At 45.1% G+C, this 72089-nt stretch overlaps 2 protein-coding genes, 1 long non-coding RNA gene and 1 pseudogene across 4 annotated transcripts; 1 reads left to right on the top strand and 3 right to left on the bottom strand.

Annotated features, from left to right (window-relative positions):
• LOC110429524 (ATP-dependent DNA helicase PIF1-like) lies at positions 49609-50403 on the bottom strand. The gene has a single exon (XM_021449845.1). The coding sequence runs from the start codon at positions 50401-50403 to the stop codon at positions 49609-49611; it is 795 nt and encodes a 264-aa protein (XP_021305520.1).
• On the bottom strand, positions 53826-54538 carry LOC8085345. Of its 2 annotated transcripts, none has more exons than XR_002448050.1 (4): positions 54363-54538; positions 54136-54276; positions 53982-54050; positions 53826-53905 (listed from the first exon to the last, which is right to left on the bottom strand). It is a non-coding gene; the product is annotated as an uncharacterized LOC8085345 (long non-coding RNA). The 2 variants fall into 2 exon arrangements; XR_002448049.1 differs by having other exon boundaries at positions 53827-53908.
• LOC110431136 lies at positions 54823-56904 on the bottom strand. The gene is made up of 7 exons (XM_021449844.1): positions 56700-56904; positions 55835-55872; positions 55682-55763; positions 55403-55600; positions 55229-55327; positions 55057-55131; positions 54823-54968 (listed from the first exon to the last, which is right to left on the bottom strand). Exons 3-7 carry the CDS (start codon positions 55746-55748, stop codon positions 54823-54825), a joined length of 585 nt encoding a protein of 194 aa, XP_021305519.1. The 5' UTR covers positions 55749-55763; positions 55835-55872; positions 56700-56904.
• Positions 55826-59291, top strand: LOC8072947 (annotated as a pseudogene).

The raw sequence follows: 72089 nt of genomic DNA, 5'->3' as shown, positions 1-72089 counted from the left end.
TCCTTGGGAAACCATCAATCAACTCAACGAGATCTGCAATATTTATTATAGACATATGCATCGACAACCGCTCTTTTAAAGTTGTTATAAATAGAAAGGAAGAGAGGGTTGGAGATCTCAAATGTGGTGATAGCCATTGATGTTGCTCTTCTCGATCCTCCTTGTTGTCTTGGTGACTCTTATGCATGGGATGTCTAGAGAGATTCATAGGATTATCGGGAGGTTCAAGAGAAAGAGCGTAGTAGAAATTATTAAGCTCAAGGATGGGTTGGATAGCCAAATCATGGGATTATAATGTTTGGAAATCGGCTATTGAAATTTCCTTTCCTTGTCTGGGAGATGATTCCTTCTCTATCTCTAGGAATTTATTATGAAGACTAGTGCAAGAAGGATGTCCACAAATGAAGACATACCTTCTTTTACTAATAGATAAAGAAAGAAAAACTCTACCAAAGGTTATATGATTAAGACCAATGTGAAAATATCGAGAAAAAACATGGTCTTGTAGGGCTAGGTTTAAACCTGAATTTATAGAAAGATTAACAGATTCCCTAGGTGTAGCTAAAAGTGCATTATCTTCTTGATTAAAAGATAGGACCTCAGCTATAGAAAAGGGTTGGTTTTGACCTATTGCAATCAACTCCGGACACAGATCATAATTAGGGGCAGGACTTGTTGACTCCCATGGTCTATGGCTGGTCTCCGAAGGTGCAAAGAATTCAATAATAGGTATGGAATTTGAGTTATCCATAAAGATAAAAATATAAAGAATAAAGAATAAAAGTATAAAAGTATAATACAAGATAATAGCAAGACTAAAAGTTATCTCGGCAAACCTTCTTTCTCCCTGGCAACGGCGCCAGAAATGCTTGTTGATATTAGGTAACGCAATAAGGAAATGATCCGCAAGCGCACGGATATCGGTGAGCATTTCACCCGGGAGGTTTTCTAGAGCATCGTATTTATATTTTTACCACTGGGAGAAAGGGTGCATCTGACTAACCAAATCTATTCCTACTATCCCTTTAGGCTACAAAGAATATTTCTCGATGTCAGTGATGTGTAGAGAAGACTGCAACCGTAGTCTCATTCTAACCTAGGAGTAGACACCGACAGGCCGGCCTTCCTCCGATCTACTCTCTCTCAATCTAGTAGAAACTAGAAGATCTAATTCTACTCACATTGGATGCTAAGCCTAAAATAAATTTTATTTAGAGGAGAGGTATTCCTTCGAGGGCTCCTCTCAACTCTATGAAAAACTTGTCTCCTCCAGGGGCCAGGGGGTCTGGTTTTATAGTCCCCTCAAGTGAACCTGGGCTGTCGGATCAAACCGACATTGATTGGACGGTTATCCTTGATCCTTTAGGTCGGTGGAGAGTAATCCCCGAAGAGAGTCCTGTTTGGACTCCAAGTCAGGGTGGGCGCCCAAGGAAGGAGGGCGGGCGCCCTGCCTCTGGGCCCATTCGGCCTCCGCTTCCTTCTCGTGGCTTCTGGAGTCTTCTAGATGGTAGAAAATTGCACGGTGCATTGATATCTCTATGTAATCCCGACATGTGGGCCTTTCTTCCGTATTTCCTGGTAACCCCCTGCAGAAATAGACAAACACCAAAACTCGTGGAATTCTGTCAGATAAAACCCTAAGTCTAGGTGTTGGTTGCATTTGGATCCTGTTCTTTATTTATTTGATGATTATATTTGGTACTTAAGGATCGTCAACAGCCATCTCTTCCAAGGGTGCATGGGAGAAGTGGCTACCCTTAGCTGAATTCTCTTACAACAATAGTTATCAAGAGAGTATCCAAATGGCTCCTTTCGAAGCCCTGTGTTGATGCAAAACTGATCTGCAAACACAAAGGGCTAATACCCGATTCAAACGTTAAGGCGTGCCAGCCGATTTGACCTTGCTATCGGCAAAGGTGATAACTCGAATACTTTAGTCCTGACAACAGCGATGCGCCCGGATGTCACGGCTAAGAGGTACTCACGTGGAACTCGAGAACACGCCGAGCTTAAGTTGACGAATTCCTAAGAACTCGTAATAAAAAGAAAAAAGTATGACGAAGTCATCGAAAAGTAGATGCTGGAATATGAGTAAAAACATGTGTTTGATTGATTTCCTTTTTTTTTATTACAAGGTCCTAGGGTTTATATTTATACCCTGCTCAAAGAGCTACAACCAGACACGATTAGAATTCGAATTCCAAATTACACGGAATCCGTATACAAAACGATGCAAATAACTAAGGAAATAATAAAACTATCCTTCGTGACAAACCAAAACTCCTCCACATGACAACTGGCAGCTTCCGGACTCCTGCTTCGCATCATCGGCAATCCCCTTGCCATAGTCATCGGCAGACCTTTTTATCCAGCCATCGGCACCATATTACTGCCTGTGGACTTAGTCACATTCAACCTTTCCCTCATCGGCAACCATCCTCATCAGCAACCCGCATCGTACTGCCACCCTATCCTGCCATCCTAGACACGTGCCCAAAAATGGTGTCAACACATGCCCCCCAGTTTCGGAGTATAAAACTATTAATGCTCCGAAATTCTCTGCAGTAATGATGCCTTCTCCGCAATTAATGCTCCTAATCTGGTAACCGACAACCTCAATCTGGACAACTCTGATCCTAATCCTCCGCAGATTCCTCGAAATCCCCGACTTCCTAAACGGGCATCTTTCTTGGTCGTACATCGGCAACAATACCGTTACAAAGATCTGCCGATGCTCTGACCAGGATATTCGCAAAAACGGTTACCTCCCCTCTATCCGCCCATCGGCAGGATGACCGTTATAGAATATCGCCGATGGACCGACCAGGAGATCTCGCATAGTAAAATATCTTTAGATAATGACCGCTTCCCGTCAAATCACCTGCACAATCCCTGGATTACCGTGCGAACAGTTACCATATCCACCTGAGTACCCTCGGGCTTCTCGGATGCGGCAAAGAGATAAGTCGGATTTGCCCTTGCCCATCTTGTCCTATAAATAGTTCCTTCTTGGGTACTCCTCCCCCATTACACCATTCTACTATCCAACTTTGCTTTTCCAGCGGCGGCGCCATTTACAACCTTCAAGATCTCCGACAAGCACTCCTCTTCATCAACTCCGGTGCCCTCCAACGTCCTCTTCACGACAAGATGGCCATTGGCTTCGTCGTCCCTGAGGTCAGACTTCCATCTCATCTTCTGTGTATATTCCTATTCATCCGCGATTCATCTTACTGAATATTCCCCTTTTCCTTTTTCTTTGTATTTTTATTCCCCCAAAATCACTAGGAGTTGTCCAATAAAATTGTCATCCCCACCGATCAACCACACCTTCAATGTCTCGGTCCTCTAGGGGATTCAGATCCAACCAATCTTATCAACGCAGAAACCAATAGAATCCCCTTTAGGGCTGAAAACTTTTCTGTAGATCTATGGAAAGACACTTTTCGTTCTTGGCCTAGCCCTACTGTAGGGTGGAAAGACTGGTTCTTGAGGGTCAGCAATTCTTATGAAGTCCAGTGGGGTGAGAGGAAGCTAGCTCAATGCATTAGGCTATCCATTGCCGATATGCACAGGAACGAGTCACTGCTGATAGCTGCATCCTACTTTTGGTCAGACACTCTCAATGCTTTTGTTTTTGGCCACGGCCCTGCTTCTCCTACCCTTGCCGATGTAGCCATGCTCACTGGGCTAGATATATCTTCTGCCGATAGCACCCACTTTTTTGATACTGCCCCCAGTGCCAAAGTGGAGACTCGCGCTATCGGCGGTTGGTCAGGGTACATCCAGAAGTACCGCGGGAGAGGGCCTGTCACCATAAAGGAGCAAACCACCTTTCTGAACATGTGGCTGGACAAGTTTGTATTCTGTGGTCGATCGGCAGGACCAACTTCTGTCTATCTATCGGCAGCAGAAAGACTGGCTAGCGGTGGCCAATTTCCTCTCGGCCGATATTTGCTCAGCGCTGTTTACCACCTTCTTCATCAGGTAGCCCAGAAACTCCTGCTTGGCCAATCCATCGGCAACTTGGGAGGCCCCTGGTGGTTTATTAATATGTGGCTCAATCTGCACCTGCATAAGCGCCTTGATTTCAACTTGTTCTCACAGCACTTCCCAAGAGATATAGCCGAAAATCATGTGTTGGGTGAAGAGGAATCGGCAACGCGTGCCCCCTTGAACTTTCGCGAAGCCGTTATAGTCTTACCCGGTTCAGGGAACAATCCGGATCAGATCGGCCGATTCTTCGAGACTCTGTATGAGGGATTGGCCAGAGATGAACGACCATGGTTGGCCTATGATGACCCAGACAGCATGCTCCCTCTAACCTTCAATCCATTTGATGAAGCTCTTGACAGGGATAATGAGGTGATGATGGCAATTGTGACTCCCAGAGCCATACCAGTGAATTTCTTCGGTAGCACAAAAACCTCTCCCCAAACCTATGAATTTTACAATCCATCGGCATTAGCTCGCCAGCTAGCTTTCGGCCAGTTGCCGATTGCACTTCCTTATGCCGATGTGATAAAGCCCAGAGAACCCATCACCAACCTTCTCGAGTGGACTCGAGTAGCCCAGCTACCACCAAATGCCGATACAGATGTAGATCTGTCAGAATGGGTTCCAGCTGCCTTTATCACTCAGGCATACAAGCTATGGTGGGCAGAATGGAAAGAGAATCTATTCTGCAGATCGGCCCTCTCATACCGCGGCATGATCGACCCCGAATACGAAGTCCCTGATGACACTGTAAGTATTTTAAACCGATGTCTCATTTTCCAATACTATTTCCATCGGTAACTTACCCCTGTATTCCTTTTGCAGGTTGACAACACCCCCCCATCGGTTAGCAGGAGTGGCAAGCCGATCGACTTGTTCCCATCAGGCCCGATCTCCTCAATCGGCCACAATGCTCCCACTCTGGCTTCCATCGTGTATCGGGGTATGCGCCTCAAGAAAGTTACCACCAGGAAAACTCAGACATCGCCAACGGTAGCTGCTTCCACTCTGGCGCAAGCTTTCAAGGCAATTTGCCAAACCCTTTTCATTTATGCTGACTATCTTTGTATCGGCTATCTGTGCTCATAAACTCCTTTTTGTTGTTGCAGCAAACTGGTGCATCGGCAAAAGCCAAACGCCAAGGTACCGATGCCCCCCAGTCTAGCCAGCCAAAGAGGAAGGGCACCCAAGGTGCTAAGGCTGGAACAAAGCGCCAGAAAGTGGCAACTCCCCCTCCTCCTCCGGTGTCTCCAATCCCGGTGGAATCTTCCCCTTCTTCTCCAGAAGTCCAGACACAGCAAGCACCATCTCCCCAACCAATGCAGGAAGCACCACAGATGGAAGAACCCCAGCAGGAAGAACCTCAAACAGAAGGTACATCAGCTGACGTGGGTGAACAATCAACTGGCCCGGCAGGTCCAGTTATATCATCGGCGGTTTCCCCGATTCAGACAACTGTTGTTCCTCCTCTGGGTAACATATTTCAACAATACTTCCGCCGATAAACTTATTCTCATTTAGTCTCATAACCCTTCCTGTCTTCTTTCAGTCGATATCGTTCCATCGGCAACATTTGCCGATCAACCTGTAGCTCCATCGGTATCTTTGAGTCAAAGGCAAGAAATTGCCTTGAAACAAGTAAGTCATCCAACTTTTCCACCAGTATCGTCTGTCGAAGCTTTGACCATAAAAATGACTTATTTCATTCTCATTTTCAGGAACAAGATTCTCCCGATAGCTTATTCTCCTTCGCCATTGATATCTTCGAAGAAGAAGGTGAGGAAGCAAGCTCCTCTCGGGCAATTGGGACTGTATCGGCAGAAACCAGGGCTAAGCTGGAGGAGCTATCGGCCATACTTCATCAAGACATAGCTCAACTGGTCAACGATTCTGACCCAGCCAAGGCCCTGTTCAAAACCCTTAGAGGCCAAATTCCTGCCGATGCTGAAGAAACCCTCTTCCATGCTGCACACCTAGAAAGCCGCCAGCTATAGTACCAGAGAGCCACTCGACGCCTTGCCGATAGAGCCGCTCAAATCCAGCTTTCTGAGGAGATGATGAAAGAAAAACTCTTAGCCGATGAGAAACATAAGAACATCGGCACCTTAAAGTCCTCAGGTGATGCACTGAAGCAGAAAGTATCTGATCTATCGGCAAAAAGAGAAGCTCTACTGGCCGAACTCAAGCAAGTAGAGGATGCTCTGTCCCAAGCCCAGCAAGAAGAGAGTCAACTGCCGGAGACCATCAAGCACCTTGAACAAGAACGAAACGTCCACGGTCGCAAAGCGCTGCAGTTGAAGAGGAAGCTGAAGCCGATAGAAGGTTCTGCCGATGATGATATCAAAGAGATAGAGACAGCCAATCAGATCCGGCTGCGCGCCATATCGGCAATCCAAGCGCTGCTGAACATCTGAAGCTTTCATCGGCAACACACCTTTGTTTTCCCGCTTTTAGCTTTTATTCTAGCCGATAAGACTGTTATCGGCATCTTTTGAAACATTAAGTCTGCCCCCAAACATTTAAATCCAGCCGATAGGAGTGTTATCGGCACTTAAACTTTTATGCATCGACCCATATGCTGGGGTAGTACTTCTTTAAATATTTGCCATTTAATGCTCTGGGAAATTCAACTCCTTCGAGAGTTTCTAGAATATAGGCATTACCAGGAGCCGAGTGTCTTATCCGATAAAGACCTTCCCAATTAGGAGACCACTTCCCAAACTTCGAACTTTTAGTCCCGACTGGCAAAATCAACTTCCATACCAAATTCCCATCGGCAAACTCCTTAGCCTTTACTTTCTTATCATACCATCTAGCAACTCTCTTCTTATTTTCTTCTATACTCATTAAAGCCTTTAACCGATGCCCTGCTAAATCATCTAACTCATCGGTCATCAAAGTGGCATAATCATCGGCAGCCAATTGATCTTGAAAAGATAATCGCCTAGATCCAGCCTTAATCTCCCAAGGCAACACTGCATCATGTCCATACACCAATTGATAGGGTGACACCTTGGTTGATCCATGACAAGCCATCCGATAAGACCATAGTGCTTCATTTAACAATGTATGCCACCGCCTAGTATTTTCTTCAATCTTTCGTTTAATAAGCTTGATAATTCCTTTGTTAGACGCTTCGGCCTGCCCATTGGCTTGAGCATAGTAAGGAGAAGAATTCAACACTTTAATTCCCATACCGATTGCGAATTCATCGAACTCCCCCGACGTGAACATGGTGCCCTGATCGGTAGTAATCGTTTGGGGAATCCCAAATCGGTAAATAATATGCTCCTTCACAAAATCAATCATATTGGCCGATGTGACTTTCTTCAAAGGAATAGCTTCGACCAACTTAGTGAAATAGTCAGTGGCAACTAGAATGAACTTATGCCCTTTGCTAGATGGTGGATAAATCTGGCCGATCAGATCGATGGCCCATCCCCGGAACGGCCAAGGTTTTATTATAGGATTCATAGCCGATGCGAGTGCTCTCTGGATATTACCGAACTTTTGACAACCTTGACATCCCTTGAAATATCTAAAACAATCTTCAAGTATGGTTGGCCAAAAATATCCATTCCTTCGAATCATCCACTTCATCTTAAAAGCTGACTGATGCGCTCCACACACTCCTTCATGGATTTCCCCCATCAAACTTCTGGCTTCATCATCACCCAAACATCGGAGAAGAATTCCGTCGATAGTTCGATAATACAATTCATTTTCAAGGAGCACATACTTGGTTGCCTGAAATCGAACCCGTCTTTCAACTTTTTTGGATGGATCTTTTAGATAATCAACAATTTCTTTCCTCCAATCACCGGCACCGACTGCCGATGTCGCATTAATCATTGGCTGATATCCCGAGGCATGCTGAGCTAACCGATTAGCGTCTTCATTATACAATCGGGGAACATGCTCCAATTGGAAGTCCTTGAATTCCTTTAACAGTTGCATACTTCTCTCGAAATAGGTTATGAGAACTTCACTTCGGCATTCATAGCTTCCGGCCAATTGATTTATAACCAACATAGAATCCCCGAATATTTCAACAGCATCAGCACGAACTTCTCTTAACAACTCCAATCCCTTGATCAGAGCTTGATACTCAGCCTGATTATTTGTTGATGTAGCAACAATCGGCAAGGAAAACTCATACTTCCTCCCCTTAGGAGAAACTAATACAATGCCGATTCCTGCCCCCCGGTCACAGGTAGATCCATCAAAGAAGAGCGTCCAGGGTGCAATTTCCAAGGTTTCCACTAGACCGCAATGCTGAGTCACAAAATCGGCCATAATCTGCCCTTTGACTGCCTTAGCCGATTCGTAACGCAAATCGAACTCCGACAGCGCTAAAATCCATTTACCGATCCTACCACTCATAATCGGCGTAGATAGCATGTATCGGACCACGTCATCTTTGCAAACAACAGCACATTCGGCCGACAACAGGTAATGTCTCAGCTTGATACATGAAAAATATAGGCATAAGCACAGTTTCTCAATGGCCGAATACCTGGTTTCAGCATCAATCAACCTCCTACTCAAATAATAAATTACCCTCTCTTTCCCTTCAAATTCTTGAACTAAAGCTGAACCGATAACCGATCCATCGGTAGATAAATACAATTTGAAGGGCTTCCCTTGTAGAGGTGGAACTAAAACTGGAGGATTTACTAGATACTTCTTGATTTCATCCAGAGCCAACTGCTGTTCTTCTCCCCAAACAAACTCTTGATCGGCTTTCAATTTAAAAAGAGGACTGAACGCACGAATCCTCCCAGATAAATTCGATATAAATCTTCTGATAAAATTTACCTTGCCGATCAAGGATTGGAGCTCGGTTTTATTGGTAGGGGCCACTATTTTATTGATGGCATCAATAGATCTTCGACTAATTTCAATACCCCTCTGATGTACCATGAAACCAAGAAACTGCCCTGCCGATACGCCAAATGCACACTTGTTGGGATTCATCTTCAATCCATGCTTCCTTGTGCACTCCAACACTTTTCGTAAATCGGCAAGATGCTTTGAGAAATCTCCAGACTTAACCACCACATCATCAATATAAATCTCTACGAGCTTGCCGATGAACTCATGAAATATAAAATTCATAGCCCTTTGATAAGTAGCACCAGCATTCTTTAACCCAAAAGTCATGACTATCCATTCAAATACTCCAACATGACCAGGACACCTAAATGCGGTTTTTGGAATATCCTCCTCTGCCATGAATATTTGATTGTAACCTGCATTACCATCCATGAAGCTGATGACCCGATGGCCAGCCGCAGCATCAACCAGTAGATCGGCGACAGGCATTGGGTATCCATCCATCGGTGTAGCTTTATTGAGATTCCTGAAATCAATGCACACCCGAAGCTTCCCGTTCTTCTTGTAAACCGGAACAACATTGGAAATCCATTCGGCATACCGACACTGCCGAATAAACTTAGCTTCAATAAGTTTAGTGATTTCGGCCTTAATATCAGGTAGAATGTTAGGATTACATGGACGGGCTGGTTGCTGATGTGGCCGAAATCCAGACTTGATGGGTAACCGATGTTCGACAATTGATCGGTCTAAACCAGGCATCTCTGTATAATCCCAAGCAAAGCAATCTTTATATTCCTTTAACAAACTAGTCAATTGTCGCTTACACTCAGGATCTAATTTAGCACTAATAAAAGTAGGCCTAGGCTTATCACCACTACCTATATCTACTTCTACAAAATCATCGGCCGATGTGAATCCCTGGCCTAATTTTCCATCATCGGCGAATCTATCCATTAAAAACCGTCGTCAGAACCGACTGCTTGGATCGGTGGAATCTCATAATCAGCAACTTTGAGAAAATCTTTCTCCCAAACTTCTCCTGAAATGCACCTAGTCCTTTCATAAGTATCCGCTTCTGCCGATGCGATAACATAAGAAGAATCCCCTGGGACGATCTCAATCTTGTCACCTACCCACTGAACCAAGCACTGATGCATTGTAGATGGGACACAACAATTGGCATGAATCCAATCTCTCCCCAATAATAAATTGTAGGCACCTTTTCCGCTGATCACGAAAAAAGTTGTCGGCAAGGTTTTGCTGCCGATGGTCAACTCTGCACATATCGCCCCCTTGATTGGAGACACGTTTCCTTCAAAGTCTTTGAGCATCATATCGGTCTTGGTCAAATCTTGATCCCCTTTCCCAAGCTTCCGATATACTGCATACGGCATAATATTAATAGCAGCTCCACCATGAACTAGGATCTTAGTCATTGGCTGCCCATCAACCCTTCCTTTGAGGAACAAAGCTTTAAGATGCTGCCTCTCGTCATCGGCAGGTTTCTCAAAGATAGCCGTCATCGGATCCAGAGCCAACTGAGCTATCTGATCAGAAAATTCCAAGTCATCGTCACTGGCTGGTGCAAGAAACTCCATAGGCAACATGAAGACCATGTTGACGCCTGCCGATGGACCTTCCCTCTTAGTGTCTGACGGCTGCCGACTTCCAGAGTTCTCTCCCTTGTTTAGCTCCTCTTGCCTTTCTCGTTGCAATCTCCTTTTCTGTGTCTTGGTTAATCCTCGAGGGCACCATGGAGGAAGTGGCCTTTGCCTTGCCGTCGGGCGTCGGTTCTCCCTTGACTCCATGCGATGCGTGTTAGCATCCCTGCAAAATATGAATTCATCGGGAACCCGCGCATCAGCCATTCCTTCAAGCTCCTCTTGGTTCCTGGGAAAATACTGGACACGGTCACTAAGTCTGTTGTGCCCACTGAACCTGCCCCCCAGCCGGTCATGAACTGACACCCTTCCTCTGATCGGCCCATTAGCTCGCCGTTCATCATCATGATAACGCCGATCGTTCCTATCGTACCGATCATAACCGTTGCATTCAGGGCAGTCTCTGACAGTAGGAAGCTTGATATTTTCCTCCCAACAATGGATGAAGAATGGGCAATTCCAATGATCCCTGTGCCGATTCCACTCCTGTCGGCGTCTTTCTTCTTCCCGTTGATAATCTTCCTGCTGGCGTCGATACCGATCTTCCCGTTGTTGCCATTTTTCTCGAGGCCTCCTATGAGTTATGACGATGCCAGATCGAGGAAGCCTCCCTGAGCTAGTTCCTTCCTGAACCAAGCCCTGACTTCTTGCATCGGCAGTAGTAACTTGATGCTGAGGATCTACCGATGCACTCTTCTCAGCTGTCTCCGACGTTAAGACCTTAGCCTTCCCCTTAGCATCCAACATGTTTGTCGGGAAAGGATGTTGGTCTATCTTCATCGGCTTCTGGGCTTTGGAACTGTCGAACTTGATTCTCCCGGACTCTATAGCCGATTGCAGCTGCTGTCTGAATACTTTGCACTCGTTGGTGTCATGTGAAGTTGCATTATGCCACTTGCAATATCTCATCCTCTTCAACTCTTCTGCCGATGGGATCACATGGTTAGGTGACAGTTTGATTTGACCTTCCTGAAGTAGAAAGTCAAATATCCTATCGGCCTTGGCGGTGTCAAAGGCAAACTTCTCTGGTTCCTTCTGCCCAAAAGGACAAGACATCGGCTTCTTGTTTTTTACCCACTCTGCCAAACCGATTACTGGTTCCTCATCGGAATCTGAGCTTGTTGCTTCATCAACAAATGACACTTTCTTATTCCATGCCCTCTTAGGCTCGAAAGGCTTGATGTCTTGATCAGATATCCTCTGCACCAAATGACTTAAACTTTCGAACTCCTGAGAGGCATACTTATCCCTGATATGTGTCCGATAAGAATAAGTGTTGACTTTGGGTTTTATCCCAAATTGTTCCCTCATTACTTCAGCAATCTTATCGGCCCAATACGCATCGGCATCTTGCCGATGAGGCGGCTGCGGATCTGGCACTTGGTGGCGAACCTCCACGTGTCTGTTCGGGACGTGACCTGCATGGAACATTGTATTGGTCACCTGTCCTCCAATCTGCGGACTACCAAACTGCTGTCCACCGATTGGCTGTCCTCCGAGTTGCTGTCCAAAATTTATTGGCTTGTTGGGAATCCCCTGACCTTGGAACCCGGGATAGACCTGCCCTTGCTGGAACCCTGTAGTCTGATAACCCTGCTGGGGCGATTGTGGAAAGGCTTGCTGTCCAGGCCATCCATTATTAGCGTTCATCGGCATAGGTGCTGCCGATGATTGCTAATTGGGTACCGTCGTTGAATTGACATACCCCGACTGGGCCATAGGCCTCTGTTGCATCAGCATTGACTCTGCCGATGCGTTGGGCATCTGAAACATTGAATCTTGAGGATTCCCAGTGTGAGGCCTTGCAGTAGTAGTTGTGGTATACCGAGGACTCTGGTTCACCGACGCATTGGGAGGTGCCGATGTCATAGGAGTTTTGCCCCTCATGTCAGTTATTTGTGATGTTCCCGGCGTCAACTCTGGAGGCATACCATAACCCCACCAGTTGGGAGGAAGAGTTAACCCTGACATTGCCGATGCCAACATATCTGTTGTCAGTTTATGCTGTCCAACTGAAATTTGTGGGTTGGTTGCCATCGGCATAGATAGTGCACCAGTAGTCCCCAATGTACTTGGAGGGACGGCAGACTGTGCACTTGCATTCGTCAAGGCAGCCGATGGAGCCGTGACCTCTGGTGCCGTTGGCTGATGATGGGAGGGCCCCACATAATCTGGCGGGATTTGTCCTTCCTTGAAAGTTCTTGCCACGGCGTTCAAAACCGTATTAGACAGTACACCAGCTTGGTTGATCAACGCTCGATTGATGGCATTGTCAACCATATCTTGAAGCTTGCCAGGATTGGCGTCAAAGGTGACCTGCCGTGGTGCCGGCTGTGCATCTTTCTGGACCACTTCGCCGCTCCTGTTTATGCTGAAAGACCTCAGGCATTGCTGCTTGAACTCTTCCATGGCTTGGGCAATAGCTTGCTTTTGCTCATCCTTGAGGTTGGCCTCCGTCACGGGGATGACGTTCTCTTGATCGAGGTCAGAGATCGACATGTTGATCTTGATCTTGAATCTGTCCCACTGGGCGTGCCAAAAGATGTGTTGATGCAAAACTGATCTGCAAACACAAAGGGCTAATACCCGATTCAAACGTTAAGGCGTGCCAGCCGATTTGACCTTGCTATCGGCAAAGGTGATAACTCGAATACTTTAGTCCTGACAACAGCGATGCACCCGGATGTCACGGCTAAGAGGTACTCACGCGGAACTCGAGAACACGCCGAGCTTAAGTCGACGAATTCCTAAGAACTCGTAATAAAAAGAAAAAAGTATGACGAAGTCGTCGAAAAGTAGATGCTGGAATATGAGTAAAAACGTGTGTTTGATTGATTTCCTTTTTTATTACAAGGTCCTAGGGTTTATATTTATACCCTGCTCAAAGAGCTACAACCAGACACGATTAGAATTCGAATTCCAAATTACACGGAATCCGTATACAAAACGATGCAAATAACTAAGGAAATAATAAAACTATCCTTCGTGACAAACCGAAACTCCTCCACATGACAACTGGCAGCTTCCGGACTCCTCCTTCGCATCATCGGCAATCCCCTTGCCATAGTCATCGGCAGACCTTTTTATCCAGCCATCGGCACCATATTACTGCCTGTGGACTTAGTCACATTCAACCTTTCCCTCATCGGCAACCATCCTCATCAGCAACCCGCATCGTACTGCCACCCTATCCTGCCATCCTAGACACGTGCCCAAAAATGGTGTCAACACCTTGTATGGCCGCAAATGTAGAACTCCTCTAAACTGGGTCGAACCTGGTGAAAGAAGGTACTACGGGATTGACTTCGTCAAGGAAGCCGAACAACAAGTTCTTGTTATCCAAAAACACATGGAAGCCGTCCAAGCTAGATAGAAAAGCTATGCTGACCGAAGAAGAAGACCACTCGAGTTTGAAGTAGGTGACTTTGTATACCTAAAGGTCTCACCTATGAAAGTGGTAAACCGCTTTGGTATGAAGAGAAAACTTGCCCCTAGGTATGTGGGTCCCTACCAAATCACCGAGAAGAGTGGTAAGGTGGCTTACAGGGTACAACTACCTCCTGAGATGAGAGCTATTTACCCTGTATTCCATGTGTCCCAACATAAGAAATGTCTTTGCGTGCCCAAAGAAAGAGTTGAAACAGAAGATCTTAAATTACAGTCAGATCTATCCTATGAAGAAAAGCCTGTACAAGTTCTTGATGTCAAGGAAAGGGTTACTCGAGGGAGAGTGATTAAACTTTATAGGGTGCTGTGGAACCATCAAAGTGAAAGAGATGCCACTTGGGAAAGGGAAGACTATTTGCAAGTAACTTACCCCTCCTTTTATGAAAAATGGTACGTCTTTCAAATCTCGGGACGAGATTTTTGTAAGGGGGGAGGGCTGTAACACTCCTAGTGTTAGCTTGCATGTTAACCATGAGCATTGCATCAACATAAGCATCATCATACTCATCCACGAGCATCATACCATGATCACATGTCATTTGGTGTATACACTATGTGATTGAATTGCTTATGTGACTTGCTATATGTGAAAGTAATGTGTGACCAATGCATATAAGTTCATATTGTCTTTCAAAGTACTTTAATCATGTTTACAATATCATTTTGAATAAAGTTTGTGTTGGAGGTTTCACCCAAAAATGCCCCTAAGTCATAGTTAACCCTAGGTTGACCTAGTTGACCCCCTTAACCTCTTATTAAACACCTTTTATGCAACCAGTGTTAGAGACCTTGCATGTAATTGTCATATAAAGCAAAGTTGTAGTAAATGTTATAAGCTACAAAAGCTGTGTTGATGATGTTTTATGAAAATGCTTGGAACCTGACCAAAAGTGGCCCACAACCCAGAAACCAGTGTTGTTTCCAACACTTAGTCGAATTTGGCTAAGTCTGGAAACTGCAGTTTCGGGGTAGGGTACTTGGGAGCTTTATAATTTGAAATCCAAGCCGATCCAGACCTTGATCCTTAAAGCAATCTTGTAGAACTCATGTAGCTCTATCCAAAGAAACAAATTCGTGCCAAAACCATCGAGTGAATCAAGAGTAAAACGTCAGCGAAGATCGAGTTTCAGTCACTACGATCGGGCGTTTCACACCTCGATTCAGTTTGGATAGTCACCGTCCGCCACCACATGTCCGGCCACCTGTCGACCGTACGCCGCCGATGGCCCCTCTTGTCAGCATGGACGTCATCCACAAGTCGCCACGCACCGCCTAAACGCCTCAGACGCATCGTCCACTCGCCCAGAGCGCCACATTTCCCTCCGCAATTGCCTCGGCGAGCTCTCCCGGCCACGCCACCGCGTCTCCGGCCAAGCCAGCCCGTCCAGAGCTCCGCCGCAACATCCTCTACCTCGACATCCACCTCTTTTCCCTAGTCGAGCACTGGTGAGGTCGCATTGTCAACTCTGTCGCGAGCTCCACCTCACCGGAGTTCGCAGAGATCACCGGCAACGTGGCCAGACCTCTGTGGTTCACCTCTGGCCGTGATTCTTCTTCCTATAGCTTCGCCTTGCCTCACTCTTGCTCGTTCGCAACCTCTACTGAGTCGCCTTTGCCTAGGTTCGTCGGCGTAATGCCCGCAGCGCCATCGAGCCGCCATTCACGCCAACGAGCCCCCTAGAGCTCGGTAGAGTAGGGTTTTGCACCTCGGCAGGTCTGCCTTGGTGAGAGGGTCACGACTATGCCCTTGGATTCAACCGAGACCTCGCCGTTGTCGACATTCGCCGGCGACGAGCTCTCCCCTGTCTTGGTTAAATAGAAGGTGATTATATCTTGAGATCTATGAGTCTTATGCCCATGCAAATTTAGGAGAGTGTTATCTAAGACATGAATAGGCACTGATAAATTTATCATGATTTTTGGATGACTGTTGGTGAAGTTATAAATATTTCTTGTTTAAATAGGAGTTTCTTGTAGTATTTTTAATAAATAAATTATAACTCCTTTTGTGATGAGACTTGCTGAGTGATGTGATCATGTGTAAGCAAAGCCAAGAAAAATCTGAAATCTGTTGTTTGACACTTTTTGATAGGGTTTCACATTTATGCCTTTAATGCTATTGTTAGCTTGTTATTTTTGTACCTCATAATCTGCATGTGCAAGAGCCATGAAACTTTTACAGTAACCTTGTGGTAGCCTAGATAGCTTGCTGTAAATTTGTGGTAATTGTTGGAGCACTTGTGTTGCATGCTCATTAAATCATCTTAATAATTAAATAAATAGAAAAGGTGATTATAGAAATGAGTTTAAACCTTGCCATTACATTTTATGATGTTTCTTAGACATGCTCTAGCTACTGGTGCCTTTGGTTTGAACCATTGTTGCATTCTTAGTATGTGTTAAAATATTATTTTGCTAATTATGTCTTGCCTAGAGCTTATTTTGTGTAGCTGATAGCAATTGTTTAAGAACTGCTTGAAGATTAATTTTTCTTTAAAACTTTCCTATAACAAACTTGTAGCTAACTTACTTGTTTACCTTGTGTCCAAATTTCATGACATTTGGCTAAGTAGTTTAAGAGTTATGACTGTTGCTAGAAGTTGCTGCGAAGTGATTGCTCTCTGGATTTTCCGGGGCAGCCAGCCAACTTTGCCTGTTTCAGCATATTTCGGTTGGGAATCTTTCTGGGATGTTTAAAAGTGAATTGTAGAAAATTTGTTAAGCTTTTCAGAAAGTGTCTGCTTGCTTAGTTTGGACAACTGATTATTAAGTTATAGCTAAAACTTGTTACTACCCAGTCTGTCCATAGCACCAACTACTAAGTGTGAGTGGCCAAGGTTGATTGCTTGTCTAGTTAGCCTCTCTACCAGAGAAGAAGTATGCACTTACTGTTAGTTCATGATCCTCTTAATCTTAGAACCTTATGCTCATGTTTGCACCCTGTTTTATGTTCCTTTGGCTTATCATCATGACATCATGCATCATATGTGCATTCCCTATGTTTATCGCCTTGTCATGCATACATAGGTGTACCCAAGGGCGTGACGGTCCTGGAGTTCGCACCACCAGAGCCGGAGGAGCAACATAGGGAGCCACCTCAAGGGGAAGGAGCTGAGGAGGAGGAGGATCTACCAGAGTGCCCCGACCACCGTCCTTCCACCTACGTTGAAGGCAAGCCCTGGAGCATTATAAGACTCCTACTATTTTGTTACCATGTCCAGCTGTCAATTACTATGGTTATGTATTGTTGCATTAAGTGTTAGGCGTTGATATGACACCCTTGCTGCATAATGACTACCTTGTCCACCTTATACCTTACCTAAATAGGTCCAGGACCGAAATAATGCTTAGCCATGCTTAGCTCGGTAGAAGCCGGGTGATTTCGTGTCACCTGCGAGAGATAGGTGGATACTTGATCACGGTTGGCTATATTTGCTATCGTGGAAATAACCATGTGCTAATAATGAATTTGAGACCGGGTGGGATGACGATAGTGCAGCAACAAGGCATGGAGGTCTTGGGTGTGAATCTATCCACGTCTGTGTCGTTTAAGGACCGATACGTTGTACGTCCTCGTGTCATGTTGAACGCATGCCTAACATTTAGTTGGCCGGATAAGTCGTTCCGACCGCGAAGCCTACAAGTCCATCTCCGGCCGGATACCCCGTTCGGTTTAAGTGCACACCCCGGTTGGTAGCAAGTATGTGCGGGAAGTCAATGGCGTAAGATCGAGGAGTCAGGTTAGAGTCCTGACCCTGGCAGATTGGCGGTCCCTGGGGGTGCGGCGCTGTACGGACCTGAGAATTGGTCTGGAGTTGTGCTAAAGGTGATCCGAGCTGCCCACATGAGTTATGCTTGGGTGAGTGCTAGGAATATCCCTCCAGATGGATAGGAATCGATTCGAATCGCCGTCTCTCCCGGATAGAGAGAACTTGACTCGAGCAGCGGCAACGTAGAACTCACTAAATAAACTTGATGGTTATGATGAGAATGATGATGGCTATATGATAATCCGAATATAGTTGTTATTGTGATAATTAATACTCAACTGTATGCTTAGAACAGGTGCTAACCTAGTGGATAGATGCTTTAAGTAATGAACTTGCTGCTGAAAATGGATAAATGTGGTACATAAAACTAAAGCTTTTATTGCAAAATGTGAGTCAAACCTGTCCACAAATATGAGCCTTGCATACACCTTGGTGTCACTTTATTTCTGGTTTATGACGGGTAAGTCTAGCTGAGTACCTTCTCGTACTCAGGGTTTTATTTACCCTTGTTGCAGATGATGTCATGTATCACGGCTATTGTGCTAACTGTCACCATCCGGCTGTGGATGATGAATAGATCTCGGGCAAGATCACCTCTCGTACCTTCAGTTGTGCTTTTGTTGGGTTGATCATGAAGCTGGCATGTAATTAAACTGAGTGTGTGCGGTTTCAAACTAATTTGCTTCCGCTACTGAACTATGTTGTAATAACGCTATTTTGAACTCTGATGTGTATGTAAAACTATGTTCTATGACGAATGTTGTAATCTGTGATGGCGATGCTTGATCATGTATGGTCTTGGTTGTATATTGGTTGAATCGAGATCTTCTGAGGTTTCATCGGACTACCGGGTTTATATTGGTTCAAGTCCATTGGCTTGACTGCTCCCGTGGTCGCTAATTCACTTGAATTCTTATAAATTGGACGGTTCTGTTACAGCTGGCATTGGAGCAAGATTAAGCATTTAACCATCATAGATGTATTTAAAAACAAAGGAATATTTTTTCCCAAACTAATTGGCAAACTAGATTATACATAGGGCTGTGTTAAAATGTTTGAACAACATGTACCATGCCAGTTGTCATACCCTTTATGCCCACCTAAGGACTTCTATGTGGCTAAGTATTACTAACATGGGGGTTTTTCCTTTCGTCGTCCATATGGCATGTAATAATATGGATGCCACTTACTTACGTGGTAATGAATGGATCATGTACCTCTACACCACGGTAAGCAATGTTTTCCTTTCGTTGTCCATACGACGTGAAATTTTATGGATGCCACTTGCTTGAGTGGTAATGTATGGATCTATATGCCTCTACGCAACGGTAAGTGTGAGCTGTGAGAGCATGACCGTCCAACCGTCGGTCTAGGGGAGTGTTAGCTGTGGCTACTGGAATATTTACATGTTGCACACATGTATATATGAAGTACTTAATTGTGGGTAGTAGGTGCAGCCACGTATACATGTTTGATGTATATGTGGGTGTATTCCAAATGGGTAGCATGCTGCGATATATGTTCTGGGATATATATCGGATTACCTAGCTTGAGTATAGAAGATTAGACTTTCATTTCTGCACATATACTGCAACAACCCAGTGTTATGGTTGCATAAATCACATGCATAACATGAGCATCATCTTCTATTCAAGCATGCCATGATCATCATCTACCTTGAGCCATGTCATTCTATGCAAAATATGTTTTAATTGCTTATATAGGCTCCCTATGCTTGTGTTTGAGTGAACCATGCTTGTGTTTGTGTGTTATGCCTTGTTAAATAGTTTATCTATGCTTAACTTAACCTTGGGAACAATGTTCATGTTGATCATTTCTCCAAAATAATCACTTAAGTCATACTTATGCAAATAGGCTCTAGAAACCTCTTTTGTTTGGCTTTTAAAAAGTGTTTCATAAAATGTTTGCATGCCAAAACTTTCTACAGCAAAGCTGTAGCAAATTTTATAAGGAACAAAAGTTGTTTTATGGCCATCTCATGAAAATGATCACAACTTGTCCAAAAAGTGCTTGCAAGGAAGAATTGGGTGCTGTTTTGGCACTTAGTCGATTTTGGCTAAGTCCTGGCTTTAACAGTTTGCTCGATTGATTTTGAAAACTCCATATATCTCAATCCATGCCGATCTGGCTTTTGCTCTAATTGACAATGTTGTAGCACTCGATTGGAACTTCAACTTTGTCAACTGCATCATCCCCTAATTCATCTTGGTTTGGGAGATAATTACCGTCGAAGTCGCTCTGTCACACATTCATCGTTTTCTCTGAATCGAAGCCGAGCTCGTCGACGTGGGCGACCGGCGGCAGAGCTCCGTCGACATTTGGCGTCCGTACGTCGCTCCTGGCCCCACTTGTCAGCTCCCAGCGCGCGCATGTCCTCCACGGCGACGTCCCGAGCGAAGTGGACGCGTCCATTCGCTCTGCCTCGCCCTCTCTCGCCTGAAACTCGCCCGCAACGAGCTCACCGTCGCGAGCTCACTCCGGCGAGCTCGTGTGCGCTCCTCGCTGCGTCGTAGTCCACCAAACTCCGCCCATAGCTCCGCCGTGAGCCGCTCTCCACTCTCCACCCTCTAACTCGCCGCGAAACCCACCGGTGAGCCGCCATTTCCTTCTTCCCCCAAATCGGGTCACCGTGACCTTCTTCTCCGGCGAGCTCAATGCTGGGCTTCTCAGAGCCTCTCGTCTCCTTTGGTTAGGTTCTAGAGGTAGCTTAGGTCCTTAGCTAGCGGTTGCGCCTCTCGTTGGACGCTCTACCGCACCCACTGTCGCCGGACAGGATGCGCAGCGCCGCCGTGTTCCGCCGGAGTTGGGGTCTTCCGTGGCCAGCGCGTCCCACGACGTTTCAAGCCTAGCCGCTTACCTAGGAAGCTTCGCCGTAGTCCGCTGGTGCTGTAGGAAACCCTAGGTCACGCTCTACCGGCCTGAGGGCTCCGGCGTAACGCCGAGCACCTCCGCCGAGCCGCCATGATCGACGGCGAGCCCCTTCCGGTGGCTCCGCCGTGGGGAAAAGGGGATCTATCGAGTCGTTAGAGTCTGGGGATCACAATGGTGCCCTTGGTTTGGCCGGAGACCTCGCCGTCGCTGAGAAATCGCCGGCGAGAGTCGCCTTGGCTGTGGGGAAGATGACCCTGACATGCAGGGCCCGCTGTCAGTGTCACCTCCCTTCCCTCCTTTTCTTTTATTCAAATCCTGATTTTTGGTCTTCTTGCAAAAATCATATCTCTGGTTCTGGTGATCCAAAAACTGTGAAATGAATTTTGTGGTATTCCTTGAGACGGCTAGTTTTTAATAAAAATATAAAATGAACCATGTTTTCTGGGAAAATATTTATTAAGGATTTAATCTTGTTATTCTTGGATAAATTCATATCTCTGGTTTTACTGCTTAGTTTGCTATGAAATTTTTATGGTAGTCTCTGTGTGGTACTGGAGTGCTATGATAAATATTTCATGATTTTTGGAGTACTGCAGCTTTGATATGTAATTTATGTTTGAGATTTGGCTTGTTTCCTTAATTAAATCATATAAAATAATTGGTGCTTATGCTAGTGCTCTACTTTGGTGGTGAACTTGTTTATGGTATTCATAATATATAAATAATCTGAAATCTGTTGTTTGACACCATATAAGTAATGTTTCTGAATTTATGAAATACACACCTTGTCACATGTTAAATGCATATCTTTAATTTGGTATGTGCAATTGCTCTGAAATGTTTATGGTGATGCTTTGATGCTATACTCGTGCTTCTGTAATTTTTGTAGATTTTTCTGAGCACTTTTACTAGTATCTTGTATTTATGCTCTTTTCTAGAATTAAATTAATAAATGCCTTGTTGGTAATTGTTTGGAGGTTATCCTATGATGTTCTGGTTATCTTGTGGTGTGCTTGTGCTCATAAGCCATGTGGTTGGCATTGTTTATGTTTTGGTTATGTCATCAAATAATTAATTCAAGGGTTAAAGGCTATTCTGGACAGCAAGGGAGTAATATAGTCTTTACTTGTTGCTAACTTGTTTTTCTGGGAGTCTTGTCTAAATCAAAGTTGTTGTAAACTTTATGGACTAGCTGTGGTTTATATTTGGGGTCATTTGGCCTAGTAGTTGAAAAGTTATAGCTGTTCCAAGTTGGGGTTCCAGAAATAAGTGTTCTCTGTTTTTCTGGGGCAGAACCTGGAACTTTGTTTAAATGACCTGGTTAACCCATGAATCTTGCTGTGATGTTAAAAGATGATTTGTAGATAATTTCATGAGCTCTCCAGAATGTCCTCACTTGAGTTTGTTGGATCCTTGTAGCAACAGCTATGGTCTGTTTAGTGAGCTGTTCTGTTTTGTGTTGCTTGCTGCTTATAGGTTGACTTGCCTAGTTTGTTAATTCATGTGGTTTTCCTTTGTGAGTTAAATTAGAAGTTACCTTTGTCCAGTGAGTTTATTTATGCGTTAAGCATTCATACTTTTATGCACATCTTCTTATTCGTTGAGCATGCAATAGGTGCATCGGACGCGACTGCTTCCTACGAGCTCCAAGTGAACCCCGACGGCCAGGAGGGCAGCCAGGAAGTGGAGGTCCAGCCAGTCGGACTCGAGGAGCCCGAAGAAGAAGTTGAGTGCCCGAACCACGAGCCAGCCTCGTTCGTGAAAGGCTAGCCCCGGAGCATTCTAAGCCTCCCTTTACTTTCGAAAGTTTACTTAATATGTTATATCTATTGCTGCATTAAGTATAGGAGTTGTGATGAAACTCTTGCTGCATTTTACTCCATCCTTGTCCAGATAACTCACTACACCTTGGTTATAGAGTTAGGATCGAGTAGCAGCTTAGCCATGCTTAATCGGTAGAAGTCGGGTGATTTCCTGTCACCTGCGCGATATAGGGTTGTGTCAGTATACGATGGTCTATATGTGCTATCGTGAATGGAATTTGATTAAATTGACTTAAGCCGGGCGGAGTTTTGCAAGGTTGTAGTAACTCCGTCTGTGGCAGCTAAGGACCAACCGTTGTACGTCCTCTTGTCATGTTGAACGCATGCCTAACACTTAGTTGGTCGGATAACTCGTTCCGTCCGCGAAGCCGAGTAATATGACTCAGGCCGGAAGGTCGATAAGTATAAAGTGCGCACTACCGGAGGAAGTGTGGTGTGCGGGGGACCATTGGCGTAAGCCCAAAGGCAGGTGAGTTAAAATTCCTGACCTCCCTGCCAGAGTGGTAGCCCTGAGAGTGTGGCGCTTATCGGAACCGCGATTCCGGAGTCGTATCAAAGGTGACCCGTGGGCTCTCCGGCAGGGGAAGCTTGGGTGAGTGATGGGAATACCCCTCCAGCTGGATAGGAATTCGATTCGAATCGCCGTCTCTCCCGGTTAGTGAGAACTTGATAGAGCAGCGGCAAACGTAGCATTCACTAAGGAACTTTGGTTCATGATAATGATGATAGCAAGGGAGAATATATGATGAACTTGATATGGTTATTATTGCTTGTAATAATCAAGTGAAGTGCTTTAGTACAGGTGCTAATCTAGTGGTAGGCTGATGATGAATAAATAAGATGCTCTCACAATAATGTAGTTTTAATGCAAGCTTTTGACAAATGTGAGTCAACCTGCTCCACTTGATGTTAGCCTTGCATGATCCTTGGTGTCTTTTATGTTTTACTAGATGGGTAAGTATAGCTGAGTACAATCTCATACTCAGGGTTTATTCCCACCTGTTGTAGATGACATCCTTTATGACGGCTTCTGCAAGACCTGTCTCCATCCCGCTGGGGATGAGGACTAACCGTTGGGCACGGTTCTCTAACAAACTCGTCCCTGTTGCTTTTGGAAGGATAGTGTAGACTCTGGCAGTAACACGAACATGTGAACTGAAGTTTGGAAAGTGCGTTTGTAATTATTTTGCTTCCGCTACTTCGAACATGTGTTGTAATAACTTAATAACTCCGATGTGGTGCCGCTTCGACGGCAATGAATGACTATATAACATTCGCTGTGTTGTGCTGAATTATTACGATCTTGGTTTGTTGTAAGTTGGTTTGAAGTCCTTCGTGATTTCAATTGACTACCAGGATTATATGGGCTCAAGTTTGGAAACTTGATTGCTAGTCGTTCGTTTCTACACTTGAACTCTTATAATTTGGTCGGTTCTGTGACAGCTGGCATCGGAGCAAGTTCAGCATAATAAGTGCAGCGTTTGTGTATTTAAAAATAAAAGAGTTTTTAAAATACAAAGGTGTAAATCAATATTTAAGTATGCCAGTGGTCGAATCCTCCTTGCCCACATAAGGACTATTGTTGGGTATTTTAAACGCAAACAGAAAAATCCGCAAGCGCACGGATACCGATGTAGCCTTCACCCGGGAGTATTCCAGAGTATCGATTTTCCACAGAGAACGTGAGTGTACTAATTAAGATCCAAGATAGCCTAGGGATAACTATATAAGTATTTTTGGTGGGAAGAGAGGAAGTTTCCTGAGAGTTCTCTAGTTGATCCAAGAATCAAGAATTACTTCAAGATTATTTATATCGGGACATCAGAGCACTAACCACAGAAAGATAAGAAGGGGGCTAGGAAGGTCTGACTATGGTCCTACAAACACCGATCCGAACGTGGTGGAATACGTCGATCGTTAGGGCTGTCACTACCCTAAGGCTACCACAACAATCCGCAGGATTGGGTGCAATTCCAGGTAATCGCAAGACTAAACACCACGTCTAATCTATTGATTACTACTCTAATGTTTCAAAGACTAGAGCACTTGATGCAAGCGGGAATCCAATAAATAACTTGAATGTAAATAAAAGTAATTAGAGAACTCAGGAGTTATGAATTGAAGAACCTAGAGAACGATGAAGAACGAACCAGATGCTGCAAAAGTACAATGTTGAGGAAGATCCGACAGATCCGGCTTCTCCTCCGCTCTCCTCTTCTCTCTCCCTATTTTCTAGATTACAACTAGAACTAACTAGAACTAGAACTAGAGGAACTGGAACTAGAACTAGATGAACTATAACTAGATCTAGATGAACTAGAGGTAGAACTAGAAGAACTAGAGGGATCCTCTCTACTTGGATGAAGAATTGAAACCCTAACTTTGATTCTGTAGAAGAGGTATGATCTCCAGGGGCCAGGGGGTCTGGTTTTATAGTCCCTTCAAGTGAATCTGGGCCGTCGGATCAAACCGACATTGATCGTGTGGTTTTCCTTGAAGTATTAGGTCGGTGGAGCATGATCCCCGAGTTGTACCCTGATTGGGTAGAACAGGTGGGCGGGCGCCCTCATGACTAGGGCGGGCGCCCTGTCCCTGAGGCCTCTCGTCTTCCACTTTGTTCCCATGGCTTCTGGAGTCTTCTAGATGGTAGAAAATTGCGCGACACGTTAATATCTCTATGTAAACCCGACGTGTGGGCCTTTCTTCCGTATTTCCTGATAACCCCCTGTAGAAATAGACAAACACCAAAACTTGTGGAATTCTGTCAGATAAAACCCTAAGTCTAGGTGTTGGTTGCATTTGGATCCTTTTCTATGATTAGTTGATGGTTAAATGTGAGCATTAAGGACCGTCAACAAGCTCCCCCAAGCTTAACCTTTGCTCGTCCCTGAGCAAAGATGAACTCAAGAGTTTCTGCAGTGGTTTCATGCCTTAAAGGTACACATGAGTTCAAACAAGATCTCATCTCTGAGTTAGGGTAAACTGTTAAGATTTAAACTTACTCATTTTACCTTCCACCATGGGGCTTGCAACCGTCACTTCTGTCTTGAGTAGTTAAAAGATCGAACAGTCTAGTCAAGCACCATGTCTCTTGTTCTTCGATTAACTATAGCTCTGGAGTTTTTGCAGATTTTCAAATAAAACTCAGAGATTCCTTGTATGACTCTCTCTAGTCTCTCATTTGTGGTATTTCTGGATCCTTACCAAGGCAGTAATGGTGTATGCCTTCTCTCAGAGTATGTGGTATTTTTGGTATGAGGCATAGTGGTATTGCCTTCTCTCTCACCCTACTCTAATAAGGTTTTCATATCTGGAGCTCATAGGTGGGAGACAGCTAATACATACTTACAAGATATTTATTGCATAGTCAAACCATGGATCCAGAAGAACAAGTCAATAAGTCAAATCAAGATGTGCATGTGTGGCGAATGAATGGTGTATGGTGATGATGGTGATAACAATGGTGGAAGTCTAATTCTACTTATGCTCTTTTGAGGGGATACATACCTTTCTTGCTCTTTTGAAACTTTTTGAGGAGAATGAGATGCCCTATATTTTCTTTTTATTTTCTCTCATGTGGGTATCTTGTACCCCTAATTCTACTGTCGGACACATGTCCATTTTTACCTCTCGTCTCACTTTTTCTTTTCTTTTGAGGTTCCGGGCACTTGCCCCTTTTTATTTCCTCGTATCTCTTTTTTTTTCTTTTTTTAGAGCACTCATCTCATGAGATAATATAGCAAGTGGTAGTAACAAGATAACTTGAGCATTTATTTCACAGGGGAAAAACAGAAATATTTTTGGTTATTCTCTCCCGGATTAGGAGTAGAATATTTTTGGGTGGTTCTGGAGATGGAAATGGGTGGATATATGTGGATGGTACTTCCGGAGTAGAAGCAGCATGTATGAATGAACGTGCAAGTGAATCTTGATTTTAACCACATGACAAGCTCCTAAGGGTCTACACAGCTTGACTACACTCAATGCTCATAAGCAGTAAAAAGTAAATGTATGGTTCATAGTCTAACAAGCATGTATATATGGCTGTGGTAGGAATTTAAACACTCATCATACAGGAACTCATCATGTGATATTTTAAAGATTTTTTAAAGATAAAATTCTCCAGAATTCTAGCATCTCTAGGAACAGATAAACAACAGCTCAACCTTCCCATATCGTATTCGTTAACGACTTAGACTTTAGATCAAGTACTCTCCCACAAGTTCATGTTTAGAGAAAATCTTAATTAATAACAGTCATGCCTAAACTTGAGAGATTTCAATTTTTAGAACTAATCATGGCAGAGCAATTATTCATCATTTTCATGTGAGAGCTTATCATGAGGGTTCATAGCAAACTTTATTTATTTATTTATTTAGCAAACTAAGCAAAGATATATATAAGCACAAAATCTTTATTTGGGTTTTTATGATTATGCATCTTTTTATTATTTGAGTAAAATATAAACATGAGTAGAACACTTAGCTGGATAAATGGAGGTGCTCTCCCCCAAGCTAGATTTTGACGTAATTCCTTTTGATGTAGCAGGTGGCGGAAGTGTATTTGAATGTCGGCAGCACCCTGACATTGATTAGGATGTCCTCCGTCTACTAGTCTTCTTTGATCCTTGAATTCTGTGGAGCTCAAATAGACAACAAAGCTTTGTGGAACTAGTTAAGTGTTAGAATAAGTATATAGCCTTTATCATGTTGAGTCTCCTCAATAAATGTTACTCTCTTAGTAGGATCATTTATAATTTTATTTTTATAGGACAGGAATATACTTATTTCATTTTTACGCCACCACAGTGGATGTACTTATGGGTTTTATGCCACGAGCATACTCACATGGGGCTTACTATTTTTAACATTTTTATTTTCTTTTTAAGATGATATGAACCTGATTAACTAAGCAAACTGTTTTAAATAATTGAAAGGAAAAAGATAGCTACCAAGTTTACCTCTTGGCAAGGCGTTCGGTGTTTTTAAGTCCTCCGAACGGGACTCTCTATTTTCTCAGTTATCCTGGGATTCGCTGGATGGCGTAGTCGGTGGTTCCGGAAGCGCCTGGTCTTCATGTATAACTATCTTCTCTCTCCACACCTGACTCGGTGCTACGGTCTCCTCAGGACAGTTCTGTTCAAGTTGTATGTCTTCAGACCTTACAACTTATCCTTCATAGTCTACCCATCCGTCCTTGATGATTTGCCTCCTCTGGTTGCGGTTGCGTCGTCTTCTTCTTGTCCTGACCTGCTTAGAGTCTTCAATTATATAGTTAGGGTCATTAAAATAGCGGCGTACCTTCTCAGAGGGGAAGTGCATGTGGACTTCTCTGGTTCCAATGTAGATGATTGCTTTAACGGTGTTGAGGAACGGTCTTCCAAGGATGACGGGTGGATCGAATTCGTCTTCTCCCATGTCAATAACCTTAAAATCATCTGGAGCCGAATGTATGTTGGTTGTAGTGGCATGGTTCCATGCAGGAGCTGATAAGTGACTGCGGCCATTATGTTGACATCAGATCCGGTGTCGTAGAGTGTCTTCTGAAAAGTCCACCATGCCGATGGAGATCAGGATGACAGGGCGTCCTGGGTCGCCTCTGAGTAGTTAGGCCTCTGTTGATTCCAACCTTGATTTTATTGAGGATGGTTGTAGTAGTAGTTGTTATTGATGTAGTTTACGTCCTCAAGCATCTCAAGGCAGTGATTGCCTGAGTGTCCAGTATCTCCAGTGTGTTTGTGCTCGTAGATCTAGGTTCTTCACTTTGTGGAGTCTGGGAGTTATAAAAGTCCTTCATATTTTGCTCGAAGTGTACCTGCTCATAGAGACAAGGCAGAGATCAAGTGCATGGGCCCTGTTGGTGGAAAACACCAACAGAACCAAAAGTGTATTTGTTCTTCTCTAAGCTCAAGCATAGTGAGCGAGACAAAGTTGATGGATAATAAAATCTTGAGTGTAGTATTTAACATTTGTTAGATTAGATTGCTCAACCTTATGGAAAGATAATCTTTCTATATATATGTTTTGTTTATATCTTCCAAAGATTGAGTGTGCAATATTTTAGCTTATATGATTAGGAGTGTGGAATCACAAAGGTGGAAGGACTAAACATGTTGAATCGATTGGGTTGGTTAATCTAGAGTTGTAAATCATACATGTTTGTCTCTTTTATTCATGTGAACGCCAGAAATAAGGAGAAACTTATAACAGTGATAGTCACATACCTTAAGATGTTACCTTAATTGAAGAGTGATGGTACAATATCACCTTGTGGAAGCTTTCCTTTCTTAGGGGTTGTGCATCGTGTTTGTGGCACCCTCCATCGATCATCTCTTGTGCCTTCCTTGTGTAAATTGTTAAACTTCATGTGTCTCTCTCTTTATCTCCAATGTGAGTTTATCTCAGGACTTCCCAGGTCGATATTGAAAGTTTTCCTGCAGGGGTTAGTCCAACAAAATATACCAATGTGTACACAAGCAGTTTTTAGTTCAATAACCAAACTAGACTCCATGTCTAATTAGATTAAGGAAGGCTGTTTAACCTAAGCACCATGCTTAATTTAAAAACCAATAGAAGTATGTACATTACTTCCAAACAAACTCTTACTAGGGTAAATAAAGGTAGCGTGATGGCTTTTATAGAGATCTACTCAAGTGAAGATGAAGTAGTGTGATTAGTATTTAACAAATTGAGCATGTCTCAAAGGTAGGGACAACCAACATAGCAACATGGCAAAGGATGTTTTTAATGTAAATTACTCCCCCAAGCTTGAATTTTGCAAAATTCAAGTTTGGATGAATTTAATTCAATGTTGTATGATGATTGGTTGGACATACCTTGTGCTTGTCATTCATCCGATCTTCTTGCTCCAATCGTGGAAAGGTTAGTGACAAGAATACCCGAAGGAATATTTTTACAATTATCCTTATATGCTCAATACACAAGGTAATGTTGCAAATAATTAACAGCTCATGTTACGATCTAATCAGTGCTTGTTTTAGGACACTAAGCTTGTCCTTGGGAAACCATCAATTTATGTCAGTGAAGTGGTTTCCCCTCCAACGCTGACCTATATCAAGATCAACTCAACGAGATCTGCAATATTTAATATAAACATATGCATCGACAACCACCCTTTTAAAGTTTTTATAAATAGAAAGGAAGTGGGGGTTGGAGATCTCGAATGTGGTGATGTTGGAGAGACCAATGGATTGTGAAGATGTTGCATATGAGCATGGAGGAAATGAAGTGGCTATGAAATAAATTCCATGCTCATTAATGCTTAGAGTGAAATCCATGTGGTTTGGTGAAAGTGATAAGGTTAGTGTGGTAAAAAAGGAAAAGAAAAAGGATACACGGACGACTTGGTTCGAAACTAGCACAGCTACCGTTCCCCCTCAACGGCGCCAGAAAGCTTCTTGGGTATTTTAAACGCAAACAGAAAAATCCGCAAGCGCACGGATACCGATGTAGCCTTCACCCGGGAGTATTCCAGAGTATCGATTTTCCACAGAGAACGTGAGTGTACTAATTAAGATCCAAGATCGCCCAGGGATAACTATATAAGTATTTTTGGTGGGAAGAGAGGAAGTTTCCTGAGAGTTCTCTAGTTGATCCAAGAATCAAGAATTACTTCAAGATTATTTATATCGGGACATCAGAGCACTAACCACAGAAAGAGATGAGAAGGGGGCTAGGAAGGTCTGACTACGGTCCTACAAACACCGATCCGAACGTGGTGGAATACGTCGACCGTTAGGGCTATCACTACCCTAAGGCTACCACAACAATCCGCAGGATTGGGTGCAATTCCAGGTAATCGCAAGACTAAACACCACGTCTAATCTATTGATTACTACTCTAATGTTTCAAAGACTAGAGCACTTGATGCAAGCGGGAATCCAATAAATAACTTGAATGTAAATAAAAGTAATTAGAGAACTCAGGAGTTATGAATTGAAGAACCTGGAGAACGATGAAGAACGAACCAGATGCTGCAAAAGTACAATGTTGAGGAAGATCCGACAGATTCGGCTCCTCCTCCGCTCTCCTCTTCTCTCTCCCTATTTTCTAGATTACAACTAGAACTAACTAGAACTACAACTAGAGGAACTAGAACTAGAACTAGATGAACTAGAACTAGATCTAGATGAACTAGAGGTAGAACTAGAAGAACTAGAGGGATCCTCTCTACTTGGATGAAGAATTGAAACCCTAACTTTGATTCTGTAGAAGAGGTATGATCTTCAGGGGCCAGGGGGGTCTGGTTTTATAGTCCCTTCAAGTGAATCTGGGCCGTCGGATCAAACCGACATTGATCGTGTGGTTTTCCTTGAAGTATTAGGTCGGTGGAGCATGATCCCCGAGTTGTACCCTGATTGGGCAGAACAGGTGGGCGGGCGCCCTCAGGACTAGGGCGAGCGCCCTGTCCCTGAGGCCTCTCGTCTTCCGCTTTGTTCCCGTGGCTTCTGGAGTCTTCTAGATGATAGAAAATTGCGCGGCACGTTAATATCTCTATGTAAACCCGACGTGTGGGCCTTTCTTCCGTATTTCCTGATAACCCCCTGTAGAAATAGACAAACACCAAAACTTGTGGAATTCTGTCAGATAAAACCCTAAGTCTAGGTGTTGGTTGCATTTGGATCCTTTTCTATGATTAGTTGATGGTTAAATGTGAGCATTAAGGACCGTCAACAACTATAGGTGGCTATTTAAGTACTGACTTTGGGGGTTTTATTTATGCATCTCCGGTAGTACTCAGGTATGGATGTGTGATGACCGCACTATGCTACCCTGTGGTCTAATGGTGGAGGTAGCCTTCATATGTGAATTAGCCACATATGTTGCTAGATTTGAATTATGCAACGTCGCACCTACGCCCTGGTAAGTGTGAGCTGTGAGAGCATGATCGTCCAAACGGCGGTCTAGGGGAGTGTTCGCGGTGGTTTTCTGGAGCGGTTACATGTCGAAACCATGGAACCACGAAAGAAACTTAATTGGGGAGCATTTAATTTCTCGGGTAGCTGTGGTGTCATTGTTTGTGCATGTTGGGCATGTCCAAGCAATGTGCACTTAGTTTACTGCTTTCTTGAGTGATATATTGGGAACTGTTGGGCTGAAATGAAGTTTTCTGCAGGTACTCTAACAGCGCACGTGTAAATCATTTGTTATCGTATCGAGAGACGAATATATGCCACCGTATATCCATTAGAATATTAATTTTCTAAGTTTGTGAGGACGTACGGTTCGAGCATGCATCATGTCGCATTCATACATACATTCTATCTACTCCTTCCCTTACAATATCGTCCCTTTTAATTAAATAAATGTTGCTTAAACTAATCCACTTTTACCCATGGTATTCCTATTCCTTTCCACAGATGGACGCGCCCGCTTCACCTCGTCCCAGTGACACTTTCTTGAGTGAGTTTGGCACTCCTACCTTGCTCTGGAGAGTGCTACAGTCTGTAGGGTATACTGAGCCACCTCAGTATTCTTGGTGGGAGTTGGATAGGATAGGAGAGTTGCAGTGGTTTGCTGTGCAGGGAGTTGTCCCTCCACATGGGGGCAGGCCTGCATGGACAGGGTGGACTTGTAGCTTAGATGGGCAGACTCCTTGGGAAGCAGCTCAGGTTGCAGCCCAGACTATCCTCCTCGATATCTGTCAGAGGTGTGGGGATGAGCTGACGAGAGGACCAGCGGCCTCCATTCCCCGTGTTGACCCAGCAGCAGCGGAGTGGAAATAGGCTGATGGTTGTGCTTTGGTTCGGGGCAGGGTCATCTCAGTCCAAGGCTCCAGTGGCAGCTAAGCCACCGTTCCGTGCTCCAACGCCTAACCAGCGGTATCGCCCACCTGTGAAGAACAATTAGGCCAAAACAGGTTTCCGCAAGGGGTACTCTATTGCTCTTCCTAGGGGCAACACGGGTCCCAACTATGCCAAGACTCCACCTGCCAACCGTCCGTGCTGGAACTGCAATCAGACCGGGCATTGGCAGAGCAACTGTCCTTACCCGCCAAAGAAGGGCAACCAAGGGAACATCCGCCAGGGGCGTGTTCACTACACAACCGTGGATGCAATCCCTGCTGGTGAGGTAGTTACGGCTGGTAAGTTTCTGGTTAATCAATGTGATGCACTTGTGCTTTTTGATTCGGGAGCATCGCATTCTTTTGTGAGTTCAGACTTTGTGTCTAAGCATAATCTCAAAGCAAGTACACTTGATAAGGGTAGTTATTGCATTAGTGCTGCTGGGAATGATATTTCTACCAATCAAGTGGTTTTTGGGGCAACTCTGGAAATTTGAGGCCGTCAGTTTCTTGCTGATCTGGTTGTCTTACCCGGTGTGGGCATAGATGTAATTCTGGGTATGAATTGGATGAGTGGTAACGGAGTTCTTATAGACACCACCACTCGCGTAGTGATGTTGAGAGACCCAAGTACCAGGGAAGCGTTCTTAGAGCAACTTCCTCGAGATATCCATATCCGTAGCACCGTGAATGCAGTTATAGCTAAGGCCATCCAGGATATTCCGGTGGTGTGTGAGTTCCCGGATGTATTTCCTGATGATTTACCCGGGCTTCCTCCAGATCGGGATGTGGAGTTCAAAATTGAATTGATTCCAGGTACCGCTCCTATCTCTAGAAGACCTTATAGAATGCCACCAAATGAGCTAGCTGAGCTTAAGACCCAACTAAATGAGTTGTTGAAGAAGGGTCTTATCCGTCCTAGTTCTTCTCCTTGGGGTTGTCTGGCTATCTTTGTGAAGAAGAAGGGTCAATCTTTGCGCATGTGTGTGGACTATTGTCCCCTAAATGCGGTGACCATCAAGAATAAATACCCTCTCCCTCGCATTGATATCTTGTTTGATCAGTTGTCTAAAGCTAAGGTACTATCCAAGATTGATTTGCGATCTGGGTATCATCAGATCAAGATCCGTCCTGAAGATGTACCTAAGACAGCTTTCTCGATGAGGTATGGGTTGTATGAGTATCTCGTCATGTCCTTCGGTCTTACAAATGCACCTGCTCACTTCATGTATCTCATGAACTCGGTGTTCGTGCCCGAATTGGACAAGTTTGTGGTGGTCTTCATTGATGATATCTTGGTATATTCTTGCAATGAAGAGGAACATGCCGAGCATCTACGTATAGTGTTGTCGCGTTTGTGTGAGCATCAGCTTTATGCCAAGTTCAGCAAATGCGAGTTTTGGCTGAAGAAAGTAGCTTTCTTGGGCCATGTCTTATCTGAGGAAGGCATATCGGTGGATCCGGCTAAGGTGCAAGAAGTGCTGGATTGGTAGGTTCCAACTTCGGTACACGAGGTTCGGAGTTCTCTCGGTCTGGCTGGATATTATCGTCGATTCATTCCTGAATTCTCAAAAATATCCAAGCCTATGACTCGTCTACTTCAGAAAGATGAGAAGTTTGTGTGGACGCTTGAGTGTGAAGAGGCATTCCACAAGTTGAGGACATTGTTGACATCAGCTCCTGTCCTAGCTCAGCCTGATATCGAGAAGCCCTTCGATGTCTTCTGCGACGCCTCGGGTATTGGTTTAGGCTGTGTGTTGATGCAAGAAGGTCGCGCTATCGCGTATGCCTCACGCCAACTTCGAAAGCATGAGGTCAATTACCCTACTCATGACTTAGAATTGGCAGTAGTTGTTCATGCTTTGAAAATCTGGAGGCATTATTTGCTGGGTAATCTGTGCAATATCTACACTGACCATAAGAGCCTCAAGTATATCTTCACTCAACCTGAACTGAACATGTGGCAGCGAAGATGGCTTGAGTTGATTAAGGATTATAATCTACAAGTGCACTATCATCCGGGCAAGGCGAACGTGGTTGCGGATGCCTTGAGTCGGAAAGCGCACTGTCACTCAATCCAAGTGGAAGATCCGTTGTTGTCACATCTTAAGCATCCACTGGTGCTCAATCAGATTTCTCTAGAGAGTACTCTTCGCAACCGAGTCATCGAATTGCAGAAAATAGATCTAGGCATCCATCATATAAAGAGGAAAATGAAAGAAGAAGAAACCAAGCATTTCCGGGTCGATGATAACGGAATTCTTTGGTTTAAAGACCGACTAGTGGTCCCAAAAGACCGTGAACTATGAAATCAGATCTTATCTGAAGTTCATTCATCCAATTTGTCTATTCATCCTGGTAGTAGCAAGATGTATCAGGATTTGAAACCTCTGTTTTGGTGGACAATGATGAAAAAGGAGATTGCTGCTTTTGTCGCTCGTTGTGACAATTGTTGTCGTGTGAAGGTTGTTCACATGAAAGCTGGTTTACTTCAACCCTTGTCAATTTCTGGTTGGAAATGGGAAGAAGTCAGCATGGATTTCATCGTTGGACTCCCAACTTCTGTTAAGGGTTACGACTCTATCTGGGTGATTTTAGATCGTTTGACCAAGGTTGCTCGATTTATTCCAGTTCGAACTGACTATCGTCCACATCAGTATGCGGAGTTGTATTTCGAGCACATTGTTCGTCAGTATGGTGTGCCTCGAACAATTATATCAAATCGTGGACCACAGTTCACTGCTCGTTTTTGGGAGTGTTTGCATGAGCAGATTGGTACTCACTTGGTCCGTAGTTTGGCATATCACCCCCAAACAGCAGGTCAAACTGAACGTGTTAACCAAATCTTAGAAGACATGTTGAGGGCATGCGCTCTCTCTTCAAAGGGTTCTTGGGTTAAGTGGTTGCCATTAGCTGAGTTCTCCTACAACAATAGTTATCAGGAGAGTATCAAGATGGCTCCATTTGAAGCCCTGTATGGTCGAAAGTGTCGAACCCCGTTGAATTGGTTAGAAGCCGGAGAGCGAAGGTATTATGGCATCGATTTCATGAACGAAGCAGAGCAGCAAGTCTGTACCATCCAGCAACATCTGGAACCTGCTCAAGCTCGTTAGAAAAGTTATGCTGACAAAAGAAGGAAGCCGATTGAATTTGCCATCGGTGACCATGTGTATATCAAGGTGTCTCCGATGAAGGGTGTACAAAGGTTCGGAGTCAAGCGAAATCTTGCACCTCGTTATGTGGGACCTTATCGGATTCTCGAAAGGAAAGGGAATGTGGCGTACAAAGTTCAACTCCCAGTTGGGCTTCGGGCTATTTTCCCTGTCTTCCACGTATCACAATTGAAGAAGTGCCTTCGTGTACCAGAGGAACGAGTGGAAGTTCGAGATATCAAGTTGAAGTCAGACTTGGTGTATGAAGAAAAACCTGTAGCGGTTCTTGACCGCAAGGAACGGGCGACTCGTAATCGTGTGGTTAAGTTCTACAAGGTGTTGTGGAGTAACCATGGGGAGGAAGATGCCACTTGGGAGACGGAGGATTATTTAAAAGAAGTTTACAAAACATTCTTCGAAAATCAGTAAGCTTTCAAATATCAGGACGAGATTTTTGTAAGGGGGGAGGGCTGTAACACCCTAGTGTTATGGTTGCATAAATCACATGCATAACATGAGCATCATCTTCTATTCAAGCATGCCATGATCATCATCTACCTTGAGCCATGTCATTTTATGCAAAATGTGTTTTAATTGCTTATATAGGCTCCCTATGCTTATGTTTGAGTGAACCATGCTTGTGTTTGTGTGTTATGCCTTGTTAAATAGTTTATCTATGCTTAACTTAACCTTGGGAACAATGTTCATGTTGATCATTTCTCCAAAATAATCACTTAAGTCATACTTATGCAAATAGGCTCTAGAAACCTCTTTTGCTTAGGATTTTAAAAAGTGTTTCATAAAATGTTTGCATGTCAAAACTTTCTACAGAAAAGTTGTAGCACATTTTATAAGTAACAAAAGTTGTTTTATGGCCATCTCATGAAAATGATCACAACTTGTCCAAAAAGTGCTTGCAAGGAAGAATTGGGTGCTGTTTTGGCACTTGGTCGATTTTGGCTAAGTCCTGGCTTTAACAGTTTGCTCGATTGATTTTGAAAACTCCATATATCTCAATACAGGCCGATCTGGCTTTTGCTCTAATTGACAATGTTGTAGCACTCGATTGGAACTCCAACTTTGTCAACTGCATCATCCCCTAATTCGTCTTGGTTTCGGAGATAATTACCGTCGAAGTCGCTCTGTCACACATTCATCGTTTTCTCTCAATCGAAGCCGAGCTCGTCGACGTGGCCGACCGGCGGCAGAGCTCCGTCGACATTTGGTGTCCGTACGTCGCTCCTAGCCCCGCTTGTGAGCTCCCAGCGTGCGCATGTCCTCCACGGCGACGTCCCGAGCGAAGTGGACGCGTCCATTCGCTCTGCCTCGCCCTCTCTCGCCTAAAACTCACCCGCAGCGAGCTCCCCGTCGCGAGCTCACTCCGGCGAGCTCGTGTGCGCTCCTCGCTGCGTCGCAGTCCACCAAACTCCACCCATAGCTCCGCCATGAGCCGCTCTCCACTCTCCACCCTCTATCTCGACGTGAAACACACCGGTGAGCCGCCATTTCCTTCTTCCCCCAAATCGGGTCGCCGTGACCTTCTTCTCCGGCGAGCTCAATGCTGGGCTTCTCAGAGCCTCTCGTCTCCTTTGGTTAGGTTCTAGAGGTAGCTTAGGTCCTTAGCTAGCGGTTGCGCCTCTCGGTGGACGCTCTACCGCACCCACCGTCGCCGGACACGATGCGCAGCGTCGCCGTGTTCCGCCGGAGTTGGGGTCTTCCGTGGCCAGCGCATCCCACGACGTTTCAAGCCTAGCCGCTTACCTAGGAAGCTTCGCCGTAGTCCGCTGGTGCTGTAGGAAACCCTAGGTCACGCTCTACCGGCCTGAGGGCTCCGGCGTAACGCAGAGCACCTCCGCCGAGCCGCCATGATCGACGGCGAGCCCCTTCCGGTGGCTCCGCCGCGGGGAAAAGGGGATCAATCGAGTCGTTAGAGTCTGGGGATCACAATGGTGCCCTTGGTTTGGCCGGAGACCTCGCCGTCGCTGAGAAATCGCCGGCGAGAGTCGCCTCGGCTGTGGGGAAGATGACCCTGACATGCAGGGCCCGCTGTCAGTGTCACCTCCCTTCCCTCCTTTTCTTTTATTCAGATCCTGATTTTTGGCCTTCTTGCAAAAATCATATCTCTGGTTCTGGTGATCCAAAAATTGTGAAATCAATTTTGTGGTAATCCTTGAGATGGCTAGTTTTTAATAAAAATATAAAATGAACCATGTTTTCTGGGAAAATATTTATTAAGGATTTAATCTTGTTATTCTTGGATAAATTCATATCTCTTGTTTTACTGCTTAGTTTGCTATGAAATTTTTATGGTAGTCTCTGTGTGGTACTGGAGTGCTATGAAAAATATTTCATGATTTTTGGAGTACTGCAGCTTTGATATGTAATTTATGTATGAGATTTGGCTTGTTTCCTTAATTATATCATATAAAATAATTGCTGCTTATGCTGGTGCTCTACTTTGGTGGTGAACTTGTTTATGGTGTTCATAATATATAAATAATCTGAAATCTGTTGTTTGACACCATATAAGTAATGTTTCTGAATTTATGAAATACACACCTTGTCACATGTTAAATGCATATGTTTAATTTGGTATGTGCAATTGCTCTAAAATTTTTATGGTGATGCTTTGATGCTATACTTGTGCTTCTGTAGTTTTTGTAGATTTTTCTGAGCAATTTTACTAGTATATTGTATTTATGCTCTTTTCTAGAATTAAATTAATAAATGCCTTGTTAGTAATTGTTTTGAGGTTATCCTATGATGTTCTGGTTATCTTGTGGTGTGCTTGTGCTCATAAGCCATGTGGTTGGCATTGTTTATGTTTTGGTTATGTCATCAAATAATTAATTCAAGGGTTAAAGGCTGTTCTGGACAGCAAGGGAGTAATATAGTCTTTACTTGTTGCTAACTTGTTTTTCTGGGAGGCTTGTCTGAATCAAAGTTGTTGCAAACTTTGTGGACTAGCTGTGGTTTAAATTTTGGGTCATTTGGCCTAGTAGTTTAAAAGTTATAGCTGTTCCAAGTTGGGGTTCCAGAAATAAGTGTTCTCTGTTTTTCTGGGGCAGAACCTGGAACTTTGTTTAAATGACCTGGTTAACCCATGAATCTTGCTGTGATGTTAAAAGATGATTTGTAGATAATTTCATGAGCTCTCCAGAATGTCCTCACTTGAGTTTGTTGGATCCTTGTAGCAACAGCTATGGTCTGTTTAGTGAGCTGTTCTGTTTTGTGTTGCTTGCTGCTTATAGGTTGACTTGCCTAGTTTGTTAATTCATGTCGTTTTCCTTTGTGGGTTAAATTAGAAGTTACTCCGTAAATGAGTGTCCAGTGAGTTTATTTATGCGTTAAGCATTCATCCTTTTATGCACATCTTCTTATTCGTTGAGCATGCAATAGGTGCATCGGACGCGACTGCTTCCTACGAGCTCCAAGTCAAACCCGAAGGCCAGGACGGCAGCCAGGAAGTGGAGGTCCAGCCAGTCGGACTCGAGGAGCCCGAAGAAGAAGTTGAGTGCCCGAACCACGAGCCAGCCTCGTACGTGAAAGGCATGCCCCGGAGCATTCTAAGCCTCCCTTTACTTTTAAAAGTTTACTTAATATGTTATATCTATTGCTGCATTAAGTATAGGAGTTGTGATGAAACTCCTGCTGCATTTTACTCCATCCTTGTCCAGATAACTCACTACACCTTGGTTATAGAGTTAGGATCGAGTAGCAGCTTAGCCATGCTTAATCGGTAGAAGTCAGGTGATTTCCTGTCACCTGCGCGATATAGGGTTGTATCGGTATACGATGGTCTATATGTGCTATCGCGAATGGAACCTGATTAAATTGACTTAAGCCGGGCGGAGTTTTGCAAGGTTGTAGTAACTCCGTCTGTGGTAGCTAAGGACCGACCATTGTACGTCCTCTTGTAATGTTGAACGCATGCCTAACACTTAGTTGGCCGGATAACTCGTTTCGACCGCAAAGCCAAGTAATATGACTCAGGCTGGAAGGTCGATAAGTATAAAGTGCGCACTACCGAAGGAAGTGCGGTGTGCGGGGGACCATTGGCGTAAGCCCAAAGGCAGGTGAGTTAAAATTCCTGACCTCCCTGGCAGAGTGGTAGCCCTAAGAGTGCGGTGCTTATCGGAACCGCGATTCCAGAGTCGTATCAAAGGTGACCCGTTGGCTCTCCGGCAGGGGAAGCTTGGGTGATTGATGGGAATACCCCTCCAGCTGGATAGGAATTCGATTCGAATCGCCGTCTCTCCCGTTAAGTGAGAACTTGACAGAGCAGCGGCAAACGTAGCATTCACTAAGGAACTTTGGTTCATGATAATGATGATAGCAAGGGAGAATATATGATGAACTTGATATGGTTATTATTGCTTGTAATAATCAAGCGAAGTACTTTAGTACAGGTGCTAATCTAGTGGTAGGCTGATGATGAATAAATATGATGCTCTCACAATAATGTAGTTTTAATGCAAGCTTTTGGCAAATGTGAGTCAACCAACTCCACTTGATGTTAGCCTTGCATGATCCTTGGTGTCTTTTATGTTTTACTAGATGCGTAAGTCTAGCTGAGTACAATCTCGTACTCAGGGTTTATTCCCACCTGTTGCAGATGACATCTTTTTATGACGGCTTCTGCAAGACCTGTCTCCATCCCGCTGGGGATGAGGACTAACCGTTGGGCACGGTTCTCTAACAAACTCGTCCCTGTTGCTTTTGGAAGGATGGTGTAGACTCTGGCAGTAACACGAACATGTGAACTGAACTTTGGAAAGTGTGTGTGTAATTATTTTGCTTCCGCTACTTCGAACATGTGTTGTAATAACTTAATAACTCCGATGTGGTGCCGCTTCGACGGCAATGAATGACTATGTAACATTCGCTGTGTTGTGCTGAATTATTACGATCTTAGTTTGTTGCAAGTTGGTTTGAAGTCCTTCATGATTTCAATTGACTACCGGGATTATATGGGCTCAAGTTTGGAAACTTGATTGCTAGTCGATCGTTTCTACACTTGAACTCTTATAATTTGGTCGGTTCTGTGACATATACTCTTGTGGGGTTGGGTTGAAATGAATTTTCTGCAGATATAGTAACAGCAAAACCTGTAGACCGAGTATCTACGTATAAAGAGAGCACGTATGTATGCCACCGACTATACCGCTAGAATTTTATTTTCTAGGGATGGTAAGGACGTATGGAACGCGCATGCATCATGAATCCATCATGCATCCTTTATGCACTATTTAAAATTCTTGTAATTCTTAAACTTATACCTAAATATCTTCTCTTGTAATAATCTTTCCTCACTCAATTGTGGTCTTTCCCGACAGATGGCAGCCCCACATGCAAGTGAGACTTTTCTGGACATGTTTGGCACTCCTACCTTGTTGTGGAGGGTACTAAGTTCAGTGGGATATGAGGAACCACCTCAGTACACTTGGACAGTGGCCGAGCATGCAGGATCTTTGCCTTGGGTAGATGTCCAAATTACAGTTCCTCCTTGTCCAAAAAACCCACAGTGGCTAGGATGGGTAGTGTAGTCCGATGGTCAAACTCCTTGGGATGGTGCCCAAGTAGCCACCTTAGAAGTGTTGTTGGAGATATGCTAGGACTTTGGTGATGAGCTAATCAATGGCCCAGCTGGATCTTTTCCTAGAGTGAGTGTAACTGACACCTTTATATCCTAGATAGGAACTAAGTCCCTCGAGATGAGAGAAACCATACTAGGATATAGCTCTAGCCCCGCCATGAGTGCTATGCTGGCGGTACTTAAGCTGTACTATGTACACCAAGACACCTATGTATAAGCCATGCTAGCGCTTCAGCAAGCTCAAATTGGGCGGCGCAAACTGCACAAGCGCGTGCGCAAGCACCGCAAAGCCTTTAGTGATGCGCAAGCTGAAATTCAAGTCATTCCGACCGCGAAGCCTACGAGTGCATCTCCGGCCGGATACCCCGTTCGGTTTAAGTGCGCACCCCGGTTGGTAGCAAGTATCTACGGGGAGTCAATGGCGTAAGACCGAGGAGTCAGATTAGAGTCCTAACCCAGGCAGATTGGTGGTCCCTGGGGGTGCAGCGCTGTACGGACCCGAGAATTGGTCCGGAGTTGTGCTAAAGGTCATCCGAGCTGCCCTCATGAGGTATGCTTGGGTGAGTGCTAGGAATACCCCTCCAGCTAGATAGGAATCGATTCGAATCGCCGTCTCTCCCGGATAGTGAGAACTTGACTCGAGCAGCGGCAACGTAGAACTCACTAAATAAACTTGATGGTTATGATGAGAATGATGATGGCTATGTGATAATCCGGATATGGTTATTATTGTGATGCTTAATACTCAAGTGTATGCTTAGAATAGGTGCTAACCTAGTGGATAGCTGCTTTAAGTAATGAACTTGCTGCTGAAAATGGATAAATGTGGTACACAAAACTAAAGCTTTTTATGCAAAATCTGAGTCAAACCAGTACACAAATATGAGCCTTGCATACTCCTTGGTGTCACTTTATTTCTGGTTTATGACGTGTAAGTCTAGCTGAGTACCTTCTCGTACTCAGGGTTTTATTTACCCTTGTTGCAGATGATGTCGTGTATCACGGCTATTTTGCTAACTCTCACCATCCGGCTGTGGATGATGAATAGATCTCGGGCAAGATCACCTCTCGAACCTTCAGTTGTGCTTTTGTTGGGTTGATCATGAAGCTGGCATGTAATTAAACTGAGTGTGTGTGGTTTCAAACTAATTTGCTTCTGCTACTGAACTATGTTGTAATAACGCTATTTTGATCTCCGATGTGTATGTAAAACTATGTTTTGTGACGAATGTTGTAATCTGTGATGGCGATGCTTGATCATGTACCGTCTTGGTTGTATGTTGGTTGAATCGAGATCTTCTAAGGTTTCGTCGGACTACCGGGTTTATATGGGTTCAAGTCCATTGGCTTGACTACTCCCGTGGTCGCTAATTCACTTGAATTCTTATAAATTGGATAGTTCTGTTACAAGTTAGACAGAGAGAGGACCCTCGATTGGATCTGTCTGTTTAGGGTGATAGCAACAAGAGAGATTGAGAGAGTATATGGTGAAGATAGGAGTTGAGGAAGGCTGGCCTATCAGTGCCTTCTTCTTTGTATCTTTGGGATTAAGTCTCCTAACCCGAGGCTTGGTTCTAGAATCATTCAGCAATTCAACTTCTAAAACTAGTAAGTTGTTGTTCTTATTGTTCTTTGGTTTATGAGTTTACTTTATTTGCTTCGTGTAGGGAATAGAATAATTATTCGTAGCGGAAGCATGGTTCTTAGGGTAGGAATACTCATAGATACTCCATGCTTGGCTGGATTTGTGGTAGCCTTTTGGGGGAAGTGACAATCCTCTTGGCTCTCAGTAATCCACGTATCGTCAGTAGGTCAGGTAGTGTATATGGTACTAGGGTTAAGCAGTCTCTGAGGTGTCTCTTTGCTCTAGTTACTCCCCTTAGAACAATATCTACACAGCTTACCATTGGTTAGAAGAAGACTGAAGGAAGAGTTCTCTGTATACCACTTAATTCTCACTATCTTGTCTTGCAACCCGTGGGTAGTAGGTAGGATAAAAGGTTAGTCTTTTGCACGCTTTCTCCTAGTGGTAAAAAATAAATACGATACTCTAGACTTATCTCCTAAGTGAAGTGCTCACTGATATCTGTGCGCTTGCGGATTATTTCTCTTTGATTCTTTCATGTGCATAACTAATATCAACAAGCATTTATGGCGCCCTTGCTAGGGAGAAAGACGGTCTGCTTATAGATAACCTTATCTTACTCTATCTTATATCACACTTTTATCATTTTTTGTTATCTCACCTTTTCTTACATCTTACCTTTTCTTATTGATACCTTAAATTCCATTCCTATCCTTCAGTTCTCTGCACCCACGGAGACTAGCCTAGTGCGACATGAGTCATCACAACCTATCCAAACATGTAGCTATAGGTTGAGTCCGCGGTTGATTGCGCTGGTCCAAAGCCTATCCTTTTCAGGAAAAGGAGATGAAAATCCTTACCTACACATAAAAGACTTTGAGCAAACATGTGATTGTCTTTGCATTGAAGGCATATCTGATGAAAACTCTCTGTTGGAAGCTATTTCCTTTTTCACTAAAGGGAAAAGCTAGATAATGGTATAATAGAGCCATAGTTAAACAACAAGGAGATTGGGCATCTTTACGTTCCAACTTCTGCCTAGATTTCTGTCCCATCACCCAAATCATCGACCTTTGAGTCAAGGTTCTCACTATAAAGCAAGAATCTAAAGAATCATTGGCTTTAGCCTATAATCGATTTACTACACTGTTAGCATCTGGCCCGGACCTTAGTCTACTAGACCCTATTCTTTTACAATATTTTTATAAAGGTCTATGTAGAGAAAGTAGAAAGTTGCTCGACACAACTTCAGGATGATCTTTCTTGCATGTATGTTCTGAGAAAGCAAGATCAATCCTAGATCAAATCTTATCCACTGAATTAGATTACCTCCTAGAAGTAGAACCTCAACCCTAGTTAGCTGAAACCAATCCTTCACCAGACACACCATCTACTTCACGTAAAACATGTCTAGAGCAAGAAAAAAAAGAAATTCTATTTCTAGATTTTATGCTAGATATAGAACCTGATCTCTTTTCCACATTTGGAAACGCTTTGAATTATCACTTTGTTAAGAGGCCATAGATAAGCTCTAGAGAGTCTTTTAATCACCCCGAGGATATTTCCCCTGAAAGAACCTCAGGAGAATTAGTATCGGTTATAAGTAGTGAATGTTTAGAAGAATCAGAGCTTTCCACTAAAATAATCCGTTTTGTTTCATCTTGTATTCCAATTCATTGCATAATCAATACGGATCAAAGAAAAGCTCTCTATAATCTAGTTATAGGGGTAAATATCATGTCTATGTCTTTTGAAGAACATTTAGTACAAGACATGGTAATAATACCAATAATAAAATTCATGAGAAGTCTCTCAGGACATATTATCCCTAGTTTAGGAATCCTACACATTCTACAAATCCAGGTAGAACGAACCCTAGTGCATTTAAGTTTTTATATCTTTGATGTAAGGGACTTCCACCTATTAATAGGGCAACCTTTTAGGCGACTTCTCTATGAAGGACAATCTGGGAAGCTTAAAATTCGCTTAGGCAAGAAACTTCAATTCCCATTCTCCATTTTGCATTCTATAAACTCTAGGACCGAACCTTATCTACAAGAAGACCCGCTGGAGGAATTTATAGCTGCATCCTTAGTCTTTTTAGGCAAACCAGGCTTAGAAGATGAAGCTAGATTCTTCATAGAAGAAGGTGACCCTTCTGAGGAAGAACCTTTAGACGAGTTTGCAGTACCACCTTGTTGACACCGTTTTTGGACACGTATCCAGGATCGGTAGAGTGTAGGTCGGCAAGATAGGGTAGCAATACTTGATCTGCAGGAGAAGTTGCCGATGAGGATGGTTGCCGATGAGGAGTCAGCTCGATGTGGCTAAGTCCATGGGTGGTGATGTGTTTGTGCTGATGGCCGGAGTTAACCTTTGCCGATGGTTACGATGGAGAGTCTGCCGATGACGTGGAAGGAAGATTTGAACGTTGCCGATTAGCCTGTGGAGGTGTCCCAGTTTATCACGGGAGAATAGTTTTATGTTTTCATTAGTTATTTAAATCGTTTTGTATACGGATTCTGTTTAAATTGGAATTCGAGTTCTAGTCGTGTCTGTTTGTAGCTCTTTGAGCAGGGTATAAATGTAGACCCTAGGGCCTTGTAAGACGCGAATCTATCAATCAATCAAGCACAAGCTTTTACTCATATTCCAGTATTTACTTTTTTAACGACTTTGTCATATTTTCCTTTTTCATTACGAGTTCTTAGGAGTTCGTCGACTTAAGCTCGGCGTATTCTCAAGTTCCGCGTGAATACCTCTTGGCCGTGGCATCCGGGCGCATCACTGTTGTCAGGACCAAAGTATTCGAGTTATCACCATTGCCGATAGTAAGATTAAATCGGCTGGCACGCCTTAACGTTTGAATCGGGTATTAGCCCTTTGTGTTTGCAGATCAGCTTTTGCATCATCAACACATCTTTTCGCACGCCCGGTGGGACACAGATCCAAGATCAAGATCAACATGTCGACTACCGAATTCGACTTGGAGAACGTCATCCCCGTGACAGAAGCTAGCCTCAAAGATGAGCAGAAGCAAGCTATTGCGAAGGCTATGGAGGATTACAAGCAACAATGTCTCAAGGCCTTCAGCATAAATAGGAGCGGCGACGTGATCCAGAAGGAAGCACTGCCGATGCCTCGGCAGGTTACTTTTGAAGCCAATCCTGGTAAACTCCAAGACATGGTCGATAGTGCTATCAACCGTGCCTTGATCAACCAAGCTGGTGTGCTGTCCAATACGATTTTCATTGCCGTGGCTAGAACTTTCAAGGAAGGACAGTTGCCACTAAATTATGTGGGTCCTTCTCATCATCAGCCAGGATCACCGGTGGTCACAGCTCCATCGGCTGCTACAGCCGCTACGGGCACGAAAACTGCTGTTCCTCCAAGCACGTTAGGAGTTACCAATGCACAATCTACGCCGATGACGACCAATCCATCGACCTCAGATGGGCAGATTAAGCTTACTACAGATCTGTTGGTATCGGCAATGTCAGGACCGGTTCCTCCTCCTAACTGGTGGGGTTTTGGTATGCCTCCAGAGCTCACGTTGAAGACACCTGGTACATCTCAGACGGCTGATATAAGGGCAAGGCTCCTATGGCATCGGCACCTCCAAATATGCCAATGAACCAGAGTCCCCAGTATACTACAACTACTACTGCAAGACCTTACACTGGGAATTCTCAAGCTCCGACTGTCCAGATGCATCGGCAGATTCAATGCTGGTGCAACAGAGGTTTATGACTCAACCAGGGTATGTCAATTCAATGATGATGCCCAATTACCAGTCATCGGCAGGCCCTATGCCGATGAACGCTAATAGTGGATGGCCTGAGCAGCAAGTCTTTCCACAAATGCACCAACAGCACCATCAAGCTACAGGGTTTCGACAAGGCCAGATCTACCCCGGGTTCCAGAATCAGGGATTGCCCAACAAGCCAATGAATCTTGGGCAGCAGATCGGCGGATAGCAGATCGGCGGGCAATAGTTTGGTGGTCAGCAGATGGGTGGCCAAATGATTAACCCAATGTTCCATGCAGATCGCGCACCGCACAGACACGTGGAAGCTTACCAGCAGATGCCAGATCCGCAACCACCTCATCGGCAAGATGCCGATGCTTATTGGGCCGATAATATTGCTGAAGTAAAGAGAGATCAATTTGGGATAAAACCTAAAGTCAATACTTACTCTTATCGGACACTGTATCCTCCTGCATATGATTTAATCCCACTTCCAAATCGGTACAAAGTGCCGGATTTTACTAAGTTTTCTGGACAGGATGATACGTCAACCATGGAGCATGTCAACAGGTTCATCATCCAGTGTGGAGAAGCTACTAACAGGGACGAGTTAAGGGTTCGCTTGTTCTTGTCATCATTGTCTGGATCGGCTTTCACTTGGTTTATATCCTTACCTCCCAACTCGGTGATTACTTGGGCCGATCTAGAAAAGCAATTTCACAAATACTTCTTTTCTGGAGTCCATGAGAAGAAGATCACCGATTTGGTCAAATTGAAGCAACGCAATGATGAATCGGTTGAAAGTTTTGTGCAGAGGATAAGGGAGGTTAAGAACAAATGCTATAGTCTGGTTTTGGATGATCGGTAGCTAGCCGATTTGGCTTTCCAGGGTTTGTTGTCGCATATTAGGAACAAGTATGCATCTCAAGAGTTCGAAAGCTTAAGTCATTTGGTGCAGAGGATTTCTGATCAAGATATCAAGCCTTTGGAGCCCAAGAGAGCATGGAACAAAAAGGTATCATTTGTTGATGAGGCAGCAAGCTCAGATTCTGATGAGGAACCAGTCATCAGCTTGGCAGAATGGGTGAAGAATAAGAAGCCAATGTCTTGCCCCTTCGGGCATAAAGAGCCAGAGAAGTTCACGTTTGATATCACTAAAGCCGATAGGATATTTGACTTTCTACTTCAGGAAGGTCAGATCAAGCTATCACCTAATCATGTGATCCCATCGGCTGAAGAATTGAAAAGGATGAAATATTGTAAGTGGCACAATGCAACTTCTCATGACACCAATGAGTGTAAAGTTTTTAGACAGCAGCTGCAATCGGCTATAGAATCTGGGAGGATCAAATTTGACAGCTCCAAAACTCAGAAGCCGATGAAGATTGATCAGCATCCTTTCCCAACAAACATACTGGATGCCAAGGTAAAGGCCAAGGTCTTGACATCGGAGGCGGCTGAAAGAAGTGCATCGGTGGATCCTCAGCATCAGATCACTACTGCCGATGCGAAAGGAAAAGGCTTGATCCAGGAGGGAACTAACTCAGGATGGCCTCCCCGATCTGGTATTATGATAACTCACAGGAGGCCTCAGGAGACTTGGCAGCAACGTGAGGATCGGTATCGGCGCCAGCAAGAGGACTATCGTCGGGAAGAAGAAAGACGCCGACAGGAGTGGAATCGGCACAAGGATCACTGGAATTGTCCGTTCTTCATCCATTGTTGGGAGGAAAATATCAAGCTTCCTACTGTCAGAGATTGTCCTGAGTGCAATGGTTATGATCGGTATGACAGATCCGATCGGCGCTATTGTTAACACTAGCTAACACCACTTAGATACTAGGTTGTCATCCCCAGCATGGTGCCAGAGTGTACAAAGGTATTTATAAATGTAAAGGGCTCTCTAGAAAATAATCTATTCTATCCGCAAGCGCACAGATAAAACACCTCATTGTACCATTTCACCAGGATAAGTATTCCAGGTATCGTTATTTATAATTTTGCTCAAGGGATTTAAAGAAGATGAAATTAAATCAAGGGGCAAAATCTATCAAGGCATAGACTAGAGATAAACTTGCAAGAACATGATTACTAATGAGAAACTCGTCACACAGTCACTTACTTTAGCAGGGGGTAAACCATAAAGATAATGATAATAAAATATAAGTTCATGGGTAGATGACACAGCGATTAGAAAATAGACTACTCCTCATATATGTAGGTGATGTCGGATTAGCTAGAGAATGGATTCTAAGTTATCTACTAACTACTAAGTCATAATCTACTCTAGTTATCTACAAGATCATATATAGCATAAAAGACTCTTCATTCATGTATAAGGAACATTGATAAAGTAAATCAGAGCATCGCATGACTTACTCCACAATACCGGTTATGCCTGTCCTATCAACGGAGGGTGGACTATATAAGAATCAACGAAGCTGTCACTATCGCGAACTACCACACGACCCGGCCAATAGGATACATTTGCAGATAAATAACATCTAAGCACCACGCTCACATGTGATCTATCACCTAACTCCCTCGCGTCAAGAGCTAAGCGCTTTGCAAACTTATACATAAACTCATTATCAATTAGAGCTATATCAAATATAGAACTAGAGCAAACTAAGAACATAATAATTAGAGGCATAATGCAATTAGAACAAAGAATTAGAGAAAGATAATGTTTAATATCGGCAGGAAGAAATCTTTGATATCCATTTCTTTCGTGCGCTAGTAAATACACAAATAAGTTTCGCCGCATCTCCATACCATCGTGTCACACATTTGAGTATATGTATATATATTAGTGTGTGTCGCATGGATAATACTACGTTTTTATAAAAAAACTTGTATAAAAACTGAGACAAGCTATTCCGTACCAAACCATGAGTATGTTGTGTAGTAAACCAATAATAGTAAAATATAATTTATTTATTTACAACAAAACACTCAAAATGTAATTATGCCATCATATAAATATGTATAGAACATCTCCCTGTAGAGTCTGATAAGCCAATTGAAAATACCTAAGAACAACAAATATAGAGATAGTGAGATATTATTTGTGCAAAACAATATGAATCACAAAAATACAATTATGAGTTAGTAAAGTAATGTTACCTCATCTATGGTGTTAGGACCTCCTTATATAAAATATTTTTTGTGAAAGTTCCATCCGTTGTTAGGGTCTTCTTATCCTTATCTTTTTTATTTAATAACGCATTCTTAGGCTTTTTCCCCATGGTATTTTTTTTAGCATTTTTCTTCTCTATATTTTTGCCTCCTCCTCTTATGCCTCTGCATCAGCTGGTAGGGCCAGGATCTTAATATTTATTCTTGATGTGGCTCTAGACATCGCAACGTACAACTGGCCGTGAAAGAAGACCGGTGCAGGCAGGTACACACCCACATTCGGGATGGTTTGGCCCTGTGACTTGTTGACCGTCATGGCAAAGCTCAGCCTGATGGGAAACTGCTTTCTCTTGAACTGGAATGGGAACATCTCATCATCAGACGGGCATAACGGTATTCGAGGAAGGAATACCCGCTTCCCAGCATGCTGCCCAACAACGATTTCAGCGTCGATTGTATTTCTTCGGAACCCCCGTACCACCAACCTTGTACCATTGCATAACCCATTGGCGGGGTCAATATTCCTAAGCAATATGACAGGACACCCGAGCTTGAGCTTCAAGACATGTGGTGGCAGCCCGTTGGGGGTCAGGCTATTAAGAAACTCCGATGGATAGTAGTTATGTGGATCATCTACCGCGGTGTCAAAACTGTGATACACCGTCTCACCACCTTGGAACATATCAATCATTTTCATATTGATTATGTCCACCCAATCATTGCGTGTAGATAAAATCGCTCTGGTGGTGATGTAGCCTTTGTCCGCCATGTTTGCATTCAGATTTGGGAAGATGCTGTCAATCAGACTATGAAGATCTTTCTCGGCATCACCAGAGTACGGGATACAGATCTCATCTAGAATACGAACATTGCCATCTCCGTTAACCTCTTCCGTTCCACCACCAATGCGCAACAAATAATCTGCAAACCACGGATCACTCTGAGCCCTCATGTTGCGAGCAAGCTTTAAGTGGCGCATGGATTCCCAAAGATACGACCTTCGTAGAGAAGCACCGACTATTTGAGCCCTAGATCCTTTCCACACAACAGGGAGGACTTGTCTGAAATCCCCACCAAGGACAACAGTCTTCCCACCAAAGGGTAGGTGTGACCGACCCATGATATCACGTAGGCTGTTGTCTAGTGCTTCCAAATTTTGCCTCTTTGTCATCGATGCCTCGTCCCTAATTATGAGAGCTGCTTGCTGCAACAACTTGGCAGTACCACTCTGTTTCGTGAAGCTACAACAACCGCCCTCTTGAAGAGTTAGGGGTATCTTGAAACACGAGTGGACCGTCGTCCCACCTGGCATTATGGCCGCTGCGACCCCAGATGTAGCTGTGGCAACGGCAAGCTTATCCTTGCTACGTAGTTTTGCGAGCAGTGCCCTATACAAAAATGTCTTTCCTGTCCCATCAGGTCCATCCACAAAGAATAGCCCGCCTTGTTTGCTGAGACAGCTGCCATTATCTCATTGTAGGCAGACTTTTGCTCGGCGTTGAGTGAGTCACACAATAGCACATCTTGAGGATTCTGCTCAACGCTAGCTTTCTCAAATATCTCACAAGGTATATGGCTGGCATCATCGTATGAGTGATCAATATGTGGAAGAGGAAATGACCTTATGTCCTTTCCCATAGACTGCAACATGTTTCTAATGTCTATCAAAACCATTTGTTGCACGAGATCTGAGGATGGATTATTGCGACTATAGTCCTCTGACATTGCATCGTAGTGTTTTGTCCACAACCCCATCACATCATGCGGTTCGCAGAATACCAATATTGTTGCAAATAGCCTTCTTAGAGAGCTAGGCATCTCGAACAAAGTAGCTTCCGTTAGACATTCATCTAGGGTATTATCCTCTTCGATTAGACCCCTCCTTTCTGCAGCTTCACAAAACGAAGGTAGTAGCACCCCATCAACTGTCCTGAGGTGTTCATATGAGGTAGCACCAGCAACATTGTTCAAGAGAACACGAAGAAAGTAGCGTTCACCCTCGGCAGGATGGGCCGAGATGACTCTACCAATTTGGAAAACAGAGTTTTTTCTTTTTTGCCAGAATTTACCATCAGACTGCCAAGTAAAATACTCTAGGAAGTCTTGATATAAGATTTTGCGAGCTTCCTCATCATGCTTGTTTGCATCAAAGTATGCTGTCAACATTGACTCTTCTACACCAGGCCTATTAATGATCTTTTCGACCTTGTCCCGTTTATGAAATGCCACCATGTGCATGTCGGGTAGATGAAGTTGCAGCTGCTGTACTGGCGGATGGTTCTTGCTCAAGTCAAAGCCATATATCCTCCATAGTGCTTCTGGAGGGGTCACCCAACTGGCGTCTCTATACTGTTTGATCTCATCAATGTTTCCTTTCCCGTCCTCTTTGTCGGTCTCCCTCATCACAACTGATGCCCTATCATGTCCCTTGTATATGTACTTGAACAAATACTTTACTGATTTAATGCTCCCACAAGCCTCAACGTTTATATGGCAGTTGAAGGTACGAAGCAAGCAAGGGTTGTAAGGCACAACCCATTGATTGTCCAAGTAGTGGCCTCGAACTTTTAGCATGCGACCATCATTGCGTCACCGATATATGGGGTATGAATCCTTTCCCTGTGATGTTGCCTCACAGAATGGTCGTGGGTAACGGTTCTTGCATGACCCACGGCCTGCCGTGCATGGACAGGATGGATTAAGCGTCCCACAAGGACCATGCATCATATGCTTCGTGACCATCTTGTATAGCTCAGGGTATTTTTTCTTATTTGGTAGCTCTGCACTAATGATCATGTCATATTGCTCGGGACATGTGAGCTTGTACTTTCGTTCCATTATTAGCAAGAAGTGTGCATGCGGCAATCCCCTCTTTTGGAACTCTACTACATATACGTAGGCCTTCGCCTTACCAAGTATGTCTTTCTCCATCAACACTTTTCTCATTGCATCCAACTTTGCTCTGAAGACCCGTGTGACGAGATCTGGGCGGTCCTGTGGTGTCTGGCCTGGGTAAAGTTCATTCTTGATCTCATCCCAATTAGGGTTGCATGTCATTGTGAGAAAGATATCAGGTTTACCATACTTTCGAACCAGAGCCATTGCATCCATGTATCGACGCCTCATGTCACGGGGTCCTCCGATGAATGACGAAGACAACACAGTACGCCGTCCAACATTCTCAGCACACCCTTCACCCGAATGCATGCTATCCACGAGGCCTTGGTATAGGTCAGCCCTCAATGTATCCTGATTGTTCCTCATGTAGTCTAAACGTGAGCTCTCAATCTTGATGTAGGTGTCGACGGCAAACTGCTGGAAAAGGCGTCGGCCATAGAGTATAGGATTAAATATCCCTGGCCGCATCTGAAACTTGTAGCAATAGTAGTCGCGTACTGAGACACATGTATTTGAAACAGGTTCTACAAAGAGACATTGTTTCAATTAGTATCATGAGTTTGCAGAAAGAGTTTACTTTGCATAATTGAAAAAAGATCAATTTACCTCCATCGCCGTCACCATTCTCAGCACGCCTTTTACGGGTTGCTCGAGCTCGATCAATTTGAGCCATAGTTACACCCAGTTTTGGAATGCAATTGTGCCACCCGAGCTCACCCTTTGGAAAGAACAACGGGTATGATAGTGAGTTGTAGCATGCATTATATGAGCGGATGCCATGTATAGACCGATCCTTCCCTTGGAGGAGAACACTATGCTCGAATTGGCCATGACGCTCACTACCCTCAACCCATACGGCGGCCACCTCTGATGTCAACGGCACATTATATGTTCTTTGATCAAGGCGTTGGTCAAGGTTCAGCTCAACTCGGTAATCCTCGAGGTTTTCAACATGACCCATACTCCTTAGTTGCTGAGAGTAAGGATTCCCTTCAAGGACCCCGACCAACTATTGTATAACTTCTCTATCTTTTTGGGCGCATTGCTCACGACACTTGCTCATGCGATGCTCGAGGGCGATGCTCGAGGGATGGGTCGTCATCATAAAAATAAAGTTCGAGGTGTCTTTTTTTGACACCCGCCTCTTTACCAAATGATCGTATGTTATGGTAAATCTGACCATGGGCACGAAATGTGTAGACACCACAGATTCGCATGTTAGTGGTGATACGATCTAGGTGGCAGTACAAAGACGTGAAAGAGAAGTGGCCGTTGAAGTATCTGATGTTTGCACGAATGTGCCTAGCATCAGCGTCCGAGCTTGACCACAACCTCATGAGCTCTGGTGGTGTCTCAGGACTTGAAAGATGAATCTTTCCACCCCTACAACAGACGCTGATCGAATTTCTTTGCGTTACAGTGCTTGCAGTTCGGCACCGAGGGTAACATGTGCGACTCTGATGGGACATTAGCATAGACCCGGTCATATAGATCTGGGACATCAGGCTCATGATTCTCTTGCTCATATGTGTCGACATCGGTTCCCTCATCCTCGTCTTCTAAGAAAAAGTTCACGTGTTACGTGTTGAAAGAAAATTTATAAATTAAACTTTTTACTGTTACGCAATGTACCTTGACCGGCGAAAAAGTATGCCTCATCCTCTTCCTCGTCCTCCTCAAATATGACATCTTCGTCATAGTCTGTTTAACATGGCCACATATATGTTGAAAGAAATATTATGGCATATAAACACCAGAAAGAGATAAAATGTAATAAAGAAAATACCATCCTCGACCATAGAGTCTGATGTATGATCTTGTGCACTATATGGAGGCATTGAAGAGGTACCGTCAGCTACAGACGGTTGTGTTTGTGTGCCATTACAATTATTAGGTGCTTGAATTGGAGTTTGTTGGGTGACACCATCTGTAGTAAGAGAAAGTATGAGTTTTTGTAATATGTTAGCGAAGGTAAAAAATCTTCCTAATATATGGTCGAGGAAGGTTCATTACCGTTGCAAACAACACTCGGTTGAGTCAGTCCGTTCGAATCGTTGCATTTTCCATCCGCACACCCTCTAGCCCTTCCTCCAATGTTTGCTTCAAAAACCCGATTGCGACGGGATAGAAGGGCATTTCTCTCGCCATTGGTCACTCGATGTCTATGTATGGTCTGTGCCGCAACCAATTCAGGGGTCAGAACTTCTGGATTTTGAACTACAGTTGGTGCAATGTGGACAGGCGTGCCACCGAATTCAGGTATTTCCATATCATCTAAAGGCGCTTCAGACGATTGAGGTGAAGCAGGAAAAATAATTTGAGGGTTGAAGTGAGGGCTCTCCATAGCAATTGAGTCCCGATGCAAATTGTTGGCTCGGTTTTCCCTCACCATCGTATTGTATTTTTTCTTGCTCTCTTTTCGTTTCACCTTCTTTTCTTGTGGAGTCATTTGCAGTTTTCTTGCAGCATTTTTCTATGCATACAAGTCACGTCGTCTCTTATTTAATAACGCTTTTTGTTCAGGAGACATTGCAGCCCATCGTGCTCTTTCTACCTCACGCTTACGCTCTTTTGGACACGTGACAACATTGTTGATGGAAGTGGATGCATTTATAGGACCTAAATATAATATAGAATGAACAACAATTGGATTACGCAGGTCACGTTTCCTTTTCAAACAATTAACATTAATGAAACTACATTGTACCTGGGTTTAGATCAGGTGATGCATCCGTAATGTCAATCATGCCGCTTTGATCTATACATATATTGGAGTAATCATCTACATATATATAATAAAATTGTATTAACCATGTCCTCGATATCATACGAGCATAAGAAAATAAAATTAGTACAATGAAAAAAGCCCAGATCGATACATGTGTTATCTTTATCAATATGCATGGGTGAGGTGTCTCGATGTAGCCAATCACTATCTTCATCGCCATCATAGTTTTTCATGGTTGATTCAACTCCAACTGGTCAACATATGCATCAGTATATATTAAATAAACTTAAAAATGACAATATTGAATTCATAAACCAAGGTTTACATGTTTTTTTCTGATGATATCGTTCACGACGTATTGCATTTTTTTCAGACTTTTCTTGATGATACTTTTCCCTAAGTTTTTTATTTTTATCATCTCTTTGTTCTTGAGTCATTGATGCACTTCGTGCTTTTTCTCTTTCCCTTTTACGTTGCACACGCTCATCAATTTGTTCTCGTGAATTTGATGTTGACTGGCCACCTGTTTCAAAATTAGTTGAAAATAACTTAACCACCACAAATAAGTTCAAAGCATAGAAGGGGATCAGAATAAAACAATTACCACAATTGATGGTGTTTGTCAAGTCTTTAAAAGGTCTACGACCTTCATTATTTTGCATATCTTTCATTATGATCAAATTATTCTATAAAAGTGAGCAAAGTTAGTAGACATAATACATGTACAACAAAGATGTACACCAAATCGATGGAGTACCTTCCCCAGTCTGATGACGGTAAACCCATAGAATTCCCCTATAAAAACAAATAGATAAAGGCGACGACAATAAATTATTGCTTTGCATGACACTGAGAACAAAGAAAAGAAGAGTAAAAAAAGGAAATGCTTCTAACCAATTTCAGGTTAAAAGAATAGTATGCTGTGTGGATTTTGAACCTGAGCAAGCAATGCAAATTAAGTGAGAGATGAACTCCGCATCTTTTAGAGCCCCCCTCCCCCCTCCCCAACACACACGCGACAATATGGGCAGCAAAATACTGATACATGAACTAAGCGACGAATCGTTCCTTTTTAGGTAGATTTGTTAGATATTACTGAACGGTGAACACTGACCAAACCAAGAAGACAGCTCGCTATGTCTATCTAGAACACAGTTTTACTATTTCATTTAAAAAAACAAATCCATCCCCGGATGAGCATACTCTGTAGAGCACTCGACGCATCCCTAGCAACAAACAACTAGGATTTAAGTTCCAAAAGAGGACCAATATGGCAACTGGGTCATGAATAACGGCCATGAAGGAAACTGAGGATCATTGGGATTGGGAGGTTTGTGTTTGACATTTTCAAAGTCATCTGTAAGCTACCGAATTCGATGCTGGTATGTTAAATTTGTTGGAAACTATGAAAAGTTGAACAGAATCAGCATGGTATTTGTCATTTCGAGGTGTTTCTTTCTTATCGTGCTTATCAGGAATATGGGATGACAGTGACTTAAGTATCATTAGATGAGAGTTCTATAATGGCAAAGTAATACTTGTTTCGAAATAGAACAATCACGAGAGAAAACAAATAACCAACAAGAAATCTCATGCATTGGATCAAAGAGAAGGTATATTACCTCCAAGAGAATGCCTAACTCAGGTCCGGGATCACAAAGATGTTTGATAATTAATGTACCCTGGATGTGTAGACCAACCTGCAAGCTTTACAGTCTAATAGCCCAATGCCAAGCTCTTCTCCCTGTCAAAAGAAAAAAATACCTTAACCTCTCCAATTTAGCTTTCCAGCATTTCAGTAAGCTTCAGAGTTCAGATTGATGCCACACACACCTGATATGTCTTAAGATTATTTATAGCCTTTGCAGACAACGAATAGACACATAATGAGTGTTCAAAGCGTGTGTGAAACGCTCCAGGACAGACGAGATATGTAAGACCTGAAAACCATAAAAAAAATATGATATTACAACATCAAACACAGTTGACAGTATAAAGTCCACCTCAATTGGATTTTACAAATAAAATTAAGCATTCTCATAAGTTATTTTGAAAAGAGTACAGTGTTGCATAAATGTAAACAGTTAACTAAGTGAATTGAGAACTGACACACGGCTATCTATTTCAATCAATGCTTAAGGAACAAAACATGAATCTTGAACATATAACCCTCATCAGTTTTGTCTGTTTAATTTTGTGCATAAAAAAGTTGTTGTCTGCTAGAATGACAAATACATCTTAACTGGAATGCCAAAAAACAAAAAACAAGAATAGGATGCAATGATAAACAAGTGTCCATTGCAGTACTGCTTGATGACTGCTTCCTGCAATTTGGCCTGCTGGTGCTGTATGTCATATCTCAGATTCTGTCAAGCATGATTCTACATTGTAGATTGCTGAGAACTTAATATTTAATTTTTTATTGTGCAAGTTAGACAATGCATACCTCCCAGTGCTACATTGCGAGATAGGTGTATGAGCATTCAGGTGATCTTGTTGTGATGACTTAATGTAAGTGTGATGACCAATGATTTAAATTTACTAAGTTCTGATTTGTAATCTATTGGATGACCAATTAGTTCGGAACTGTAAAGACATGCAATCTATATAATTTTGGTGTTTTAATTGATAGTCAATTCATATACATGTATTAGGATTTTAGGACAGATAAGCAGGTAAGGTGAACACTGTCTATCTCTCTACTTTCTGGATTGTAATTTCTGGACTGCAACATGGCTATAAATATTATTTGAAATTGATTAGTCGCCACGTAACCTAACCTTCTAATTATGTTAATTACACTGGAACCAGTATCAGAACCTCATGTTCTCTATGTTATATGCTCTAGACTGAAAAATATTGAACCAAATAATTATGATTTACTCATAAGTTCCATTTAAACTGGCATATATTCTCCCCCTATATCCTAAAAACACCCTATCCCACCTTCCTTTACTTATAAGTTATTAATCAAGATAGTTTTATCAGGCCCCTGCATTTACTAAGCCAATATAGTTTTATCAGGCCCCTATATTAGATCATTAATCAAGTAAGAAGATTGCTGTTTTCACATGATTTTATTTGTACACAAAATACAACGGGCACGTCCACTGGCCATTGGATCTTTTCTAGTATACATACTTATACATACTGAAAAGGAGTGTTGACTTGCATATTACTTAAACCGTACCTGTGTTGTTTGTGCAGGTTCACGTCCAGAAACTCCTTGTAGGCGTCACAATACGTCTGCAGAACGCCAGAAAGAAATGGCAGATGAAGTCCCCAATCCTGGAGTAATGTACACAGAAAATGATCTTAGATTCCTCTACTTCTCACTGGAGATAGCAAAAACCAGAAGGGACTTACGACACGCACAGGCTATGCCAAACAACAAAAAACAAGCAATGGAACTCCATTTAGTCGAGCGTGAAGTCCATTTAGGCCAGCCGGGCGATCGCACTCTACTACCTGCGCGGCATGCAGTCGAGCGTGAAGTTCAGCTTCCAGCGCGCGCTGTCGTAGAACCTCGGCAGCGCCTGCCTGGGGTCGCTGTTCGTGCCCACCATCGAGGCGCTCCGCATCCTGGCGCGCGGGCTCAACCTCCTGGAGGGCGAGGATGAGTTCATGTTCTCCTGCGCGTACTGACGAGCGGAGCTGCGTGTAATAATGTTTTCCAGATCGCGGCGTACGGGCGTGGGTTCGTGCAGGCGTCGCGGAGCACGTGGGGGCAGTTCGAGGCGCTTCCCGGGATGGCGGCGCTGGTGGACTCGGACATCACCAGCTCGGTGTGCTTCCTGACGGGGGTGACGAGCGGCGCGCTGTGCGTGGCGCTGGCGGGGTCGTGGGCGTTCGCGACGCACCGGCACTACACGGCCACCGTGTCGCTGCTGGCCTTCTACGTTGGGTACCTGATGACCCGCATCGGCATGGCGCTGCCGCAGGCGTGCGTCGGCTGCTACTACGTCTGCTACGCCGAGAACCCCACGTCGCGGCTCTTCGACGGCACCATACCCGACCGGCTGAACAAGATGCAGGAAGACCGCGACCTGCTCGTGCCCACGCCGCGGTTCCCGCACCAGCACGGCCCGGAGATCTGGACGCGCCGCGGCCGCCGCCGCCGCTGGCGCCCAGCCCCACGGCGCCCACGCGAAGAGATCGGGACGCGCCGCCGCCGCTGGCGCCCAGCCCCACGGCGCCCATGTGAAGACGAGTGAAGAGAAGGAGAGAAGGCGAGTGAAGGGAAGGGGACTCACCGGCGACGAGGGACTTGCAGATCACGGAGGAAGGGGATCGGGGGGCTGGCTCTGGTATGCGAGGCGGTGATGCGTGGTGGGATCGGGGGCGCTGGTGCTCACGGTGGCAAAGGGGGAGGTGATTACGGAGGGGGTGGAGGGGTTTCCAAGTCAACCCCGCAGCGGACGCACGACCGACGGGCAGGCTGACGAAAACCAAAACCGCACCAAAGAAATGTCCCAGTTTTAGTCTTTTTAGTTGTAGGAGACTATGCTCAAGCCAATGGACAAGCTCAAGCTTCCAACAAAGGAATTATTAAGCTCATTAAGCAAAAGATTGAGAAAAATCCTAGACGGTGGCATACTCTGTTAAATGAGGCCTTATGGTCATATCAGATGGCGTGCCATGGTTCAACCAAAGTGTCACCTTATCAACTAGTGTATGGGCATGATGTAGTACTACCCAGGGAGATTAAAACTGGTTCTAGGCGAATGCTTTCTCAGGATCAGTTAACTACCGATGACTATGCTACTCTGATGAAAGATGAGTTGGATGATTTAGTAGGCCATCGGTTAAGAGCTTTAATTAGCATAAAGAAAATAAGAAGAGAGTGGCTAAGTGGTATGATAAAAGGGTAAAAGCTAAGGAGTTTGCCGATGGGAATTTCATTTGGAAATTAATTGTACCGATTGGGACTAGAAGTTCAAAATTTGGAAAATAGTCTCCTAATTGGGAAGGTCCTTATCGGATAAGTCGATCTGCCCCTAGCAATTCTTATATTTTAGAAACTCTTGAAAGAGTTGATGCATAAGAGTTTAAGGTGCCGATAACAATCCTATCGGGCGGACAAAATATCAGTTTATCTAAAACCGTGCTTAAAGAGTTTAAGTGCCGATACCAGTCCTATCGGCTGGATCAAATGACTGAAGGATACTCATGCTACCGATGGAAGAGTTTATAGATTCAGCACGGCTCGGATGGCTGATGTTGCACGCAGACGAATCTGGTTGGCTTCCTCTATCTCTCGGGTATCTTCATCGGCAGAACCTTCCACTAGCTTCAACTTCTTCTTCATTTGTAGTGCCTTGCGAGCTTGAGTATCCCTTTCTTGCTAGAGATTCTTGAGCACATTGGGCAGTTGACTCTCCTCCCACTGAGCCTGGGTCAAAGCTTCCTCCACCTGTTTGAGTTCAGCAAGCAAGGCTTCTCTTTTTGCTGATAGATCAGAAATTTTCTATTTTAACTAAACACCTGAGGATTGCAAAGTGCTAATGCTCTTGTGCTTCTCAGCGGTAGCATGTTACACTTGCAACATCTCCTCTTTAAGTTGGGCGTAGGTGGCTCTATCGGCAAGGCGTTGAACGGCCTTCTGGTATTGAAGCTGGCAGCTCTCCAGGTGGGTGGCTTGAAAGAGTATTTCCTCGGCATCGGCAGGAATCTGACCGCGAAGAGCCTTGAAGATAGCTTTGGCTGGATCGGAATTGTCCACTAGCTGGGCTATGTCCTGCTGCAATAGAGCATGGAAATCTTCTAGCTTGGACTTGACTTCTTCCTATGTAATTCCAAGTGCCATTGAAGAGCTCACCTCTTCACCATCGTCATCGGAAATGTCGATAGCAATGGAGAATAAGCTATCAGGAGAGTATTGTTCTTGGAAGCAAGGGAGAGTGAGTTGATCCGCATAGGATACCGATAATATAAAATCTAATGAATTAGGTGACTTACTTGTTTTAGAGAAATCTCTTGTAACTGGCGTGGAGATGGAGCTTGCGCTATGGTTTGATCGGCTGAGCCTACCGATGGAATATCTTCAACTGAAAAATACCATGGATGACGATTGTATTTATAAAGGAAATCATCGATAACAATTTTGTGATCGGTACTTTACCTTAAGGAGGGGTAGCAACTGTTTGCTCAGCGGGGATAGCTCATGATGTGCCCAAATCGACTGGGTTGGTGAACTGTTCAAACACATCGGCTGAGCCTGCTTGCGTCTGGGGCACTGGTTGAGGAGGAGAAGGTGCTGCTTGCGGCTAGGGCACTGGTTGAGGAGGTGAAGGTGCTGCTTGGATCTGGGGAGCTGGATGAGGTGGAGAAGATGTTGATATCTTCTGCCGCTTTAGCTGGGTCTTCGTGCTTTTTGGAGCTTTCCTCTTGGGTGGAGCTTGACCAGACTGGGGGACATCGGCTCCTGATGATCGAGCGCTTTTGGTTTTTGCCAATGCGCCAATCTGTTGTCGCAAAGATTAAATCTCTACCGGTTAGACATAAAAGCAGGGAAATATTGTTGAAACTTGAAAGAACAGAATGCTTGGTACAAGACATAGTTACCGATGATGTTCCAGTCATGGCCGATGCACCCTAAAAGAATAATGTGAATATGAGATAAAATCGGCATAATAAAAGGAAAATTTGAAGATTTTGCCTTAAAGGCCTGAGCCAGCATGGCAGTAGCTACCGATGGGGAGGTTTTTGATCGCTTGGTGGTCTTCTTGAAGCGGATGTTTTGGTGCATCAGAACTGCTAAGCTCGGGTGTTGTGACCGATCAGAGAGGCTGGACCTGGTGGGAGAAGGTCAATCGGCATCCCACTTCTGCTTACTGTCGGTGCTAGGTGGTCAACCTGTTGAAATAAAAGGGGGTAAGTTACCGATAAAGTTAAAGTTGACAAAAGGACTGAAGTATCGCGAAGGGACTTACAACATCATCAGGGACTTCATGCTCAGGATTGATCATGTTGCGGTACATGTGAGCCGATACCCTGAAAAGATGTTCTTTCCATTCTACCCACCACCGTCTGTATGACTGAGTAATAAAGAGAGCTGGAACCCAAGCCGATAGATCAATGTTTGTCATATCGGCATCTGGCTGGAGCTGAGCTATTATGATCCACTCATGTCCACTAGTTATTACCTCCCTCAGTTTAACCACATCGGCATAACAAAGTTTAATCGGTAGCTGACCAAAAGCCAGCTGACGAGCTAATGCCGATGGGTTGTAGAACTCGTAGGTTGTGTTGGTGTTCTTTCTGCTGCTGGAGTTGTTTACTGGGATTGCTCTTGGGGTAATGATTGCCATCATTAGATCATTGTCCATGTTAAGAGTGTCATCAACAGGGTGGAAAGTGAGTGGAAATCTGGACTTTGGGTCTTCATAGGGAAAGCATGCTCGCAGATATTTGGAAAAACTGTCATACAGTGTTTGAAAGAATCGGTCGACCTGGTTCTCGTTTGCATCGGTACTAGAGAGAACTATGATGGCTTCGCCATAATTAAGGGGTGAACGTGTTGCCGATTCATCCTCTGCTAGCTCATAATCTTCTGCGATGTCTCGTGGGAACTGCTGTGCGAAGAAGTCCCCCTGAAGGCGCTTATGCATATGAGCATTGAGCCATATGTTAATAAACCACCAAGGACCTTCTAGGTTGCCGATGGGTTCACCTAACAGGAGTTTCTTGGCTACCTGGTGGAGGAGATGGTAGACAAAACCCAGGAGGTATCGGCTATGGGGGAATCGGTTACCGTTGACTAGTCGCTCTGCTGCCGATAAGTAGACACAGGTTGGTCCTACTAATCAGCCACAAAAGATGAATTTGTCTTACCACATATTCAAGAAAATGGCGTGCTCTCTTTGAGCAACTATCCCAGTTTGCCGATATTTCTGGACATATCCCGACCATCCACTGATGTTGTGGGTTTCTACTTTATACTCTGTTTTGTGGTTGAAGATACCGCTGTCATCGACAGTTACAATATCCAAGCCAGTAAGCATAACGACATCGGCAAGTGTGGGAGAAGCTGGGCCGTGACCAAAAATGAAGGTGTTAAAGGTATCTGACCAGAAGAATGAGGCTGCTATCATCATTGATTCATTCTTTTCCATATCGGCAATGGAAAGCCTGATGCATTGGTCCAGTTTGCGATCACCCCAGTATACTTCGTTTGTCTTACTGACTCTCAGAAACCAGTGTTTCCATCCCTTTGTGGGTTTTGGCCAGGATCGGAAAGTATCCTTCCATAGATCTAAGGAAAAATTCTCGGCTCTAAAGGGAATCCTATTAGTTTCTGCATTAATCAGATCGATGGGGTCTGGATTACCCATTGGGCTGAGGCATTGGAGGTGGGGTTGTTTAGTAGGAATAACAATTTTTTCACTCAGATCCTGGAGTTTGGGGATGAAAAGAACAGGAAAAATGGGAAGAAAATGCTGAGTAAATATACTTGCAGAAAGGAAAGAGTTGCAGTAAAAGAAAGGAGAGATGGGAATGGATTGACCTTAGGCACGATGAAGTTGACAGCCATTTCTTCCCAAAAGAAGGAGTTGAAGACTTGAAGATTCTGGAAAAGGCTTTTGCTGCTGGAGTTCTTGAGTTCTTCGTCAGCGCCGCCGCTAGGGAGATGAACTAGGGAATGGAAGATGGCAAGGTAGAGAATGAGTACTGAGGAAGGAAGTATTTATCGGTTGAAGTGAGCAGGTGTATTTTTGACTTATCTCTTTGTTGTATCTGTGAAATTCAAGGTTGTTCAGATAGATATGGTAACTGTTCGCATGGTAATCAAGGATTTGAACAGGTGATTTGACAGCAAGTAATCATGATTTTAGGGGATATTGCACTATACACGATCTTTTGGTCGGTCCTATCGGCAGTCAACCCTAACAAAACAGTTGCCGAGGAGCGTGTTTCTAGGAGATTTGGTTCGAGTGGTTAAGGGATGTGAGATATTCATTAATATGTGGAAGTTAGCATTAAAGATGTTTGGATTTGATAATTAATTATTACCAGAAGGGAGTAATTGTGGAAAGGTCGTCATTACCAGGAGAAAATTTTGAAGCATTAATGATTTCATACTCCAAAATTGGGGGGCATGTGTTGACACCGTTTTTGGACGCAAGACAGGATGGTCACTGAAAATTTGATCGACAGTTAAGGGGGTGTTATATCTAACCAATAAAAAGATTGCCGATGACTGGAGGGGGGAAGATGTTGCTCTTGACAGTAGCCGCTGATCATTACTGATTGGTTGCCGATGTTGGTGATTTCGATGACCGGGTGATGGATGGAAGATGTTGCTAAGCCTGATGGTAGCTGATGATCAGTGCTGATTGATTGCCAATGTTGATGATTGCCGATGCCGATGAAGAAACGTATGCCAATGATGATGAAAGGATACAGGGAGCATGCCGATGATGATGGAGGAAGACACGGAAGTTGTTGAGATGGCAATGGTGATATGCCGATCACCAGGATAGATAGGTGGTTATTTTACATATCTATTAGAGTTTGCTTTATGTAAGAGTCCTGTTTGGTTTACAATTAAATCCTAGTCGTATATGGTTGTAACTCTTTAGGACAAAGTATAAATATAGACCTAGTAGCAATGTAAGAATAAAAATCAATCAATATCATACACGAGTTTTACATCTACTTTTCGACGACTTCGTCAACTCGCATATTTTCCTTTTGTTTACGAGTTCTTAAGAATTCAACAAGTAACACTTGGCGAATTCTCGAGTTCCGCGTGAGTACCTCTTAGCCATGACATCCGGGCGCATCGCTGTTGTCGGGATCAAAGTATTCGAGTTATCTCCTTTGTCCATTGCTAGGTCAAATCGGCTGGCACGCCTCAACGTTTGAATCGGGTATTAGCCCTTTGTGTTTGTAGATCCCTTTTTGCATCAACAATGGGGGTCACGCTCATCCGTCGAAGGTCAATTCATCCCCCAAAAGGAAGCTCCGAAGTTCGCCATAGCCACAACCAAGACTCCGTGGAAGCGCTGTAAGACGATGGCCGACTTGGAGAAGGAACTAGCTGAGCAACGCACTATTATAGCCTCTCTAGAAGCCAGTCAAAGTGTTCAAAGTAGAGCCATCACCCTTATGGTGATACTAGAATTGTGAGGCTAGAGCATGATTCCACCGCTCTTAAGGAGAGGGTGGAGGATTTAGAGAACACTAAGAAGTAGGGTCCATTTATCTTAGCATCTGATATGGCGGGTGTTTAGTTTCGTTCTCAGTGAGATTATTTTTTCAAAGTTTGTTACTGTAATAATAAGCCCTCCGTGAAGATGATTTAAATAAATATTATTATATGTCTTGTGTCTTTATTGTCTCTCTTTTGTCTCTACCAAGTTGTGAATGAAGGATAACAGGAAACTAGTGTGGGGGAGACACCCGACGATCGAAACAAATGTGTCGAGGATATCAGTAAGGGGTATCCTAACTGATGTACATAATGAGATTGCCCGTACGAAAGTCGAGGCCCCCAACTCGACGCTCTACCCAGTCACGCGTATGGTCATCGACGACCGCAGCCTCAAACACGGAAAGGACGTCGAGCGAATCGATCAGGGCTCGAGCGCCAACTACCGTCGAATACGGAAACAGGCTCGAGCGAATCGGGAGGCGTCGAGCACAAGGACGCCGCCCGCCGCCTGACGCACGTACGGGAACCAGGGCATTTAATGTGCCTGTCGCGTTCTCACCTAACACGCCAGTCACGGGAAGCGTGATAGGGAACAGGCACCCGTCCCGTCATTCTTTTTGCAGCCTTCCCCACCAAACAATCCAGAGCATGTCAGGACGCAGGAGGCAGGGTTGGAACGTCTAATCAAGACCCCCTCGAGACGTCCAAGGTCAACGCTCTGTATAGCAAGGCGCTACACGGCGTCCGACCCTCGACCAGACACGTTTCCTTCCTGGGGAAGAGTTGGGCGTCGAATGACAGCACTACAACTACTCTGACGTATCTGCCGCAATGACGTACAGGCGTGCAACAGATAAACCAGTCCACGACGGCGCATAGAGCAGGATACAGGGGCACGCGTAATCATCATCAAGCTACCAGGACGGGACGGCTCGAGACCACACCGGTACGGAGGCCTCGAGTAGGTCCGCGCGCCATATCTCTATTGACCCCTACTCTGACACCTATACTTGTACCCTAGCCTTCTCCTTGGAACTATAAAAGGGGAGGCCCAGGAGGCGATACACACAGACGCAAGACAACACTCATACATAGTAGAACCTCCATACTCCATCCCAGCTCATACTCGCTTGTATTCACCCCTGTACAAGCACTTAGGTGCAAGATAATACAAACTCTCCCACCGCTAGACATAGGGCCTTCTCTTGCCCGGACCAGGATAAATCTTTGTGTCTTTTTGCATCACCATCTAGAAAAGGGAGCACGCACACAAATTTACTTGTTGGTGTGACCCCCCGTGGGGAAAACACCGACAGTTGGCACGCTAGGTAGGGGTCCTGCGTGTTTTTTCACTGATTTCCCATTCCTTTCCAGATGGCCACTCTTGCCTCGCCGATTCCACGCACCACGGTGATTTGGTTTGGGAGTCTCGAGTTCATGTCTACTGGCTCCGGCTATGACATGATCTTGCTCTCGATCAAAGGACCAGGAGGAGCCCGCGTTGCGCCAGCACGGTTGAGGGCCCCGAGATGTCCTCGCCACCACGCCTCCCTGCCCAAGAAGAGGCGTGGACAGCACCATCGTCGCCCCTCTGCCTCGTCACGACCGACAGTTCGTGCCAGGCAGGAGGTGACACAAGAGCCGACAGCACCACACGCCGAAACCATGGGTTTGATGGCTCGGCGCCACGAGGATCGTACGATGACAGGAGGTGACGCGCCCCGCGCGCTCTCCCCCACCGCTCGGTTACTCCCGCATGGGCTGTTCGCCCCAAGAGGAGCGTTGCCGTTCGGTTTGGACAATGCCGCGGCGTAGCTCGCCAGGGCGATATGCCCAAACGCCCAGACGTACATGGAGAGACCAATGGTCCTCCCACGCGACCTCGGAGCACAGCAACCAACGTCCGAGCTACCGGATTTCTCCCAGGTACGAGGCCTCCGTCGCCTAGGCCCTGGGCAATACACGATCACCTCGCTCAGGCAACGGCTGCTGGAGGAGGGACGTGGATGTTTCTACGCCGCCGAGCCGGACTCCGACTCCGAGATCGATAGATACGACCCTACCAGGGAATGCTATCATATCGACGGGGCGGTAGAAACTACCGACGAGACGAAGGATGCTGCTGTTGGCGGTCGAGCCCCCGCAGCAAGGGAAGACCCCACGACGCCTGGGAACGATGGACAGGTCGACCCACCACCGCAAGAAGACAGAGCCGCGCAACTTGCGCAACTGCGAGAGATCAAGACAAAACTTGATGAGGATCGTGAGCGCCTCGTCCTGCTCGAGCAGATCCTTGAGCAGGACCTGCCTTACCCGCCTGGCGGAAGTGTCCGCAGAAGGGCTCGAGAGGTGCACCGACAGATCGTCGGGGACGGGGAGCCGGAACAACCCGTCAGCCGCTTCCCTCGAGCGGGCCAGAACGTTGTGGCAGCAACAATGCTATTACGTAACATGCCCGAGCCCTCAAACTCCCAAGCACGGCACATCCGAGACGAGGTGCAGACTCTACTCCAGGTGGCGGCAGTTCAGCAAGCAGAAAGCTCGGCCTCTCGACGTCGAGGGGCGGCCACAGAAAAGCGCGATGAGCCAGCCCAAAACGAAAAGGAGGTATCAGTCTATCAGCAGCCGCCCCCTCGAGGAAAAAAGACCACGCTCGTCCTCCCCATTGACAACCAACGACGACACGACGCACGACGTGATATTGAAGAAAATCGTCGCCGTCGGTATGGGGACGCGGAAGAACGCGGTTACAGCACCCATCGCGGCAGGAGGTACGACAGCGATGAGGACCGAATGGCCCCAGAGCCACCAGGCCCACGGGTGTTCAGCAGGGCGATCCGCAGCACGCCACTGCCCAGCCCGTTCTGACCCCCGACCAACATTGCAAAGTACAACGGCGAGACTAAGCCAGAGCTGTGGCTGGCAGATTTCAGGCTAGCCTGTCAGCTAGGAGGCGCTCGAGGGGACGATCAAGCCATCATCAGACAGCTGCCGCTCTTCCTCTCCGACACCGCTCGCAGATGGCTTGAGGTGCTCCCGACCGACCAGATCCACGATTGGGTCGATTTGGTCAGGGTGTTTGAGGGCAACTTCAAAGGAACCTACATATGACCCGGCAACTCGTGGGACCTCAGCAAGTGCAAGCAGAAGTCAGGAGAGACGCTTCAAGAGTACGCTCAACGCTTCTCGAAGCAACGCACCGAGCTGCCGCACATCCCCGACCATGACGTCATCTTGGCCTTTGTCTCAGGCACCACCAGTCGAGACTTGGTGTGGGAATTAGACCGGAATCGTCCCCAGACCGTCGACGAGCTGATGGACGTAGTGGCAAACTACGCTGCTGGGGAAGAAGTGGTGGGCGCTTTCTTCAGCTATGAAGGAAGGAAAGACAAGCCGCCCGCAGATGAGGATGAGGGCCCCAGTCAAGGGCCCAAGAAGAGCAAGAAAAATAAGAAAACACACCCGTTCCAGCGGGAAGACCTCGATGACGATTTCGTCGCCGCCATGGAACACAAAAGGCCTCGAGGCCCTCCAGAGGGGGCATCTTCGATAAGATGCTAAAGGAGCCGTGCCCTTACCATAAGGGAGGGGCAAACCACAAGCTCGAGGACTGCCGCATGCTGAAAAAGCATTTTGACGGTCTAGGGTTCAAGAAGGACGCCCGCGACGACCCAAAGAAAGAGAAGAGCGGCGACAAGGGGGACGACAAAGACGACGACGGCTTCCCTGCCGTCCATGACTGCTACATGATCTATGGTGGACCCTCGACGCAGTTGACCGCCAGGCAGCGCAAGAGGGAACGCCGTGAGGCTTTTGCGGCAAGGATGGCGGTGCCCCAGTACCTCAGCTGGTCGAGCACCCCCATCACCTTCGACCGAGACGACCACCCCGACAGGGTAGTCGCCCCTAGCGTCTACGCGCTCATTGTCGACCCCATCATCGTCAACGCTAGGCTCTCAAAGGTGTTGATGGACGGCGGCAGCAGCCTCAACATCATCTACCTCGAGACCCTCGACCTCCTCGGCATCAGCAGGACGCAGCTCCAACCAAGCGCCGGTGGATTCCATGGCGTCGTACCAGGGAAGAAGGCGTTGCCGGTAGGTCGAATCGACCTACCGGTCTGCTTTGGCACAGCAGCCAATTTCAAAAAGGAGACCCTCACTTTTGAGGTGGTGGGGTTCCGAGGCACGTACCAAGCCATCATCGGACGCCCAGGCTACGCCAAATTCATGGCAATTCCCAACTACACGTACCTGAAGCTGAAGATGCCAGGGCCCAAGGGCGTCATCACCGTCAGCTCCTCCTACGAGCACGCGTACGAGTGTGACATCGAATGCGTCGAGTATGGGGAGGCAGTCGAGAGTTCCAGCGAGCTCGCCTCGAAGCTCAAGGCCCTGGCCGCTGAGGCTCCAGAGCCCAAGCGCCACGCGGGCAGCTTCGAGCCGGCGGAAGGAACCAAGAAGATCTCGCTCGACCCCAACAACTCCGACGGCAAGGCACTGATGATCAGCGCCGACCTCGATCCCAAATAGGAAGCTGTGCTCGTCGACTTTCTCCGTGCAAACACCGACATGATTGCATGGAGTCCCTCGGACATGCCTGGCATACCGAGGGAAGTCGTCGAGCACTCCTTGGAAATTCGAGTCGGTTCGAAACCAGTGAACCAACGGTTGCGCCGATTCGACGAGGAGAAGCGTAAGGTCATTGGCGAGGAGATCCACAGGCTTTTGATGGCCAGATTCATCAAGGAGGTTCACCATCCTGACTGGTTAGCAAATCCTGTACTAGTTAAGAAAAAGAATGGGAAAATGAGGATGTGTGTCGATTATACGAGTTTGAATAAAGCATGTCCGAAAGTTCCTTTTCCATTACCACGTATTGATCAAATTGTTGATTCTACTGCGGGATGTGAAACCTTTTCTTTCCTTGATGCATATTCTTGTTACCATCCAATAAAAATGAAAGAGTCTGACCAGCTCGCGACATCTTTCATCACGCCTTTTGGGATGTATTGCTATGTAACCATGCCGTTCGGGCTTCGAAACGTGGGACCAACATATCAGCGCTGTATGCTCCATGTGTTTGGCAAGCACATAGGGTCGACGGTCGAGGCCTATGTCGACGACATCGTCGTCAAGTCAAAGCGACGGGGAGACCTGATCCAGGACCTCAAGATCGCTTTCAGCTGCTTACGCGCCAACAGGATCAAGCTCAACCCCGAGAAGTGCGTTTTTGGCGTACCTCGAGGCATGCTCCTGGGTTACATCGTTTCCCAGCACGGCATCGAGGCCAACCCCAAGAAAGTCTCAACCATCACGAGAATGGGGCCGATCCGAGACTTCAAGGGCGTGCAGAGAGTTACGGGATGCTTAGCGGCGCTGAGTCGTTTTATCTCGTGGTTGGGAGAAAAGGCGTTGCCACTGTATCGACTTCTGAAGAAAGTCGAGCGTTTCTCTTGGACCCCAGAGGCCGAGGAAGCACTCGATAACTTGAAGAAAATGCTGACCTCTGCACCAGTGCTAGTCCCGCCTCAACCCGCAGAACCTCTGCTTCTATACTTCGCATCGACGACCCAGGTCGTCAGTGCAGCAATAGTGGTCGAGAGGCAGGAGGATGGGCATGCACTGCCAGTCCAGAGGCCGGTCTATTTCATCAGCGAGGTGCTCTCAGAGACCAAGGCGCGTTACCCACAAATCCAGAAGCTAATCTACGCTGTAATCCTCGCCCGACGCAAGCTGCAGCACTACTTCCTCGGCCACCCTATCACGGTGGTCTCGTCTTTCCCCTTAGGCGAGATCATCCAAAGTCGAGAAGCCACGGGAAGAATCGCCAAGTGGTCGGTCGAGCTCTTGAGTGAGACTCCCACTTATGCGCCCCGTAAAGCTATCAAGTGACAAGCACTAGTGGATTTCGTCGCGGAATGGACAGACTCCTAGCTCCCCCGGCTCAGGTTCAGTCAGAGCTGTGGATGATGTATTTCGATGGGTATCTCATGAAGACTGGAGCTAGGGCGGGCCTGCTATTCATCTCACCCTTGGGCGTCCATATGAGATATGTCATCAGGATACATTTTGCTGCGTTCAACAATGTCGCGGAGTACGAGGCCCTTGTCCATGGTCTGAAAATCGCCATCGAGCTAGGAGTCCGACGCCTCGACGTCCGAGGCGACTCCCAGCTCGTCATCGACCAAGTGATGAAGACCTCGAGCTGCCACAACCCAAAAATGGAGGCGTACTGCAAGGAAGTCCGTCAACTCGAGGACAAGTTCCACGGCCTCGAGCTCGTCCACGTCACCCGACGCTACAACGAGGCAGTCGACAAACTCGCCAAGATCGCGTCGACTCGAGGCACGGTGCCCCCTGACGCGTTCTCAAGAGATCTACATGAGCCATCCGTCGACTTGGGCTCGGGCGCTGGTGTCGAAGCCGCTCCTACCCAGCAAATCGACAGCGTCAAAGCGCTACTAATGGCAGCTGAGGTAATGGAGGTGGAACAGCGGCCCAGTCGACCGTTTGATTGGCGCACGCCGTTCCTCGACTACTTAATCTGCTGCGAGCTACCAGAAGATCGATCCGAGGCCCGCCGTATCGCTCGACGGGCCAAGTCATATGTAATCTATGGCGAGGACAATGAGCTATATCGACGAAGCCCGACGGCGGTCTTGCAGCGTTGCATGACCGTAGAAGAAGGCCGAAAACTGCTCAAGGATCTACACTCGGGGGCTTGTGGCCACCATGCTGCTCCTCAGACTCTCGTAGGGAACGCCTTCCGACAAGGCTTCTACTAGCAACGGCCATAGCTGATGCCATCGAGCTCGTACGCTCATGCCATGGGTGCCAATTCTGCGCCAAACAGA

This window comes from Sorghum bicolor, chromosome 10, assembly GCF_000003195.3.
Source record: "Sorghum bicolor cultivar BTx623 chromosome 10, Sorghum_bicolor_NCBIv3, whole genome shotgun sequence".
NCBI lineage: Eukaryota > Viridiplantae > Streptophyta > Magnoliopsida > Poales > Poaceae > Sorghum > Sorghum bicolor.
This window is presented reverse-complemented; position numbering and strand designations above follow the sequence as displayed.

Coding starts and splice junctions, on each gene's coding strand:
- LOC110429524 (XM_021449845.1), bottom strand. CDS start 50,403: ATGAGGGCTCAGAGTGATCCGTGGTTTGCAGATTATTTGTTGCGCATT.
- LOC110431136 (XM_021449844.1), bottom strand. CDS start 55,748: ATGAAAGATATGCAAAATAATGAAGGTCGTAGACCTTTTAAAGACTTG. Junction 55,601..55,681: donor GACAAACACCATCAATTGTG/GTAATTGTTTTA, acceptor ATTTTGAAACAG/GTGGCCAGTCAACATCAAAT. Junction 55,328..55,402: donor ATATCATCAGAAAAAAACAT/GTAAACCTTGGT, acceptor TATGTTGACCAG/TTGGAGTTGAATCAACCATG.